The sequence below is a fragment of the Scomber scombrus genome, chromosome 3 (genome assembly GCF_963691925.1).
Source record: "Scomber scombrus chromosome 3, fScoSco1.1, whole genome shotgun sequence".
In the NCBI taxonomy this organism is placed as follows: Eukaryota; Metazoa; Chordata; class Actinopteri; order Scombriformes; family Scombridae; genus Scomber; species Scomber scombrus.
Window position 1 is genome coordinate 33,158,716 of NC_084972.1, and position 72,089 is coordinate 33,230,804.

Consider the following 72,089-nt stretch of genomic DNA (forward strand, 5'->3'; position numbering starts at 1 on the left):
CCACCTCCAGCACCCCTTTCCTGTCTCCTTCTCCGTCCGTTCACCGAACAACAATCTACTACAATCCTGCTGCTGCTTTTTAGCACGCACGCACACACGCACACACATGCTGCTGCTCCCCCACAGCGTTGGTCACAGACCAACATATGTTCTATAATTATCCACACAGAGAATCATTCAGCTCAGAAATAATATTTTCTCGTTAAACATTTCATTGACTGGACGGTGCTGAAGGCTGTTACTTGAGGTGACTGCAAGCCTGTTGACACTGTGTGTTTCTAACTTAGTTGTTAAATATAGAAATGGAGATCTTATTTCCTTCAATTAACACTTTAAACAAATTAAAACGTTACCTACTCTCAACAGTTTATTCACGGTAAATAATCTTGAACAAGTATTTTATTCATGGGACTTCATTAAATTGTGTAAGAGTAGTTAACTTAATGAGCTTATTACATACGTCTAATCTCAGAGAAATGTGCTTTCAACTGAAAATCACAAAAGAAAAGTGATTAAATGCAGTTTTATGTCACATACTGGAGTGTTAACCAACCGCACAGCTGACAGAGCTACTTGTTAAGAAGGAGTCAAAGAGCAGCAGCAGTTGTTGGTGTTGGCATGAATGTGAGATTACAACGACAAATGAAACAGTGGCTGTTTCTTGAAAGGTCTTTTCATGTCCAGGCAGTGAAAGTAAACCGTTGGATTTCCTTCAGTCTGATTTTTTGCTGCAGCAGAGCTTCAGGAGGCCAAAAGATCAAACAATAACATCATCCTTATCATAAATTTCCAGCTACCATGTGACCACAGCCGTATAAAGCTGGAGACAGTCTAGAAATTAAAAAATATATAACTCTGCCCAGACTGTCTGAAAGATAACATAAAATCCTGGTTTCAGTTCCAGGTCATTTTTAAAAACATCTGTCGTTTGCCTCACAATGAAACCTAGTTTAACACTTTGGGCTTCACTGTTTTAAAGGCGGTCTCTTTGGAAGTGTTAAATTAAATTAACCTGGATAAAAAAAGCACCAAAGATCATAATTATAAAAGAAAAAAAGGAGGGAGAAGTCTTCCTGCGGTTTTTTTCTATCATTAATTTGCACTGATTATGGTTCAGGTTGAATTTACTTAAGGAGCAGCAACTTGAACAACAGCCAAATCCTAACAAGTGCATATCAGGTCTGGAGTTCCTATTAGTGCTGCCCCCTAGGGAGCAAGATACGCTAATGCATTTTCCAGATTTCCTGTGCACCGCCCTGATGGCCACTTGAACTCCAGCTGATTGTGGACAGAAGTTACTCTCAACTGACCCCAACATCACTCTGTGACTTCTGCAGAACAGATTGTTCTGCAGAACTCTACTTTACTTTATTTATCAGTTTAAATGTCTGTTAGAGGAGAATATGACTGTACCTAACTATATTTTTGATTATTTATTAGTCTGAATTAACTGCTTGATTATTGTTTCAATTTGAGACCTTGCAGTCGGAATTGTTGTTTGTTTATTCAAAGTCTAAAGACAGTCCAAAGTAGCCTGGGCTATTGGAAGTGTTTTCAGTTTCATCCGTTTCTTTGAGGGTCTGAAGTGTATTTTAGATTGTAGCTGCCAAAGCTCCGCTGCCTTATACCCTCTCTAACTCTGGTACTCTGGCCCTGCGCTGTGCTCAGTGTGCTTCTGTTTCCCATATATTTATATTTATCTATATCTTTTACATTTCTTATCCAAACAACGTCAAACTTGGCACTGCACACCTGTCACGTTTGAAATCAACGTTGTAATACTAATAATTGTTATATTTACTGAAATAAAATGATGGCGTCGCCTCGCCAACTCTCTTAAATAGCAGCAAGATATGACTCCAATATTTGAATGTAATAAAAACCAGGACAGGTTTCTCTTGTTTCTCTTAAATAAATAATCAATGTAAATAATATGAACTTTATTTCTACTTTAGACTGAGTTGAAAATGCAATGTTTTTCCTGTGTTTTCTGCTTCTGCCTGGATACAGCCATATTTATGCAATTTAATATGCAATTCAACAAATCTGATTAAACACAAGAATAATACATTTAGAAGTCTGATTGTGTGGTTTGAGGCAAAGGTAGAGACATGACATATTTCAAACAAAAAACAGATTATATTTCAACTCGTTTTTTGGATCAATCCTTTTCCTAACCGTCCAAAGTCCTTCCAGCGCTGGTCGATTGAGTTGATTGATGTGACTTCAAACTGTTCCTCTGGCATCTCACATCAGCTCAAACTAAACAAAGTTCTCACATCATTTCTAAGTAATCATCCACTCTGGGTCACAGTTTGCAGTAAATAATGAGAGATGTAGAGTTTATTTCTCCAACGGTCACCATGACTGTAAGTTTGTTTTTTTCAGTTTTGTGTCTCTGATGGCAAACACAGGCGTGTTGTTGGGTCCCGCTGTTTGTTTTCATTAGATTGTAATGTTCTTAGCAGCCTCTGTCACTGACTATATGCACAGAAACACAGCAGGATACCCCAGCCTGGAAGATTAACACAGGTTAGGTGATTATTTGCTTTCTTCCTTGACTACTTTTATTAAAGGTCTTTTATTAAAAATCCTATTTAATGTTTTTAATATAGAGATTAAAGGAATAGAAGTGCTATGAACCAAATCACCATCTGGGTTCCTCTGGTGAAGACTTAACCCTAACAAACACCTTGCCAGAGGAACTTAGGAGCACTGCCTCAGTCAACATTTAAGTCTAACCCTAACCCTAACCCTTAAAACACATTTGTACAGACAGGCTTTTCCTGCTCAAGCTACAGCCTGTAATTATTTCTTTTATTTCTTTTATAACTTTGTACTTGGACTCTGAGTGATTTAGTTTTTTGTTGCTTGTTGTTTTGCATTTAATTTATTTGTCTTCCTGTGCTACAGTGTGTGAGGCACCTTGTATAAATTGTTTTGAAAGGTGCTATACAAATAAAGTAACTATTAGAATTAGTATTAATGGTTCAACATTGTGGGAAATATGTTAATTTGATTTCGTACTCTGAATTAGATGAGAAGATTGTCGGGATTGAGGTTGTTTTCAACTGATTAGACCTGTCGAACATGACTCTGGATGGTACGATTCATTTGGGTAGATCTGTCTGTATAGCGGTTCGTTTGTGGTGGAACATGAGCCGACCTCTATTTGATTGATTACAAGACTGCAGGTGTGTTGTGAATGCTGGTATGTTAATGAGTGAAATCAATAGTTACTAGACTAGCAAAAAGTATGTTAAGATTGGACGTTCTTCAGGACCTTTCTTCCTTTTAATGATCCTTTGTGGTTCCATTGAAGGTTTTTTTGTGTGCTTTTTTTGTACAAGCAAATTATAGGTTGGAAAATGCTCTCAGATTATATCTATCTGTTCAATATGAAGCTGGAAGCCTTAGCCAGTGAGCTTTTCTTAGCATAAAGACTGGAAACAGGGGGGACAGCTTTCCACCTACCAGCACCTCTAAAGCTCACTAATTAACATTTTAAATCATGTGTCTTTAATCCGTACAAAAAGAAATACTCTTGTTCGTTGCACTCAATAAAACCTAAACATGTGGTTTGTACGGATCAAACCAATGAGACATAGCATGTTAATGTTGTAGTTTAAATGATGCAGGGAGTTGGACTTTGATATCTTATCACCTAACTCTCTGCAAGAATGTGAAAAACTATTAATTTAAAGCCCCTTTGTGTAGAATGGTGTGATCATAACATACAGTATTTATAATTATTATGATGGTATAAGTGCAGATAAATCAGCCAATCCTGGTGAAAAATGGTGCACTCTGTGTGTTTTCAGCTCATTCTGCCTGCAGGTCAGATCAGGTTCTACAAACAGGGAGTTAAAAGAAATGTAAGGACCCAATATACATTAACTAATACACTGATAACCATGTCAGAGGGGCGTTATTGTGGATTTATCTTGTTTCAACAACGTCTTTCTCTAGCAGACATTCAGCAGCTAACACAATGAAGGCGGGATACTGTTTATTCAGAGTGTAACTTAGCTGTGTATCATTAAATAATTTGTAATAATTTGGAAAGAGCGCCTAAAAGAAAAATAACATCATTCTAGTCCAGATCGGATAACGAAATGTTACAGAAATCTCTCTTTAAAAAAACAGCATGTATCTGCAGTGTTTGCAGAAGAGGAAGGTGTGGGTGAGAAACCTGCAGTCCAGCAACAGGTGATTATCTCTCTGTTCACACACACTGGAGACACAGTTACACACACACACACACACACACACACACACACACCAAGTCCAGCGGTCAGATAACAGATCCGGGACGGAGTGCAAACATGTACACGTGCAGACACACAAAGAGACACACTAAAATATATTTTCCATCAAAGTCCCTCTTACTGTAGATCGACTGTATGAGCTGCAGTGGAAGCATTGTGCTCTCAGGCAAAGTTAATGGACTGATGGTTATTTGAGCTGTTTTAAACGTGCTAACCTTTACTGCTGACCTAAGTGAGGACGGTGAAACTGTCTTTGAGGTAATTCTGCATCATTACAGCTTATGGATCATCTGGATGGATAAAAACTGAACCTGCAGCACCATGAAGCTTCAGTCTAAACTAGAATGAGAAGAAACGACAGGAGGATTTTGTCAAGAAGCTACAGAACGACAGCTCGGTTTCAGGTTAGCTGCTACTCAGAACAATACAACTGATTATTAACTTTTGTTTTGGGGTATTGATTTTGACAGACTGCAAGTGTAATGTGGATTTTTTTTAAATATTTTGCTGAAAGTGATTGACAGGTTTTCATGGGGTTTGTTTTTTTTAATTTAACTTCAACCCTTATTTAATATTATTGGCAAAATCATTGATGGTGACAGTTACTTACAGTGATGCTGCGATTACATCAAATTGAAAATACAAACTTATAAAATCAACAAACAAACTGAGTTTAAATAGTTACCATGGGAGACGCAACCATACACATCAACAAACCAAAATCAGTTGAAATGGTTGCAGGCAGGTAACGGACAGCTGTTGGTTCAAAAGCACAACACAGTTGGACAGATCTGTGTGTTAATTACTGTTAGGATGAGTTTACACAGCAGAGCGTCGTCTGATTTCATCAGACCATCAAACTGCAGCGTGAAGCCAATCTGACGTAAAGTCAACATCTGTATAAAAAGCCTGAAACGTTTTTTTTCTCCACCAATTATTCAGATTTAGACTTTGAGCTGAACACTGAAGGTATTGTTTGTATTTCTGCAGGTTTTGATACAACATCAACCTTATACAAAGAGTTCTTTCAGTTATCTTAATAACAGCAGAGTGAGTATGAACCTGAGGACCAACGCATCCTAATAGCAGCTGAGGCCTGTCATGGAGGAGATGGACGTTGTGGAGGATGGCAGGAAAGGTGAGCCAAGGATGATGTTTGTGACATTTATCAATATAAAATGTGTTCATTTCTACGGGAAGAAGGCCAGAGAGAAACAGTACAAATATAATTTCACCCTCTAAAATTACAGTTTTTTATTGTGGGTACATTAATCTGTTTTTCCATTGGTGGAAAAATGGTAAAGATGTTCTACTTCAGTATCCTGACGTAAATGTGCAATGAGGTCACCTAAGTTTAAAGTGTTGGTGAGCTGCTTTGCTGCAGCTTTAATCCAAAAACAACCAAAAATATCCTTAAAAGAAAAGACAACGTTGTGTGTGTTTAAAATGCATGTGCATGTTTGTGAGTGCTGCAACATGGAGCAACATCCACCAACACTCACAAATGTTTGATGATTTCTTACAAACTATATTTGACATTTTGGCACATGGCATGGTAGGATATTTGATTCTCTTAGTCCACAGGAAACAGTTGTATAGGTAGGAATTTGGATCTGACTGTTTGTTTGGTACCAAAAACACAGAATCACCTGCTCACCAGCTGGAGACGATCATCCAGACCTATGAAGCAAAGGTTACATTTATGCTTCAATGTAAAAAAAAAGACACAACTGTAGGGATTTCGCACACAGCTCCCTACATGTAAATATATCTTACTTACTCTTTTCACATTCTGTCAGTCTTTCCGCTCGTGACCCCTGATAACCATCCAGTGACCTCCTGCCAGGGTCATGACCCCAAGGTTGAGAACCGATGACAGCTGACAGATATTTGACCCTGGTGCTGATGTTCTGTTAGAGAGTTTCTCCATCTCAGTTTGTCAGGCAGGACGACTTCATTTAGGACCCACAAAGTATTTCAGTATGTAAGGAAGCAGGTGGGGGATTATTTATTTAGTGAATTAAAATCTCCTATATTGGGAAAGGTATCGATAGGTATCGTTCTCGAGATATGAAATTACGTATATCAGGATATGAGATTTTCTTTTCTGAACATTTAACACCTCTCCTCCTTTATCAGTTGCATCAGCGATGCAGATGTAAGGTAACATTGGCGAGTAACTAAGTTACTTTTACTTTGATTACTTTTTCAGTGAACAACTTTTTACTTTTACTTAAGTACAATTTAAATCAGGTAGCAGTACTTCTACTCCAGTAGGATATTACAGTACTCTTCATCTGGTGTTTTTGGGAGGCGAATGCAGATTTGGAGCTTGAGAGCTTTTCCCATAATAGACATTCATAGTACATAGTGTAGATATTTGTAGTATCTGTTGTTGTATGTTTTGTACTTCTTGCAGCAAAGTACTCAGTACTTGCTGACAATAGGCTAACATAAGGACTGACAATAGAGTGCCAGAAGTAAAGGCCATTGTCTCCATATTGCAACACTTACAGTACAAATATGTTTAAGTCATTTAAGACATTAGGTAAAATAAAATGCCAAACAAAATATGGGAGGAATATTGAAATGTATATCTTTTATAACATTTATAACCTTTTATAACTTAAAAATTGTAAAATTGTTGTTTGTATTTGTGTGTGTTGAGATGAGCTTCCTGTTACCACAGCAAATACTTTGTGATGATATTGGTTGTTTGTAATTTATGTGGAGTAAATTGTGGCACATATAATCTGTGACTTAGCTTGCTCTGTTTTAGCCATAGACTGTATATAAGAAATGGACTTAACATCCGTGACGTCACCCATTGGTTTGTGGACTGCTGCTCGGAAGCCAATAGTATCGGATCTGAGCAGCGCCATCTTGAAAATTTCAGGTGCATGCCGGGAAAAATGAAAACACGGATTTTACTTATATGGGCATCAGGAGGAGCAAGAGGCGCCCTCCTGAACCTGTGAACCAATCAACCTGTCAATCACGACGTAGCCACGCCCTAATGCATACCCTGCTTTATCGTCAAATATAAAATCAGGGAGGCCAAAATGTCCCAAATGAACATCATACTGCATTGAAGAAGGCTTTAAACTAGCGATTGAGACCATAAACACATTTTGAAAACGTTTACTGAGGTTAGAAATCAAGTGAGAAGTTGGTGAATTCTCCATTGACTTGTATAGAGACGGAAGTCCTTTTGACACCAAAACGGTCGCCCCCTGGTGGCCTTTTGATAGAATGCAGTTTTAAGTTACTTCTGCGTTGGCATCATTTCAGAGGACCGGAACTCCCCGCTTGGTTTTAGCTTTGTAACATTAGGTAATCTTCATGATGTAGTTTGCTAACTAGCAGTGAATTCAATCAATTACGTTTTAGTTTTAGAGCTTGTCAACGTAAAACTGGTTGTGCCCCAGATATACTCTCAAGCGAACACTTACACGGACAGCTATGGACAGTACAGACACATGGTACTTCTGTTTATACGACTCTCTGGAGTCCACTCAGAGGAATGTTCCACAAATGCGCAGTAGATTGTAGCATAGTGGCTACAATGAATTAGAGGTGCACAGATGTCCACAGAGAGTATACGCAAGGCTTACAAAATGAACATCATGCGAACCCTCACAGTCTCTTGCATAGTCTCAGTGATGGAAAGTATAACGCCAGCTTTAATAACACTCTGCCGTTATCAGAATAAGTGGCGGATTGGAGCCAAAAGTGACAAGCCGTTCATCAAACAACGCATGAGAGAGTACACTGCTGCTGCCACACACACACACACACACACACACACACACACACACACACACAATAACACACTTTTTGGCTCCTGCACTTCTGAAAAGAATCTGGCACCCCTGGCACATAGACTTTGTTTTAAAGGAGTCTAGCGCACGTATGGAAGAAACTTTATATTCTCCTCTTGATTTGTAATTTTGTCACCATGTGAGATGGAAGATGAGCTTCTGATCAAGTTGGAGGGAAAACAGTGATATTAAAGCAACAGGTGACAGAGTGGAAAACAGAAAAGAGAGGAAGGTAGAAGTGTAGGTTATGTGTATGATGTACTTTCTCTGTAAGTTTGACTGACTGACAGCCGGATTCACACTGAGATGAAAACATATAAATTCTGCAGTTTAGAATTTAGAGACACTGAGATGGAGACCATATGTTAACACATACTGTGGCAACATATAGGGAGAGAAACAGGAGAGCAGAGAGAGAGAGAGAGCGAGAGAGAGAGAGACAGACAGACAGGCTGGAGAGAGACAGGCAGGAAAGCAGAGAGAGAGAGACAGGCAGAGGGTGTGTGTTTGGTACCGTAGGTGGTTTTTGGGTTTTGAGTGACAGCTGGAGTCACACTGAGATGAAGACACAGCACTTCTTGTTAGTCGCTTTAAATTGGAACCAGATGTTGACTCTGCTACTGTTAGCAGCCTCACTGACTGCAACTGTTTTACTGCCTGTCTCACTGATTGACCGTTTACCTGACTGACTGTTTCACTAACTGACTGTCTACCTGCCTGTCTCACTGACAAACTGACTGTCTTACTGTCTGTCTTAGTGACTTACTGTCTCACTGTTTGACTGCATGACTGGCTGTATTCCTAACAGTCTGACTGTCCATATGCCTGTATAACTGTATATCTGTCTGTCTGTATGTCTGTCTGTCTGTCTGTCTGTCTGTCTGTCTGTCTGTCTGTATATCTGTCTGTCTGTCTGTATATCTGTCTGTCTGTCTGTATATCTGTCTGTCTGTCTGTTTGTCTGTCTGTCTGTATATCTGTCTGTCTGTCCATATATATGTCTGTATGTCTGTCTGTCTGTCTGTCTGTCTGTCTGCATATCTGTCTGTCTGTCTGTATATCTGTCTGTCTGTCTGTTTGTCTGTCTGTCTGTATATCTGTCTGTCTGTCTGTATATCTGTCTGTCTGTCTGTCTGTCTGTATATCTGTCTGTCTGTCCGTATATATGTCTGTCTGTCTGTCTGTCTGTCTGTATGTCTGTCTGTCTGTATATCTGTCTGTCTGTCTGTCTGTATATCTGTCTGTCTGTCCGTATATATGTCTGTCTATGTACCTGTCTGTCTGCTTGACTCTGTAACAGTCTGCCTGTCTGTCTGCTCAGGCAGTTGCTCACTGCTCTGTCTTTCTGCCTGCATGTTGGTTTTTAGCGCCTGCACAGAGCATCACCTCCAGGCAACCAGTGTGAACCCAGAACCTTACTCTCCTTTCACTCACTCACTCACTCACTCACTCACTCACTCACTCACTCACTCGCTCACTCACTCACTCACTCACTCATTCACTCACTTCTCTCAGTTTTTAAACTTGCCAACAATACCTCTAATTTTTCATTTTTCTCACCTGATGCTTAAAAGAGGATTAATATTGAAAATGTAAATGAATCAGTGAAGACAGTTAGTGTAGTTCAGAGAAAAAGATAAATATATTCTCCAAAGCATATCTTTAACAGTTCATGTGAAGCTCTTTATAAGTTATTAATAATTAATACCACACTGCAAACTCTCCAACATCTAAAAAGAAAGACAAAACTTTTGAGACCTTAGCCTATATGTATGTAAGAAGCTTATGTTGGAATTTAAGGCGGCATCTAAAGATTTTTTCATCACCAATAAAGCAGATTATTTCCTCAAATATTTAATTAATAGTTTTATCTATAGAATGTCACATTCCCAGAGCCCATACATACTGTTTGTTTAGCCTTTAGAATCCAAACATATTCAGCTTGTTATCATATAAGACAAACAGAGGCTCTTTGACATTCCTATGAGCCGAATATAATGATGATTAGGATAATGATTGGCACTTTCCACCAACTTTCAGCTTTAATGCAGACTGCACATTAACCAAATAACCTTCTGTTTCTCCTTGCCTTCTATTAAAAGATAATTAAAGGTGCTTCTTTATTAATACGCATTCAAGTTCAGTTTATTTCTATTAATAATCAATTCCTATTAATGTTCTTTTTTAAAACAGACACATCCATGCAGCAGCCGGGATACCCCCAGACAGACCCCGCTCTGTTATACCCCCCTCCTCTGTCCCCTGAGCCGGTCAGCTCGCTGACTCACCTGGGGAAGCTGATGGTCGGACACGACGCACCGAGGACCGGCGGATGGGACAGGTAAGACGGGCAAAGCAGCTGGGTCCTAGACCTCCGCAACAAAACGTGCCGTAACACACACACACACACACACAGTGTCCTTGGTAAGGAGAGGTGAGGTCACGGGTTCCTGTAGTTTATCCCCAATTTTTTTTCTTAAGAGAAGCCCTCACTGTGCTGTGAGGAATGAGCGCTTGGACGTGAGAATGCGTTCAGGGCAGTGGGATGGCTCCGTGACCTGTCCTCAGTTTTACTCGCTAGTGGAATGAGGTGGTGGAGGGATGGTGTGTAGGTATTAAAATACCAGGAGGGGAAGTATTTGGGAAGGCAGAGACCCCACCCCCCTGCCTTTGAAATCCGAACAACGGGGAGTGAGAATAGAAACCGAATTTCTTCAGGCAGCTTGGAGACGTTTTGAGAGGTGAGGCGGGACCATGGCGCACGGAGCGCAGCATGGCGCACGAGTCAGAGCATCATCACTGACGAGTCTTAAACTATTTTCAGTTTTATTGACTAGATTAAAAACAGTAAATGTATTGAATATTGTTAAATAACATCTTTTATTTATATTTTACTTCTCCCAGCGATACCTTGTACTAACTGATGCTCCTTTCCTCTTCAGACCTATATTATATATATATTAAGTAATCCAATCTCAATTTAAACTAATAACACTGTTATGGAGAACTTGTTTGTCAGTGGTGAACTCATCAGTGGAGAAAGTGCACTGGAGTTTTATGCTGAAAATGTTTAATTAAAATTTGTCCAAGGAGAATCAAAGTATTATCAATACACCCATCTGATGCCACCATCTGAGGAATTCTGTCCTCTGTGGATCGTCTTTAAGCCTTCACAGATAGTACCATCAATACTCTATGCCCATAAATGGTCATACTCAATGCATCTACAGAATATAGAATTTGCCGATTGGTCCTTTATTCTACAAACAAAGACACACAGTGACCCATCTGTGGGTTTAGGGAGTCAGACAGTCATATCCTCTGAGCTTGGGTGCCGCTGTGCCACCATTCACAAACACAAACACATATGATTTTAAATGCTGTTAATAAGTTCTGTACACTTCATCTGGCCTGATACTCCACCATCCACACAAGTTAGTGTTTGTTTTCGGACATATTTTAAGTTTTCATCACACATTCCCCTTTTGTGACTGTTTTCGGCCCCAGATTTGGATTTCCTTCAGTGATGCTCTTAACTTATTCATTCATGATGACTGGAGGATTATATACAGTGCACTCCATTCACCATTATCTCATCATATTAATACGTATAATAATGTTGTTGCTGCTTAAAAACAGAAGACACATATCTTATATTAACAAGAGGGTCAGACATCAGATCAGCAAAACCACTTTCTCATGGGGATACTGTTGCTTCATCCATTTTTCTTCAGTGTTCTTTGATTATATAATAAAGAAAAGTTACCATAGATAAGATAATTAACAATTAGTGTGTTTTCAAAATCTGTCCTTTACAATTCATACAGCTAATCAGACGCTTGAAATCAAATCATAAGAGGGTGTGAATGAGTCAGAGACACATGACCCATGATCAGACACAAAGACAGTACTGATAGTTTTGTAATAACCCAACACTCTAAAATTCAAAGGTGTTTTGTTACATTTTGTATATTTATTAAATTGGGGAAATGTATGTTTATTTTTATAATAAACAGCAAGTTCTTCAACCTAAAGAACCAGCAGGACGACATCTGTTAGTGTTACTAATGATTTGATTAAACAGAAACTCCACACATCAGCGTGTATTTCCTGGTGTTGGTGAGTATTTCTGCATATGTGAAGAAAAAGTAGTATAAAGCCTTTTGTGACTCCAGAGGGAGCTGTGTGAAACCTGATAAACTGCCTCAAGTGATGATGTGTTATGAAGAAGTGAGGCTGCCAGATCTCTTTAGCCTGTTGCTCATCTCTGCCGGAGACGAGTGTGAGCATGTATTATAGGACCTGGGTACCAGACTCAAAAGTGGTGCCTGGTATGTAGCTTTCTAATTCATTATAGACATGGGCGTCATAGAAAGTGGCAATCAAATATCATTAAAACTATTCAAGAACAACACAAAATGTTTATTTAACAAGTCATAAAAGACAGTGAACTGAGTACTGACTGAATGAATGGACTGAATGATGGACATTTACATCTCACTAATGTGATGTTTCCCTAAAAATGTACTTTAAAGACTTAATTGGTTCAAATGACAGAAAATAACTTTACCTTTAGCATTAAATTTTACTTTTATGTAAACCTTGATAAAAAAAAGTAACTCCTTAAAAAAAACATTGTCAGTGATTAATATGCATTATAAAATCATGTAATGTATTACAACTATACAACAATTATAATACACTATGAGTGACCAGTAATTATGAAATATCTTGATACTTGAACTTATAAGTCATTAAAGCACTATGAATATATATGAGTGCTTATAACTGTAATTATACAGTGCTATAAGCAGATTATATTGCATTATAAGTATGGTTATGATGCATTATAGACATGAACTTCACAGACAGTGTTACCAGCATTTTCTAGCTTCTGGGTTTGTCTCCATGTTGTGTGACTGTCTCAATATGCACAGTAGCGTCCCGCTGGCCCCGCCCACAAGTTCCCACTCAGCCTATAAACTTTACATATGGATGACGTCATGAACATTATAACAGCTCTTCTAGGCTCTGGGAAAGTAACCTTACACACCAGATGGTATGTTACATTGAACCATCTGAGAAGTCGTCCTGAGAGGTACAGTACTTTCAAAAAATACTTGTGGCAGGTGATTGGATGAACCATCTATCTATCACCCTCTAACCTTGTGAGACAGCTGGATTCGTGAAATCACAATATGATGCGAGAATCCTCATAGGAAGTGCATAACTTGAAGCCTGACAAGATGGATTTGTTCGTTGCTAGATCTTGTGCGACATTATACATTTCTCGAAGAAGTTCAGCACAAAGTCAAGACGTTGTGTTACGTGGCAAAACAGGTTAGTGAAGCTCTGTAGAGGGACCTGGATTTCCACACATACACAGTGGCCCTATGTTTTAACACATCCATGATTTCACACAGCTCCCTCTGAAGACACAAAAGGCTTCATACAATATAATATATGCAGCAGTACTCCAGAACACCTGGAAACACTCTGGTGTGTAAACCCCTAACCCATGTCACCATCACAACAGCCAGATGAAGCCAGCAATGCTACATAGTCCATGTCTGAAAGAGGCTTTGGTAGGACACAGGAATCAAACTTGTGGTGTTAGAGTTGCTGCTGTTTTTCTGCTGAGGACAGGTTGTATTTTGACACCAGCAGGGTCACAGAGCACCTTGTCCAAACAGCTTTTCTCCCGTCCATTTTTACAACACTTACACCTGTTGAGTCGTGTTCACAAACACACCTAATGATGATTGTAGTCATTACAACTTTCAACCACTATTACCTGAACAACTTCTGGACTGGGAAATGTACTTTTTCGGAGGTGAAAGTGCATTCCTCTCCACCCCTCCTCCATTTTTTTCTTCAGTCCACTCTGTGTTCCCAGTGTGAAATACCAGAGGGTCTGAGCTCCTGACACAATGACCTTTGACCTTTGAAGAAGGCAAGGTCTAATTTAGACTACTGCTGGCACCCTAGTGACTGACCACACACACACACACACACACACACACACACACACACACACACACACACACACACACACACACACACACACACACACACACACAGCCAGTCAAGTGTGAACCCTGAACTGTGAACTGAGGAGAGAGTGTACTGGGTCAGTGGGATCCCCCTCGAATATGAACAAAACATTCAGTATACCAACTAACCAAGCATACTTTCCTTCCTTAAAAGGAGCATGCTGCCTACCTCTGAATACACGTGTCATTGTGTTAACACAGGGATTAAGTAAGGTCTGGGGTGACTTTTAAAAAAAGGGTATTTACTCGAGTTTGTATAGAAATATTGATAACTTGCAGGTTTGCTGATTGTTTTTTGAATTAACAGATAAACATTCAGCTCCTCGAGATGCATTTAAATGAAAACCCTCATGACTCGTGTACCTTCATCAACATCAGCACAGTGACCTTTGTTGTATTGCTATTTAATTCTTACAGGTTTGTTTGTGGGACTAAATGAGCGTTGGCGGTTATTGTGTTTGGAGTATTTAGTTTGCAGTTCAGTGTATTGTTGTGCATGCTGATGGCATTTTTGGTGCAACTTAAATCAATTTTAATAAATCATCTTTTCATTGTTTTTAGTCATGCTAGGAGTTCAGTTGTAGTGATTGCACCACTTTGGTCTAAACTGAAATATCACAACAATTATTTGGTGGATTACCATGAAGACATTCAGTATAAAACTTAAGGACTTTGGGGATTCTTTGACTTTTCCTCAAGCACCACCACCAGGTCAAACTTTTAGTTTATTCTGTGGAATATCTCAAGATGTGTTTGATAGGACATTTGTGTTTCGCAGAGGATGACTCTTATTGACTTTTGAGACGTTTCCTTCAGTCTCGCTATGAGACTGACATTTGTGGTTTAGAGTGAAATGTCTTAAAACTATTGGATGGATTCACACTCAGGGTGAAGTGTAATCATGTAGGAGATCCTGATCCTAGACATCGTCTAGTGTCAGCAAGAGTTGTGTGGTGAATGCACACCAAAAGATACTGGAAATGGCAATGAAATATACCAAAAAGAAAATGATTGTATTGTGTCATCCTTGAGGTCAGAATATTATTATTTTTTCAATATTTTGGGTTATAACCACTGAAAACAGGATTTCTGGAGAACAGTGATCTTTGGAGCCATTTCTAAATGAACCAACTCTTTAAAATGAAGGAACATGTCACCCAGTGCAGCAGTGTGGCTAATTGACATGTTTTTAATAGTTTTTGGACAATAACGGTGGTTTATGGAACAGAGGAATAACATATACCAGGCTTTGGATACACACACAATACTTGGTTTGGCTCCAAACATGAGAAATTCTTTAAATCGCTGGCTTCATTTTTGAAATAATCAATAAAATGTCACAACATGTCCTGCAAACATGATTCTGTTTCATGAAAGTCTATATTTTGTATAAAAGGAACAGATCGTTGATGTTGTATTTGGCTAACAATATATTTGGCAGGTCAAACCAGAATGTAAAGGAACTGTAGAAGGAAGAGGAAGAGTAGAAGGAATTATTGAAACACTTCATAAACATTTCTACAAACGTTTGACTCTCATAAATGTTATGTCAGACCAACATAAATATTGTATTAGGCTTGTTAAACAAAACTGTAAAAGGAGTCTCATGCACGCACAAAGGAACAGCAGTTAAATCCTAGTGAGCTTGAATCTGCTCCCCAACACCCTGAAAAAACTGTTTGGTTTTTTGTTGGGGTTTTATGAGCAGAGAAGATCATGAGCCATTTATGTTTAGTTTTGACCCCATTAGCCCTTCCTGCATTTTTCTGATCAGCAGTGCAACTGTTGTTCCTGCATTGTTCTTATTAAAGCTAGCACCCTGCTGCTTTAAAGAGATGCCCTGCTCTTCTCTCCACGTTACTCAAACTCATCAATGACTCATCCTGCATTTAGAGGCGATTATAAAAGGTCATCAATCAGATGTGACTTTGGGGCGAGTAGCTAGCTGTACCGGTCATATAAATCCACACTTCACCGTTTGTGGGTTGTTGTTGCTAACAGAGTAATATGGAGAGAGATAGGAAGAGATGTATGTTTGTTTTTCATTTCCAGAACAAAGTTTCTAAGGTCTAAATCATTCAATTCCTGATCTAAAAGGTGAGGGATTTGTGTGTGGAGCCAACAGTCTTCTGTAGCTCAATTTCTCTCTGCAGCTCCGTATCATGCTAAACTCTGTAAGCAGTGCCCGGTTTTTAGCAGTCCAATCAAATGTGAACGATTTGATTTAAATCCTTTTGTAATTGTACACCACTCAAATATTCAGTTTTACTTGGAAATACATCACAGTACAGAAACTAAATATGCACTAACTTTTACAAAATAGGTTTTGTTTTGCTTTTGGAAACAGGGAACCAGCTAGCTTAGCCTTATCCAAAGGTAAGAAAATGCGCCTACCAGAGGCTCTTAAACTGAATAATGAACAGGTTATTTTTTGTTTGTTTGAGCGGTACAAAAACTTAAGTGTAAAAGTTGTGGCTTTACTAAGGTTATGCTCCAGACTATTTCTTGGCAGGGTGGAAAAGACTTAGTGTATATTTATATTGTGAGGCTCTACTGGAATATCTTATCTCATACTAGTCCTTTATGCAGCCCCTCAGTTTAGCCTCTGCCTAAAACCAGCCGTTTTAGCTCCTGTCTCTTTAAGGCAAAGATGTTTGCTTCATTTCAGTCATTATCAAGGCTATTGCATACTGAGCATTATTGTACTATGAAAAAAAAACAAATTGACATGTTTATTCCTGTCTTAATCCTTGTTTCATTACACTGTTTTCCAATGTTTTGTAAAACACTTGTTACAAGCATTTTTTGACAACAGCTGCAGAATTCATCTTTTTCATTCCTTCCCTTTCTACTCGTCGTCTCCTCCTCTCGTGTCAACAGTCTTCATTATGAGTAGCATTCCACAGTCAGTGCCCCGGGGGTAGTAACTGTGTCCCGCTCCTCATTACATTGTTACTGCAGAGAGAAAACACAGCTAATGTGACAGCTGCTATTGTTAGCAGAGCTACACGGGGCCGCTCAGCCCGTTAATGTTTCTGTTCTTTCGGTTACTTACCTGCTGTTCAGTTGAACGTTTTGACATGTAATCACACACAATGAGTTTCATTGAGGCTCTAATCACCAACACAATAAATGAACAATATTAAATTACTTAAACTGAAGGAGTCATAACTGAGTTTGTCCTTGGTCTCTACAGTAGTGAATTTATAAGATATCTGGAGAAAGAAATAGAAATCGTCATCATTTTTTATTTCAATTGAATTGCTAAATACTGTGTTTTTGGACTTTTTGTCTTTTGTGATTTCTGGAGTTTTTTGGTTTTGTTTGTTACAGATGGGGGAGGTTAAAGTGTTTATATTTAGGTTATGTTTCACGTGTGTTCTGCTATGGTTCTGTGTGTGTCAGTTCATTGGGAAGAGGAGTGTTTATTTTGGTTTCAGTTTTCAGTTTTCCCTGTTTTTCCCCTGTATCCCGGCCTTTTTTCCCCCTCCACACCTGTCCTGCATCAATTCTCGTTAGCCCTGCACTGCCGTGCACCTGTTCCCTATTCCCTCATTAGTCCAGTTTGTATTTTAGCCCTCGTTTTCCACTCAGTCTTTGTTGGATGTTTGTTTGGCTTTGCTTTGCCTGCACGCTTATATCCTGATTCTTCAGTTCATACAGCCTGCTTTGTCCTGTATTTAGGTCTATCTCCTGCTACTGTTCTGATAGTTTGTGCACAAATACATGAAAGCTGTACCACACATATAGGCATAAGTAAGTACATTCATTTAAACGGCACTTTTCAAAACACGTAACAAAGTGCTTCACATTAATAGCATCAAACATACAAGATACAAAACAGAAAATAGATGAGTGAAGGAAGTTTAATGTTTTAACAAAACTAAACATCCACATACGTTCAGCGACAGAACCAGCAGCAGTTAAAGCAGATATTATTAGTTATTATGTGTCACTACAGCTGCTGCAGGGGTCTTTGGTCCCAATTACTCTGCGCTTTGTTCTGTCGAAAGCGTCGCTGTCTGCTGTTCACTTTACCGTTGTCAAAATGCCAAAACTTAATGACAGGGGACAAGACTCTGAATAGGCTTTTTGTTGTAAATTTGAATGAAGTAAGCGAATGATGAAATCTAATCAATGTGAATGAAGAAAATGACTAACACGTTTTGCAAATAAAAAGGAAAAGAGAATGAACAAACGGAAGCAAAATCTAAATGTCCTTACATGAGGTTTAATTTAATATTTTTTCTACCTTCTGTAATTATTTGTTTAAGCTATGAAAAATAATAATTTGGTAGGATAATTAGACAAATACGTGAAACAGCTTTTTTTGTTGTTTATTGAGTTCAGGGGTACTCAAAGACAAGTCTTGGAGGTCTATTTAATACACCTGGGACCTTCAGACCTTACACCTGAGGACAGTCAGGTGGGGAGACTGGTGTAAGTGTTCAGTAATGAGTCATTGTTGAAAATGAGCCTTAATATTATGACTTTTACTGGTTCAGTTTTGTGTTTTGGGATAGAGGCGTTTTACATTCCCCCTCCTCATCATGGCCACTGTTTCATTTCAAATCAAACACAATGGACTTGTACCTCCAGGTCTAAATCAATCAATCTTTATTTATATATTGCCAAATCACTTTGAAAGTCATCTCAAGGCACTTTTCCCACAGAGCAGGTCTAGACCATTCTCTTTAATTTAATTTAAAGAGATCCAACATTTCCCCATGAGAAGCACTTGATGACAGCAGCAAGGAAAAACTCTCCTTTAACAGGAAGAAACCTCAGACAGAACTGTTAAAAATGAATTTGTAATCTAGAATATGTGAGATGAACTAATGGAGGTAACGTCATTTTTTATTTACTTTTAATAAAAGGAGCATATTAATGTCTAAAGTACACCCGTGTGTGCATATCTGTGGTGTGTCAGACCAAGAGTTCAAGAAACAGAAATCTGTGGAGATATAAAAATAACTCTTCTGTTTATTTAATGCGTCAGTAATGCAGTGGTATCGCTTCCTTCCATGTACATGTATCTCCTGGTACATCGGAAACTATCTTTGGCTCGTCTTTATTTATGTCTCAATGCTGCTAAGTCCATTATGAAGATGGATAGAGTGTCTGGAGATGGTAATTGTGTTTAGTCTGAGGTGATTCGGGTCACGATGAGGGAAAGTAAGGAAGCTATACAGTCAGCGATGAGTACTACCACTTTTTTCTTTTTGCAGATGACAGTCTGGTAGTTGGTAGTTGGAGACAGAATTAGTAATTTCAGCAAGTACTCCAAAATAATGTATGTTTACCTTTGGTTTGGTTTTATTCGGTCATAAAAATGTTTTAGATATAACACACTTTTCCACATATTCACCAGGAAAAGTATCAAACAAAAGCACACAGATTTAAAACATAAAACATGGAAATGCAGAAGAAAAAAAAAAAGAGTGTTTTGCATATTGATTGATTTATTTCTACATCAAAGTGACAGAGCCCCCTAGTGGCCATAATAATGACGACGAAGGAAATCAGTTGACATTATTACGGAGTGACAAAGCCAGCAAGGTGAGGGATTGTTGTTGTTTTTTTCTATCATGACCACAAAGGTCCTCTTACCTTTAAATATGTGTTTGCTTTTGTAAACATGACAATTACAGTGTTCTAGCTTTAACTGATATTTTTTACCCAAACCATATACTCCTCGCAGTGTTTTTAGTACTATTTAATTTTAATATTTAACTCATGCTGCTCCACCTACTTGACTGTTCTGTTTTGTTTAGCTGTTTATTTTTTTATATATAGGGTTATAGGGCTATAGGGTATTTAGCCTATGTGTATTTGCCCACTTACTTTTAACATCACGCTACTTTATGTATATGAAATTGGTTTTGTAGCCTACAGATAGTTTACTCTATTGAAGAGCAGCCAAACCACTTTTACTTTTCATTTATACTTTCAGGTGAGTGAATTTCACCAAAGCACCTTCACATTTTATCAGTAGTGTACCCTTAATAGTTGTTTTTATGTTTGTATTGTGTTTGGTTTCATTGTTTGTGGGAAAGTGTAATGTAAGCTAACTGTATACTAGCTCTTCAGGGATTTAAGCCGGTATTCTTCTGATTTAGACTATTTAGACTGTAACTGCACATTAGTTAAGGTTGTAAGTGTTATGACTGTTGGTAGTTGTTGTTAATTTAGTTCACATTTGTCGAATTTAAGTTGTTTTTGTGGGTTATTGTTCGTCCAACGGTTGAGCTAAAGAGCCAGCATGCTAGCGCCAACTGTCACCATAGCAACAATAAATGTTCACATACAGCTAATACAGTGCAGGATAAAGCGACTAATACAGTAAGATATGTTGTATTTAGCACATAATGCGTGATTTTAATAGTTAATGAACCTATATATATACTTATTGGATTTGCTTTAATCTTTGGGTTCATCTTCAATCTTCAATTAATCAATTAATATTTCAATACCGTTTGATTTGTTGTAATTAATGAGTCCTTGCTTGTACTTTATTACATACGTTTATTTTATTTTTATTCGGATAGTTTGTTGATTTTAAATTTTATTATTTAGAAAATATATCATTATCTTGGGAGTCTGTTAGTGTGATTGTTGCTTTTCTACATTGATCCAAACCAGGTGAGTTGGCAGTTACACACACAGAGTAAAGCTACTGAAGACAAGCAAAGTCACTGTTTGTTAAACTTTTCAGATATTCTTTCTAAAAACAAAAACAACAACAACAAAACATCCTTCTTTAAAACAAAATATGTTCACACCAAGTCTGGTGTGATTTGTGGATGCAACACCAACAACCAGGCAGTTTCTAATGTATTTCTGTTAAACATGCCTCCTTCTTATATAGTTGTTTTGTTTAAATGAATCAAATTAGATCCAAAGTGGAACTCAGTGTAGTTGCTGGCTAAGATTAGTAGAAGTCCATCAACAGAGACAAACCATGGATGTGTAGAAGTACTGGATATTTTGCAGCAAAAGTATTAAACAAGGTGTTTTTTTTGCAGCCCAACAGCTTTCTGTGGCTCTGCCTGACTGTGTCTACCTCTGTTAATACCTCCATGAACCAGTCACACTTAAATATATTTTCTGGTTTTCTGTGACTAACAGCATTCTTGTCTGATTAGGAGACTGGACACAGGGTTTCAGTTACTGGGAACAACGAAAGAACCGGTAAGAGAAGCCCACACCGACCAGAGTGTCATCATCCTGCATGCCAAGGTTGCTCAGAAGTCCTACGGCAACGAGAAAAGGTTTGATGCTACTTCTATTTTAAGACAGTTAGCTGAATAAACTCAGAATACAGGAGGTAAGTGATCAGCTGGTGTATTTAAATAATCAGTTGGCCTTTTGGGGATTTCCAACATTTCATTCATTTTAGTGTGTTTGTGCCAAATCTTTGTGCTGTCTTAGCATTTAGATCTTTTATTAAATATAAATATTTCACGTCTTTATATTTCTGCTGTTACTATGCCTGCAGGTTCTTCTGCCCTCCGCCATGTGTTTACATCAGCGGTTATGGATGGAGAATCATGCAGGACAATCTGAAAGGTGAACAAAAAATAATGTAGTCAATATTAAAGGAAAGTACTGAATTCAGTGCTTTGAATCTGATCTATTGTCCACTTTCTCTGTTCTTCATCCCATGATATTTCCCCCGTCTGTTCCTTTTCTTTTTCCCTTTAATCCCTCCATTGTTATTTTTTCTTCTTTTTCCCTTTCTCTTGTGTCTTCCTCTCGCTTCTATGCAGCGGCTGGCTACGGAGACTCTGTCTATCGAGTGTGTGGTTACATGTGTCTGGACAGCTCCAGTCAGTCTCAGGCAGACACATTCAAACTTGTCTTCGATGAACAGCCAAGCTCCAGAGTAAGTTATCTGATCTAATGCCATGATGTACATACCTGTCTGCTGTGTTTTACTGAACCGTTTTTGTCGACATGGTTCCCACCCTGCAGTCAGGTTTCTTTAATGACAGCGATATTAATTCTGGAGGTTTAAACTGGCCTTTGTCCCAGCTAAATTATTCCCTAAATTCCTCTCCAGGCAACAGCAAACACTGTAAGCCAGAATACAGAGTATGCAGGTGGTTTTTTAAATGTATTCATCAGTCACTGTCCGTTAAAATGAATTACTTCCAGTCCGTGTCGGTCAGCAGACGGCCACTAAAACAAAAAGTGACACAAGGTCAAAGGAATTATATTTTACACATTACAAACATCATTTTGTCCACTAGGTTGAGATCCCACTTGAGGCCACACTGAGATTGACATTAACCTTCAATGATAAAACTCAGGTCTCTTATTTGAATGAGCTTGTTGGTTTAGCGACGACGCCAACGAAGAATGCTCAGGTAAAAAATGCAAGGTGGAAATTAATTCTGGATCAACTTTTGTCAGAATCCAAGACATCCGGTAAGTTTAACACAGATTGTGTATTTCTGCTGTCTACCTCACAATCGAACAAAAGATTAAAAAATAACTGCTGTGGTGACTTACCAGGGCAGTAGAGCCCTTCCTCATAATATCACAAACCACTGGCTCACAGCGACTGAAATGGTTGGTTGAAATAGAGGCTTTGAAGTTCAGTCGTTGCTGTTATTATTATTGTGTTTTTCTTTTTTTTCTCGTTGCTGTGGATTTATATTGAGTCCTTTATATTCATTTGTGACCAGCACATCTGGAAGCTGTTGTTGGTAAAGGTGTCTTATGATCCTATGAGGGTGAGCCATGAGCTGATACTGTCTCGCCAGAACCTGAAACAGCACGGCTTCACCAATAAAGACCTGTTTTATATAACCTTTATTGAATCAGGTAATCCCACTTCAGAATACGATCTATCTTACAAGAGAGACCTGAGAACAGCAGCAAAACAAAACCATCAGAAGCAATCACAAAATCTGAGTGTTCGATCTAAACGCCCACTCATGCTCTTCAATGTCACTTCATATCACCCAGCAAAGTTTTAGGCAATCTTCCCAATCAAAATATTCTAAAGAGTCTAATAGGGCGGGGACACTAATCAGAGCAAAAATCCTCCTGTCTGTAGTCTACAAGGTCATCTTTCCTGTCTATTTCTGCAGTGTGATCACCAGCATGACGCTGTATTTTAGGGATGCAGCATGTGAGTGACTCCAAACACATAATTCATCTTCAAAAACACTGACAACTCAGCATTATAATAGCAGTTTTTCTTTGTACTCAGAGGATGGTCTTTCATCCAGATGCTGAAGTCATATTTTCTGGATTCATGTTTGCAACCAGAACTATATTGATGATGTGACTTTGAGTAGGAGCTTTTTTAATGTTGGCTGGTGGCCTGAAAGTCGAAGCACCAGCTGTAGATGAGTGAGTGATGAGATCCTGAACTGCTGCTAAACTCAGACCTGAAGGCTGTTTTGTCTGAGCGTCAGACAGCTTTGTGTGTTTAGACGAGACAATCACCTGCTTTAAAACAGACGACTGTTGGCTCAACAAACAGTCACGTCTGACAGAAAAACTACACTGCTGTAAACACACTGTGTGTTCACTGACCTCTTGCTTATTTACTCGCAGATGGACAATGTAAGGAACATCTGCATTGTAGTACAGAGTGTGTACCTGCCAGCATAGACATGTTTCAAATGCTGACAAAGGTAGAAAAAAACTAACAATATGCTCATGATTCAACACTTTTTTAACTTTCATTTAATTAGTTGTTGTTTATTAGAATCACAAATGACTTGACAAATCTCTTTCTTTAGGTTCAAACAGGACAGCAGTGAAAAGTCTCCATCTTCTGACTCTTTAGCGTATTTGAATATGGATTAAATATTATGAACAAGCTTTATTTCAACTCAGTGGTTTCATTTAGGTTTCAGCTCAGATGAAACTTTCCACACACATCCTGCTCTCTTTCCCTCACACCGTCTCTCTCTCTGTCTCTCTGCAGCAGATGTTTGCTTGTGCCAAATCCCTGTACATCTCTGACCAGGACAAGAGGAAGCATTTCCGCTTGTTGCTGCAGCTCTCCTTGGGCAACAGACAGGAAGTGGGTTCGTTCCAGAGTCGGATGATCAAAGTCATCTCTAAACCGTCCCAGAAGAGACAGTCCATGAAAAATGCCGACCGTGAGTATTTATGTACCCTTCCATGTTTATCCTCTTCTAAATCCAGATATATTAACAAAATATATTTTGTATTTTGGAACTATTTGTTATTGTAGCATGAAGTTTAAAAAGACAAAAAGTCTCATTTGATATCAATAATTTATTTTTATTGGCTGAGTGATAGACTGCTGGTAGTTATTAGTCATGACTCTATGTACTGTCGAGTCGGGGTCAGTCTAATTCATTCATCACACACAAACACATACGAACTAAAAGGAGACATCACTCTAAGCTGACAGCTGAGATAGCAGATCAGCTGATAGCAGATCTCTCAGGTTACTCAGGGGCAACATGATTTACATGGTCGAACCCAGATTCTTTTTTATCTCTGCTCTTTAAATCACTTGTTCTGTTTTCTCCTCTGAGGAAGAAATTGTAATTAATCATCCCAGTTAGAGTGAGCAGATCTACAATACCTATTATACAAACTACACCCTTCAAAAAACATCACATAGTAAATAATAATTAATTGTGATATTTATGTGTATTTATCACACCTGTGGATGCTGGTGCAATTTTGCTGAGTGAACCTAAAGAAGTTACAGGCAAAAGATTTTTTTTTTGCTCCTAATTAACTCACAGTGAAGTCAGGTCAGTATGCAGTGGTTAATTTCTATTTTCATGAGGAGTTCTGTTTACTGAAAGCATTCAGACCAGTTAGATGCTGATTTGGTCATTCTACAAAATCCCTGTTAGCGACACGCTGTATGTTAATGGCTTATAGCTGCAGCAGTTTGTTTGCTTTGTCTCCGTTTCATTAGGTAGCCTGTCAATAAAATACAGACACCGACAAATTCTCTGTTTCCATCTTTGTGTGTTTCAGTGTGTATCTCATCATGCTCCAGAGTAGCTTTGTTCAACCGATTACGCTCACAGACAGTCAGCACTCGTTACCTCTCAGTGGACAGAGGAGCCTTCATAGCCAGCGCCAGACAGTGGACAGCCTTCACCATCACCTTGGGTAAGTGTGTGTGTGTGTATATTTCTGTGTGTGCGTGCATGTGTGTGTGGGGGTGTGTGTGTGTGCGTGTCAGTGTTTATATGTTAACTGTATCTTCACAGCTTCTTCATCATATGTGCTTCATATACTGTAAAGGTCATATTGTGGACATGATTTTACTTTTCTTTCAACATAAACAGAACATCACAAGTGTTTATACAATCCAGTTAACCTGTACAAATCTTTATTATTTATTATCTGACTTTATTTGAAATAGTTGAACTTCTATAAATAGTTATGATTATGAAAAGCAATCATAGATTAATATACAGCATTAAATGTCCTGTTATGATGTTTTTATTAACCAAAAGGTTAATACGTTCACAGGCAAATTCACCAGCAGATATTATTACAGTCACACATTATAAACCTTGTGATAAACTGGCAAACTGTCCAGATCGTGCTCCACCTCTCCTGCAATGCATACTGGGATAGACTCCAACTCCTTGCAACCATGAAACAAGTTGAAAAAATGAATGGATGGATGAAGCCAAGACTAATTCAGACAGGTTTGGGTGTTTCCTCTGCTTTGATCACTTGGAGGCAGTCCATGCTACAACTATAAATATGATAGTTGATCATTTCTGCCTCCATCTGACATCTTTACATTTGAAAAACCAGCATTGTCAAGACATCAGGTTTAACATCCTCCTGGTACAGGACTTCAATGTCTTTGTCATAGACACTTATACAGGGATGATCAGCGGCCGTCACTGGCATCAAACCATCTGCCTTCCAGTCATAAGACATCTTCTCTCACCCTCTTTGACCACCCTGCATAAATACAGTCACTGTGCGAGAGTTCATCACCGGCGTTTCCCTTCAAACACGTCTGGAAAACGTGTCTAAAGATCTGTGAGGTTATTTATTTAACACACTGCCCGGTGTGCACGGACCTCCCACCTGCAAAACCTAAACCTCGGTCATTCATCCATCTGCACTCTCTCCTCTCTACTGCCTCCCGACCACCACAACTACCACTACACACACACACACACACACACACATACACACACACACACACACACACACACACACACACACACACACACACACACACACACACACACACACTTTCTATTTGTCTTTATTCAACTGGAAGAAAGTAAGCCAAAGTAGGAAAAAAGTTTTTACTAAAGCTCCATTCGGACAGGATTAGCGTTACAGTGGGAGGTGGAGTATGAAATATTCACTATGCTCCTCAGTAATTTTACTCTTTGTTCCAGACGGGATTTAAAACACTAGATTGTTTTTTATGGTTATTACTGAAGAGGGGGTGATATACTGTATAACCCTTGTTCACACTCTGGACTGGATTAAAATCACTGACCAGAGCAGGTAATCATCCCACTCCCCTTTGAGTTCCTGTCTGAATGGAGCTTAACAGTCATTTTTATTCACGTGTAGTTTTGTGTGTGTGTGTGTGTGTGTGTGTGTGTGTGTGTGTGTGTGTGTGTGTGTGTAGTGGAAGACCAGCGTGCTGATCAAGGCGACTTTGTGGTGATCGAAGGGTTCATCTGTTACGGCTGTGTGGTCCAGCTAGTGTGTACCGAGTTTGGAGTAGCTCTACCACCCATGGTAACACACACACACACACACACACACACACACACACACAATAAAGGACAACAAATACATTTAGAGTGATTTAGTGTTATACAGGAAGGTGATCTTTCCCAATGACTGTTTCATACTGCTGTAGAGCTGGAACATGAAGCAAAACACCTAAATCTGTCCAATAATATTTTATGATGAAAATGAATGATGTCTTGATTATAGTCAAATAGTTTATACTGAAATAAAAAAAAGACATTTCAGTCCAGCATGCAGCAGATCTACTAAACAGATATTCAATTAACTGTCAACTCACCACGGGATTAGACCGTATATAAATCGTAACAGATTATCTAAATAGGATAAACTACCGCGTTAGGTCGATCAATGCTAAACTGTCATGTGGGTCTTATTAATCCATAAAAGGTAAAAGTTTGCTGTCCTTAACATTTTCACAGAATGTTCTTTCCCCATTGCCTCACGTGAAGCCGCTGAGCTCAGTAAATCTTCCATTGCTTCCTGTTGGACTTGGCTTATACAATGTGTTTTTCAGGCTTTGTGACAAACTTGTGCTGTAGCTTCAGAGACTGTTTTGAATCCAGATGTGGCTGTAAATATAACCGTTCCTGCTACAGTGATTAAGACTGGATAAATATTAGTCTCATTGCCGTACTGCAAAGTATGGCACAACCAAAACACACAAATGAACAGGGTTTAATAGAAATCTACCCTGTCTTATCAGTGGAAGTGGATGAAGTATTTAAAAGTGTCTCTGTTAATAGTAACCTGTAGCTAGTGAGGATAGTGAAACAATATTATCATGAGTGGGTCACCCCCCAAAGCACAGAGCAGACAGGAAGCACATTAGTATGACAACATCTGGAGATAACAGTGTCGCCACTAAAAGAGGAAAAAATGAAAACCCCAAGAAGATGCATATGTGTTCTGCAGGGCAATATTAAACAAAACAATGACTGTTTCTACTGAAATCTCCAAGGCCTACCTTTAAGCTTGAATTTCCTTTGAACTCTGAAGCTTGAAATGAAAGTGATAAGAGTACATGTGCAGTGACGGCCACCATGGTCAAACAGAAAAAGATGATTGCCACTCAAACTCAAAAATTTTACATCACAGCACCAGTCACTCTGTTTGATCTCTGAGGAGTGCAGGTCAAAACCACCACAGCAATGATGGTATATCACCAAAGGAAAGAAGGAAAAATAGTGGGAAGACATCTTTTTGGTCAGCAACATTTTCAGTTTAAACTCACGCAGAGAAGCAAAAACTCATACAAAATCACTTTTATGTGCCTTTTATGCAGAAACCCAAGGGTGCGTGTGAATGTGGTCCAAGTAGTGTCTGTTAGTATATGTAACACCAAAATCTGAAACAGTCAGCATAAATAAGGACCACACACAAGCACACAAAGTCCATATGTAGTTCATTAGAATTGTATGCATACATATGTGCATACTGTATACACCAACCACTGGAGGCGTTAACAGTACTGCCTATGTACACACTGTTAAGGGAGTGTGTGTCTATTTAACAATGTGTTCCTCTCAAGTCAAGTCAGTTTCATTTATATAGCCCAATATTTCATCAAATCACAATTTTGCCTCTAGGAGAAAGTCCCAGAAAAAATTCAGGAATTCACTCAGGAAAAGTGTCTCCAAGGACAAATAGATGGGATATACATAGTGTGTTCACAGGATAGACCAAAAATTACAGCATGGAAATACAGAATAACAAAATTATACATTGTAAACATTTATGACAATATGATTGGGAGGGAATTGAGGAAGTTCCAGGTGCTGCCAATCAAAGCGGACCTGGACCACACAGCCTCCATCAGCATTGAGACTTGGAAGGAATAATAACCCAAAACTTAATGAATATGTTGTTATATTGTCAATGCACAGTGATTTAATCCTTACATGCCCAACTCTGTAATCATATAACCATCTTGATGACGTGAATGATTGCACACTGTAAACATTTCATGTGAATACTTTCTCTGCAGCTACAAGCTTTAAACAGTCAAACTTTGTATTTGTTCTGCCTTGGTTGTGCCTTTCATAATGAGTTAAAATCAACTTCATGAAACGCTCTCTGAGCAGTGTTTCATAGATATATATCCCTGAAGCCTCTCATGAAAGAGCTGTGGAAAATATGAATTGATTGCATCTGTAATCAACTCCGCTTCTATATTGCTTTTACCGGCTGAACCGTTCTTCATAAAACAAAATCAGATAAAAAGAAGGATTTGATGAAGACTGAGATAAAATGACCCTGAGCTGGGGGACTGTCTTCATATCAGCTGAGTTTCTGTCGTTGCTCAGTTCAGGAAATTAAAACAATAACAATGACAATTTTGAAAAGCCTGCTAATTTACTGAGAATGTGTTTAAAACACAGTGACTGTAAGTAAACAGAACAAACGGGCCACCTCCACCGCTGTTATAAAGTGAAATATAGAATTAATCAGCATTTGAGTCCTTTTTTAAAGAGAAATTGTGTAAAATCTCTTAATATTTTTTGTCTGAGAAATACACAAAAAATCCCCCAAAAACATCCTGTGTGACTCTAACCCGAGAAAAGTAGAAGAAAAGGTGCTCACACTGGAGTGCAGCTGTCTTGACTGATTATTCCGTTTTTCAACCACAAACTGAAGGTATAATCACTTCTCTGATCCCATCCTACAGATGTGTGTCTGTGCAGGTATTACATAACCGACTAATCCCAAAAACGCTGTTATTGTTTCGCCCGTCTTCCAAACCTCTTAGCAGAATTGCTCTCAATTCGCTGAGCAGACTCTTTCCTCGTACCTCCTAAACTGCTGTCATAACAACCTCAGCTGCTGGCCTGGTGGTGGATGGTTACGGTATATATTCACACTACACCTCTATATGTTTTTGTAGTTGAGGCCTTTTGCTGCGTGGTTTGTTTGAAGACAGAGAAATCTTTCCTGCTGACTCGTTTGCGTGATGAGCAGCCTGCTCCTGTTGTTTGATTGTGGTCGGCGTTTAGGGATTGAAGAGGTAAAGGTGGATGTACAGACCCAAAAAAACACCCTTCATCAGCAGCTAGGAAAAGACTTAAATATAAGGAAATGAGGTGTTTGAATATTCTGTGTGTGGTGCATTTAAGGGTGTGTTCAGGTGTGGTAACAGCTTGGTTTGGGGCTCAAGGACTGGAGACACCAGAAGTAATTCATTGTGCTCGTCCAGCAATGCACAGACCACCTGGTCGATGTACATGTGTGTCAGGTAGCTTTGTCAGCTGAAATCACTTCCTATTTAACATGTAGTGCACAACGTTTTCCCTCTGCCATTTTATGTTAGGTTCTGAATGCTGAGTGTGTAAATATACTCTATATAGTGCTTCAATATTCCACAATGCAATGCTCCGACTTGTAAAGATGTGAAAACTACCGTCATGCGACTGACAGTGATGACCTATAATGGCAACAATTAGGTAGCATCCGAAATCTTGATTTGCTCACTGTTGGGGAAACTGTTTAGTGTCTGTATAGGAGTAGTGAATGAGTGAATAAGGAGTAGTGAATGAGTGAATAAGGAGTAGTGAATGAGTGAATAAGGGGGCACAGAGTGTTATGTTCAGTTTAAAGCTTCCTCTCTTCCCACTTTACATTTGTAAGGTAAATTAACTTAACTAATACTGTATCTTTTCACATGATCTGAAACAAACCTCTTGATATAATATGTTTAGCCTTGTTAACACAGAGATTAACACTCAATGAAGTCATTATTAATTTGTTTTCTAAGAGTTTATTATTTATTTTTATTTCCCTAAAGAAGGATTAGAGTAAGCATTAAGGATTGTGACTGAATCTGTCAGTCAAACTCATCTCAGCTCTCATTTAACTCTTAATAATAATAATATCCAATTATGTATAATTCATAATATAAATAATATAAGTTTCTCTGGAGATCAAGCTGTCAGCCTTTAAAAAAATGTTTGCATATAAACTCATTTTCTGAAACACAACAGTCCTCATGTCCAGAGACATTTTTTTTTCTTTAGGAAGGCACAAATAAAATTATACAGGTGCTTCAGGCTTCCTGGTGTCCAATAAAGGTGAAAAATGCCTCAAAAAAAAGAATAATATAATTAAAAAATACCGTTAAATAAACAGTGGGCTGAAACTCACTGTAAAGCTCCATAAAGGCAAAGAGAGCTGCAGACTCACTGATAATCCTCTGCAGGTTCATCACTACGAGCCTCACCTCTCACATTACACATACATAGTTATTATAAATTATTGGTCAGAGCAGCTTTAAGGTGAATTTATATTAAGAAAACACTGAAATATGTGTCAGTGCTATGTGAAGCCACTCCTTTAATATACTAAGAATAAGTCAAGTTCTCCTGTTATCATGACAGAAAATATTATTTTGGAAAATATAGTTTCATTTATAGAGGAGATTATGTTATGGAGAGTTATGAAAACATTTCTGATGAAGTTTATTGATATTGCTGTTTCCTTTCTTTTTGGTGTCACCAGGTGATCCGTAAGGTCAACAAGCAGCACGCCATCTTAGATGTGGACGAGCCAGTTTCTCAGCTCCACAAATGCGCCTTCCAGTTCAGAGACAATCCTCACGCCTTCCTGTGTTTATCCAATGACACCATCACACAGTACCATGTGAGTCTCTTTCACTCACTCCCTCATCCTGCTGTTTGTCCTTTACTTTCTATTCTTCTTCTCTCCTTCTCGATCTGTCATCTCCTCCCGTTATTAATGCCTCCATCCAATCCTGCCTGTTAACTCTAATCAGCCGTCACTCTTCCCTCTGTTCTTCCCTCCAACTTCTCCTCCATCCTTTCCCTCCCTACAGGCCACGTCCAATCCCAGAGACCCCAGCAGAGTGGTGCTGAATGATGGATCCTGTTGGACCATCATCGGAGTGGAAGTAGTGGAATTCACATTTAGTCAGAGTCTGGCCAGCATCCAGTCACCAGTTAGTCCCTTTCCTGTTATCACTGGATTAGAGGTGAGTTAGACTGGAGGACAGGTACACACACACACACACACACACACACACACACACATACATGCAAATACACAGCTGTGTTTCCATCACTTCAGAGGACATTACACTGACTTTCTAATCTTCAACTTCAAGTTCAACTTTATTTACATAGCACTTTAAACACAACATAGTTGATCCAAAGTGCTTTACACAATGGAAAAACACACAAAAATAATCTTAACTGTAACCACTACTAAACACTATTAACCCAAACATTAACATAACCCTACTTACCTTAACTTTACACCAGGTCCTCATCCTAAAATTAATGGTTTACATTAATAGGATTTACTTTTCAGCCCATAAGGGAGGAGAGTCCCCACAACATGAGGAATACCTGGTCCACACACACATGTCCAATACACAAAATACAAAGATCATAATTAAAGATGCAACTAAAAGTAACTGGTAAATGAACTGCTGTGAGATCTGAAGTGATGGTTTGGTTTTTTAAGCCACTGAACTACATCTGCATATCACCATTTTCAAAGCCAAACCACTTATGTGAACATATTTCAAAATGAGAGGCCAAATAAATTCAGAATTTAGGCCCATAATCTGTCTGTGATCTGCAAACAGGCAACAATAAAGATAAAAGAAAACTTGTAGAAATGGGTTCACCGTGCATCTCCCAGCAATATTCAGCTAAATCAGGGGCCTTTCAGGTCAGGGACAGAAAATACTGGAGCCCACTGACTGATTGATTTGCAGACTTCAACAGTGCAAACAGCCTTTTGAGTTTGATAAAGACACAGTAGTAATGTTGGTTTAAAAGGAAACTTGTGCATGTGTGTTTCTGCAGGTGAATGGTGGAGGACACGTTGCCATGCTGGAGATCCAAGGAGAAAACTTCAGCCCTCATCTCAAAGTCTGGTTCGGCAACAGCGAGACTGAGACCATGTTCAAGTGAGTTGAGAGGAGACAGAAAGACGGTGTGTGAGAGGACAGGCAGGAAAGTTGTGGACAGGTACAATGTAGGGAGTGAAAGAGAAAGAAGAAAGGATGAGGAGCAGAGAGGAGGTAAGGAAAGAGTTGAAGGGGTGAGGAGAGAATACTCTAGAAAAGATGAGAGAGGATATATTAGTTATATTACTTTATTAAAGCATCAAAGCACAAAGCAGATTTAAGATGAGGTACAGCCAGCAACAGATAAAAACAAACATCAGACTCTGATTTGAATGATTTGGAACAGATACTCTGTCCTCGTCTTTTTATTCTTAACAATTATTTGTTAAAAAACACAACTTTTACAAAAAATTGACCCAGAAACCGGAAAGGTGGGAAGAAACATAAACACAGGTCTACAAACAAGCTTCCAGTACAATAGTTCCTGTTGACACTCGTACCAACAGTTGTTATTTTACTTTTATTGGCCTTCAGGTCTGTTGCCTGGTTGCTTTAAGTAGCTGAGAGCTGAGGCCACGAGGGATAAATACTTACTGTAAGACTGTTAAATAAGCGGTGCACATCTTGCTCCGTACCTGACGGAAAGCAGTTTGAGCCTAAAAAATACACTAACTACAAACATGTGTAGATCAAAGTGTGTCGATCAGTTTTAAAGAGTTTGAACTTGATTATAATTTCTGTACATTCAAAAATCAAACGTTCAAGTTAGACACAGTCGAGTTTTATAGGTTCATCAGATGAGAAACGTCTGTTTTTAGGTGGATGTTTGTTTAACAATCACTTTGGGAGGCCCTGTTTTTTATTTGTGACTGTTTCATATCATTTGTTCTCATGCAGCTTTACAGTAGAGGCACCAGGTGTGGAGCTGAGCAGCACAACGGGCAAATTGAAGTGTTAGTCATGTTTAAGTGAGACTGCTCAGGTCTGTAAAGCCGGCTGCTCATAAAAGTTCGCCCTAAGATGAAGATTTTTTATGGAATTTCCTTTTAAAAAATATGTAAGTGGCACTCATGCTGAAAATATTGTGTAACCAAAGAGGTTTAACCCAAATTATGTTTCATCTGACCCAGATTTTGAAAACAGTTATTTTGCTGTTTGTTGAGGAATTTCTATAAAATACAACAGACTCACAGTTATATATGGTGAGAGGTGCCGTGCTGAAAAAAGACATCTGACTTTCAGTTGAGATGTCTCTGATCTTATTAGAGCAAGTTTGATATTTAAATCACCACCACAAACCATTAAAGCAGAAAAGTTTGATATTTTGGGAAATCCACTTTCTTGCAGACTTTCATTTCTGTACATTAAGATGAAACTACTGACAGCAGCAAGCTAACTCAGCACAGCATGAAGACTGGAAACAGGAGTAAACCGCTATCCTGGCTCTGTCCAGTGGAACAAATTCTGCCTGTCCGCACTTCTAAATCTCCTAATAAACGCCTCGTATTTCATGTGTTTATTTGTACAATACACAAAGTGTAAAAATGACAAATCATGGTTTTGTGGCAGGGCTGCTGATGTGCTGCATTATGGTTTGTTGCACGTCAAAAAGCAAAGACTCCAGGAAGTTCCTAAAATAGTTGCCAATATAATAAGAGTATTTCCCAAAATGCCATATACTTCTTTTATATGCAATAAGTAAAATGCAAGATATGATTTATTGATGTTGTCCACTGAGGGAAACTTGATTCAGGGCACTATTGAATACAGAGGCTTACACAAAAAAAAAAAAAGTCCAACTGAAATCACATTTACTCTTTTTGCAGTCAAAAAGAAAGTCGACATACTTAGTTTATTAAAAGGAAGAAAAGGGTCTTTGGGGAAATGTGATTAATGCTCTTTTTCATCTAAACTGACTGGATGTTCGTGTCGGTGTCTGTGTTTGATTGACAGCAGCTGACAGGCTGAGTGCTGCTGTTACAGCGTAGGGATGAGAAGAGACAAAGTGAACAAGCTCTAGTAGTTTAATTACAATGTCAATGAGCAGCAGTTTGTAGTTAGCAGCATCTTACGGGTCAGAAGTAACACTTGCTTTCTTTTTTTTGTTTGCTGTCAGAAAGGAAAACAAATAAGCATATTTCTTCCCATAAATCTACACGTCTTTAGTCCTTTTTCATGTTTTTTTCATTTTATTCTGGATTTGTTTGAAAAAAATTCTCCTCATTAGTCAAAATTCTGGACATTACCTGTTGATGGGTTTTCCATACAAGTCTGTATTAAAAAATACTCTTGATATTAATGACACCCTGTTTATTCAACTTTCCTCTTTACTTGTATTCATCTGCTTTTAGGGACTGAGCCAAGACCGAACCTGAGACATATAAAGGAGCTTATGTTGTATTCACACATTAGTAGGGACTAGGGAGTCGCTCAGCCCGGCTCACAGGGAACAATCCTCTCTCTAACTCTCATGGGGGAATCTGTAAGTTACAGAAGGCCACTGCAGAAACTTGACATTCAGTCGTCCCCCCACAGAATCTCATGTGACGCATCCCGAATCAAAACAACCTCTCTGACGTCAGAAACCACCTCAGATCCCACACCTAAAGTGCTGAGGCATCGTAAGTTAGGATCTCTGGCTGAGAGCGGCTCGCCACGAGCTTCTGCAAATATTCCTCCCATCACCAGCGGCTCGGCGGCGTAGAGGAAAGCTATGTTTGTATAACACAGTCATCCACAATGTGCTGTTTGTATGAGAAGCTGCAGCCAATTAGAAACATGATCTGCCCCTGCCATGCAGCCAGAAGTGCAGTATGGGCTTAAATGAAATACCTTCACAAAAAACTCTATAAAAGGGCATTCAAAATGTCAGCTGCTCGCTGGTATTTCATTTCCACCTCAGAATTATGTTTAGTCTGTCACGTAATCACACTTACGATTATCTACTTTCATAGTTTGTTTTTCTGTCATTTCACTATTGTTGCTTTTGTTGCTCCTCCTGCAAAGACTCACAGAAGCAGCAAAAATATATATTTATGTATGTATAGATAGGTAGGTAGGTAGGTAGATAGATAGATAGATAGATAGATAGATAGATAGATAGATAGATAGATAGATAGATAGATAGATAGATAGATAGATAGATAGATCTCTTTTTCTTTTACATTTTTTGTGTACAGTAGCCTATTTATATTTTCTATACATTGTCTTTTGTTTTAAATAATAAAGTTGAGTCACCCTATTACTAAAACATTTTTAGATCTTTGTCAGATTTGTGTGGTTTATCATTTATAAACCTGCATTAATTAATATTTAATGAGTAATTTGTGGGCAGCACGTAAAGCTGTAAACACAACATTACATCTTATGGCCTTATAAAGTTGCTTATTACGCATCCAGCAGATGTGTCCAAATGTCAAATATTTGTAAAGCCTTTAGCTTTGTTTTATGGTGTATCGTATAATTCATCATGGTGTGCTTGAAAACAGGATTTTTAACCTGTAATCTTAGTTGGGGTTTTTTTTAACTTGTGCAGCTGAAAAACTAAAATTACAGTTACAAACTTATTCACGCAAAACTAATGAGTACAAAATACTGCTTTTAAGTACACCTCCATGAATGATGTGGTATTGCAATAGTTTTGGTCTTCACTAATTCTTGACAAACATATTTGTGTCTTTATTGTTAATGTTTAATGTCTATTTTCACCAGCATGTGAATAACTGTTGTTTGGGGCTGAGACGGTTTCTTGGTAAAAACTGCTGCATCTGGATGCGATCCTGACAAAAATGATGAGAGTGAACAAAAACTGTAAAGTTGTGTGCAGTAAAACCAAAACTATGAGTTGAAAGATGCTACAATGCTCCGTACAGCAGAAAGGATCTGTTAGTCAGGTGATAATCCTCTGTAGGGCTGTAGGTGAGCCACTGTTAATACAAATATTCATTTAGCTGCTTTACTTACTTGAGGCCACTCAGGTTTTTCTGGCTTATTATTTTTGAGGTACTATCAGTTGCATCCAGCAGGTGTGTTGAAGTAGAATAAAGTCAGATAAGATTCAACAAACGTCACTTAATCCATCTGATGAAGGATTTATTTTCAGGCAGTCTCCGCAGCACCACATTTTATTACAGACTCCTCCTGACTTTCATCTCCTTGTTTTTCTTCTCAGATCTCCCAAATCTCTGCTCTGCGTCGTTCCTGACGTCGCCGTTTTCAGTGACGGTTGGCGCCACATGCGACGCATCATCACCGTCCCTCTGTCTCTGATCCGATTGGACGGCCTGATTTATCGCACGCCCTTCACTTTCACCTACACCCCCGAGCTCCAGCCGCCTCCGCCTGTCCGAGGAGGAGGAGCAGCCGGAGGAGGAGGCAAGAGAGAAGGAGGGATGCAGGGAGACCAGGAGGAAGACTCCCTGTTAGAGACCATCCATCAGGAGTTCACCAGAGCCAATTTTCACCTCTTCATGCAGAGTTAGCTCACTGTGTGCTGCAGCTTTCAGGTGAATGTTTGGAGCAAAGTCTTATTATCTGCTGGTCCTGTCAGTGACCTGTAGGCTAATCTTAACTTAACTCTCGAGTTACAGACGTTTCTCTTGATCAAAACTTTCCCTCTTTGTCCTCTTAATTGTTGTTTATGTTTATTGGACCAGAAACGTCCATTCTGTCAGATATAACATGAGTAATAAGATACAATGTGATCAACTCACAAACACAACACAAAAACTGGGTGCTGGATCCCAAAAGTGATCAATGAAGTGAAGATCAATGAAAAAAAAAGACTAGGACAGCACTCCAAATTAACTTTATTTAAATGCCACATGGACGTTTCAAGCAAGACATCACTGTCATTCCTGATATAATTGTCAGCAAGATAATTATAAAGACATTGTGCATAGTAAATTATGAATAATGTCCACCACAAAGCCACACATCAATCAATATTAAGTCCAGTTCACAATTCCTCCAAATTATTGAGCTTGAGGAAAGGTGACACTTTTGGTTTTGATGTGAACAACAAAGTATCATATTCTTATGATTCCATATGTGATTGTGAATTTTTGGATACAGGTTTCCTTGAGTGTGCAATTCTCTATTCGCACTGCAGCATTTTTTAGAAATTGTATGAATCACGAAAAAAAACTACAATAACAACACAGCTGGAAAGCAAAAACAGTGACTGTTCTTTAATTCTTCATGTAGGATAAATTACTTCAGGACGTCATGCCTGCATCAAATGTGAATTCTTTTAGCTACAGCAGCCTTCTCATCTATCAAGTTTAGGGTGAAGTTGTGGTTCGTCACTTTCACGCAGCAGAGTTGGATTACAGACTCCTGTTGTGCAAAATATCTGCTTCTCTGAAGTGTTGTTGAGCTGAACACTGACTCCGCACCACCACCAGCTGCACTCCAGCTACATTTAACTTTCATTAAACCAGGCAAGCAAGAAGAGACTTTTCCTACAGACATATATGAAGTTATACATTATTATACAACATGCCATTAATAACAAATTATGTTAAAATGCAGCATAACTGAGTTACACTTGATCTGACATTTGGCTACCAGAGTGATTTAATGTACGTGTTCAGTGTCACTGTGAGAGGGAATAAAACATACAGGAGTGGAGAATGAACTGTGCATACCTCAAATAAAAAAACAGTGAACTACAGAGAGCTGTAGCGTGATAGACGGAGTGAACGCAGTAAGCAGGAGGATATTTTTCTGAAGAATGGACACGCGAGCCGAGTGCAGCTTGTTGTGAGAGAAAGCAGCAGTGAAACACTTTCTGCTTCCCATCGACTCCTTTGAGAAGCCGCTTTAAACTCAATATTCTGTGAAAAGATGGAAGACGAATGTAACCTGAGTGTGATCCATCTGTGTGTGTGTGTGTGTGTGTGTGTGTGTGTGTGTGTGTGTGTGTGTGTGTGTGTGTGTGTGTGTGTGTGTGTGTGTGTGTGTGTGTGTGTGTGTGTGTGTGTGAATGGCACATTGTTACTCATCTGTAACTGTAATAATTCACGTGGGTTTAGCTTCTCCCAGAGGATGTTTTCAATTACTTTACCATCAGAGTTCTAGTGAGTGATGTCAAAGTCTCAATACATTTTTTAATGAGTTCGGCTGAGTTTAGTGCAGGAAAATTATTCAATATCTTGTAATTTGTCAGCGTTAGTTGGGACTAGACTAAACAAGTTTTAAAATGAAAAATTCTGTGGTTGTGGAGTTAGTAAGAAGTGAGGTTACCAGACCTGTACCAGCTAGCAGCTCCAGGCTACATTGGCCTCTATTAGGAGTCGAGTGATTCGAGTCCAGTTGCCTTGTGGGTAATGTACTGTAGGTGTGAGGTTGTGAGGAATAATAACTTCAGCCACTAGATGGCGGAAATGTGACTATAGGTGTTTTTTTCCGGCCTGAATTTTAGACCTTTACTGTTGTTTTTCATGTGAGGGCGAGAGTTAATTGCTAAAGTGGTGGAGTAAATTTTGAAAATTATTATTTAATGTTACCCATTAACAGCTTAGAGGTTTAAAATATAATAAAAAACAAAAGTTGTGTAAGCAGTCAATAGTTTTAATCAGTAACACGCAAAAAATGAATTTACAGTTTAGACATTAAGCAGATTAACTGAAAGATCTCAAATTAACACAAAATGTATTTCAATAGTTCACCATAAGTTCATAAAGTTAATACTCTAGGTCATTTAATGATTATGGCCCGACATCATGAATCTGTCTGAGGTAGCAGTCAGACCTGCTTTGATCAGAACTTCCTGTACAGACTTTGCATCTAACAGTTAATCACTGCTGCAGCTTTGCTTTGTACTCATAAAAAATGGAAAAATCTTTTTCATGATTAAGAGGCTTCATTTTATTGTGTTTTTTGTTTAGTTTTTTAATCATCTCCTACTGTGCACATTACATATTTGATAAAAAGTTGGCTGCAGAACACAGTGATAAAATAAATCCTTTAGATCACATCCAGTACATATGAGTCTGCCTCACATTTGGTGCCTTTGTCCCTTAAAGTTTAAGCCTATGAGTTATTCTTATTATGCTAATCCAATTAATTAAAGTGTCTGGCAGCAGTGAAACTCAACAAACCAAGCCGTTATCACCCACCTCGCCTTGTCTCTACTGTACGTTTGATCTTTGTAATTTAAAGTTACAAGTAATTAAGTCTGTGGTACAACCAAAAAGCTCTTTTGTTCCAACCAAGTGAAGCAGGACATAATCACACAAGCATGACGGGACCTCCCACATGGCCGCACGGCTGTAAAGTAAACCCAAATTTTTATTCTCTTTTCATCTCTTACATACTTCCCATTCTTAACATCGCTGCCTCTAATCAGCGCAGACATTTTCTGAGGAAGTTCTGTCTTCATTCGATTAGATCAGCTGTTCAGTGTCGCTGCGATTCAAAGGGAGAAAAAAAGTCATCAGCTCCGATATATTTTTCTTGGCTTCTTGGGACACGTACTGTAGATTACGTCTCAGTTTGGGTTCATGAAGGTGCATCATTAGAGGCTACAGATTACTTGCCGACATGACAGTGTCTGCATCAAGTTTTCTCTGCCATTTTTAATCGGAGCAAACTGTGAGCTCAGTCCACCTGTCCAGGAGAACAGCAGGCAGACATTAATCTGATGACCTGACATGAACCCAGCAACACAACTCTGTGTGTATGTCTGTATGTGTTTGTGTGTGTGCGACAACATGAAGCGGAATGGTGAAGCCTAAAGAACTGCTGTATTTCAAAGTAATAGTAGTAGTAGTAGTAGTAGTAGTAATAAAAATAATAATAATAATAATATTAATGAACTTTACTGCTCCAGCATCTTTCAAAACCAAAGTTACAATGTGCTTCACAAAATACAACCCGATAAAATATAGGTGCAAACATAGAGAAATAAAACAAAACATTTAAAAGAACAATATACATAGAAAAATGCAACAAAAAAAAAGCAATGTATGTGCTTGTGCGTGAAACTTTAACTACAGAGAATGAAGAACCACCATGGAGCTTTGCGTCCATGTTTAACAACTCACCACCAACTATCACATCAAAACACTGAACCTGTGAGGCAAGCAAGCTGATTGGTTGATTTGTGTCAGGTGGCAGGTCCAAAATGGAGTCGAAAACAGCCACGAGAACATCTCTGAGCAATGCCTGAAGGAACATAATCCCAGTTTGAGACGAGATTAATACAGAATTGAAGCAATTTCTGTAAGACAAAACATTAAAGGCCGCCTTTACATTTTTTCAAGTGTATTTCAATCAATACAGTCACATGTCTTTACGTGACTTGTAAGTGCATTGAAATAGTTTTTGTTGGCTGTAGTTCTTTTTTTATATAATGGTATTAGAAAATAGAGAAAAGCAGAAGTTACTCACAATTGAGAAACTTGAACTATCTATCTATCTATCTATCTATCTATCTATCTATCTATCCTTTAATTCTTCTAGTTTGCATTGGTTTTTGAATATATTTGACAGTATTGTGATGTACCCAAGATACATAAAATTCTGCCAATAATCTCAGCACCTGGTAATATAACATGTGATATGAGGACGATAAAACCGTGATATACCTCATTGACTTTTAATAATTGTAAGAGTATCTGCAAGGGTTCTTTGTAATTTGGGACTCAAACAAGCAAAACAAAATAGCAACAAAACAAAATTCAGGAGTCCTTTTGGCTCTGGGCCCAGACTTGAAGCAGTAAATGTTGTGAAACATATACAGTAGCTTCATCCAGCCAACCGTCCGCCCAGACTGCAGGCGGGCGTGAGGCAGCGCAGGGAGACCTTCACCTTCCCTTCATACCTCACGTGTCTTGATATTCTGAGGAGAACAGAACGGCATGTGTCTCTCTTCCTGCACTCCTTCTCCCTTCCTCTTTCTCCTCTTCCTCATCATTAGCAAGACAAACATGTGTGAGCGAGAAGGAAGGAGACGGGCAGAAACACAAGACCATGCGATCTCCGGGCTCCCTAATCTCTATCATGTGGGAGAAACTTCAAACTGAGAGATTCACGTGCCCAAAACACCGACGCCCGCCACGTTTCCCTCCATCCCTCCATCCCTCCATCCCTCCTTTCCTCCTGATGAATGAGGAGCCATATGAAAGGGCCCATTCTTAAACTCTCATCTATAGGAACACACCTTCATTCTTCATTGAAACCCTTAACCTCCTGCACTCTGTTACATAAAGAAAAGAGTCCAATGACTTTAAACTTTCTGTGTAAGGTCATTTCTGCTGTTTTGCTTCACGTTGAATGAAGCCTTTCTTTATCATGAAACGACAGTCTGTCATCACAAGCTGTCAAAGGTTTGCACTTTTTACTGTTGTTTTTTACCAAATAATGAGATGAAAGACAGCTGCTCTGACTGCTACAAGATATTTAAATACATTTTTTTTTACTCTTCGTCTTCAGACTTCAGTGTGATGCTGATGGAGAGATTAAAATCCTCACATTTGACAGTAATTGTGTTGGGTTCATGATCTATTACAATTGTCCTTCAAAGAAATATGGTACGATATGATACTATTATCATCTGTAGCAGCAGCACTTGATAGTTCAGGTCTCTCTAAAATCCTCTACATGAGACAAGAAGGCAAATAAATTAATAAAATGATTGAACAGAATGTTTTATGAATCTTACTTTCTCGGCTGTGGCTCAAGAGGTAGAGTGGTCGTCCTCCAATTGGAAGATTGGCGGTTCGATTTCCGGCTCCTCCAGTCTACATGTCGATGTGTCCTTGGGAAAGACACTTAACCCCAAATTGCTCACGTTGCTGTGCCAACGGTGTATGAATGTGTATGAATGGTTAAATTCCCCCTGATGTGCAGGTTGGGCACCCTGCGTGGTAGCCCCTGCCATCAGTGTATGAATGTGTGTGAATGGGTGAGTGAGTTGTAGTGTAAAGCGCTTTGAGTGGTTGTAAAGACTAGAAAGGCGCTATATAAGTACAGTCCATTTACCATTTACCATTTAAACTAAACATCCTGTTGGAAATTTACTTAGAACAGCCATTTCTCCTCTGAGTGCAGATTAAATGAGTACATTTTAGATTGGATACTAGACTCGATGGCACCTATTTTTTCCATTGACAGTTCCAGGACAAACTACACCCCAAGCCATACAGCTCTCTACACATGCTCAGTGTCTATTTCTCCATCTCTGACTGCTTTGACTGAGATTACGTATTTTTGTATTGTTTCATTCTTCATAGTTTGAACATTTTCAGTAGAAAGTGGCGTGTTGTTTTTGGATGTACTGTTAGCAGTTTTACAGACTTTGTGGTGGTCAAAAGGTTTTCTTACTGCAGTGCTGTTGTTGACGAATGGACTGATCAGCTCGTCTGTAGCAGTCATAACCTCCTCACTCTCTCTTGGTCTGTAACAGAGCAGAGGGCTCCAGTGACAAAGTTCAGGGTCGATCAGCAAAAAGATGATACTCGTATCACTTTGGCTGCAATGAAATTTGGCGTCATCTGGTCAGGCTGCATCATGCAATCAAGTATCGTAATCAGCAATCATGTTTGTGATAATGGGAGATAAAATGACTGTCATTGTTTCCAGAGTTATGACAGGAACAAAGGAGGAAAACGGTTGATGATACTACAGAGCAATACAGTGTGTAGGGAGGATGGATGGGTCAGAAAACCACCAGACTTCACAACCCAGAAGATCACTCTTTGTCTCCTGTTCGCTAACACAAATGAACATTGTTTCTTTTAAACAACGACGAGCATCCCCAAACTTTAACCATGTGTTTATTATTGTAACCATGACGACAAAAGTCTTCTAACTTTAAGGAAGTAGTCATTTTAATCCATACCACGATCTTTACTTAAACCTAACCAGACTTTAACCATCTCGTCATCAAACAGTTGTCCTGCTGATAAGAGATAGGAAAACTTTTGTATGTGCTGTTCTGGTGTGCAGGAACCAATGATATATTTCAGTATTTCATTTGAAGGATTTGTGTAAAATTGTTATAAGTGGGCACACACTCAGTGCTCTCCACATAATTGCAACATCCCTGGTTAGACTCTTGTTTCTTGTTAAAGACCTTTGTTGCATGCCTTACCTTTTTTATTCCCTTGTTTCCTGCCTTCAAACTCACAGATCTGTAACTCAATATGGACCTCCTGGGTTGTATTTTTAATGTTTCATCAGTATCTGAAACAACAAGCCCAACAACTGTGAGGGTGACACAACTGCATAGCTTTTACTGGATAATACTGTTATTATGTTTTTAAGGGGGTTTTCTTCTGTGTGTTTGCTTGGTTTCTTAAACATTTATTCACAATTAAATTACCTGAGGTTAACGTTGACAGGTTACAGGATATGGATTAAGGTTCAGATTAGGTTTAGGATGAATAACATCAGGGTTAAGGTTAATTTTGTGTTTAATGTACAAGAAAATGTTACACTTCTGTTTCATTTTGGGGTGTAAAGTCAGGGGAGAAAGGGTAAAGTTTTGAATCCTCAAAAAGAAAACACATGTGAAGACATCTCTGTGTGTGTGTGTGTGTGTGTGTGTGTGTGTGTGTGTGTGTGTGTGTGTGTGTGTGTGTGTGTGTGTGTGTGTGTGTGTGTGTGTGTACAGCAGCAGTATTATACAGGGGCCCTCCACCTTCTCCCTGCAGTTTCAGCACTCATATCCTTCACAGTGTGGTCGAGGGGCCCCTGTCTCTCTGGCTTCTCTTTGTGTATTACAGTGGGATAAAGGAGCCTACTGTCCAACCCTGCTCTGCTTCACCACAATCCTCTTCCTGTAAATCATCACCTCAACATCACTGTGATGGACAGGCAGCGCGGCCAAGAAAGAGAGAAAACATGTGAAAATGCAGAGAGGCAAAAAAGGAGAGGACACAGATGATAAGAAAAGAAGTCGAAATGAGAAGAACTAAAAAAAAAGGAGGACAGAGGTTTAGTCTAGAATAAGAAAATTACTTTGATAAGAGAGGTTGGAAAAGAAGATAAAGACTGTTGGTGGAATAAAAGTAGAATATCAGAAAGAGAAATGACGAGGAGAAAAAGGTTCAACAAATAGATGAAACAAGAATAAGTCTGAGAAAAGACGTTATGTTCATTAGAAAGGACAAGGTTAGATAAAAGAAAAGTGAAGACAGACACTCTTTGTCCAGCTGTAGATCGGCCCAACAGTGAGACACTATCAGCTTGTGTGTGTGTCCTCAGAGAAGAGGACAGAGCTCATCACTGGACAACAGCTCTTATTGCTCACAGCTGTTCGGCTGCCGGTGGCGACAGGAGCTGTCAGCGAGGAATCCTCCTGTCAGAGCAATTGGAGAAATATGAGCAGAATGCTAATTGTCAAGCTAATGGAGCATGGGAAATATGGGAGGAATGCTAATGATGGTTAATAGAGATTATACCCAAGTGGTAGCAGTAGTCATGCTGAGAAACAAAGCTGGAGTCAGGGATGATGATGGGAAAGCACTGAGTGGAAGAACTATTCAAACATCCTGCTTTTTCCATGAAATGATTCTGTGATAAAATGTTTCAGTGAGCACAAGTGAAAGCTGAGACTCCTTTGGTATCTCTCAAATTTCTGCATATTGAACTTAAGCTGCTACAGTAGTGGAAGTTTGTCTGGCTTTGCTTACACATGTTTGCCATGAAGATAAAATGTTTGAATGAAAACTAAATGTTTTGTAAGTGCTTTCCAACTCTATAGTTAGCACAACTGTTAATTTCACATTCAAATACACAAATGTAACCAAAACACATCTCAGGATTTACTCAAGTACCATCAGGGACACCATGTGACCCCAAACAAGAAAAGTGTCACTAATAATAAATGACCTGAAAAACAAACTCATAATTAAATAACCTTCTGACTAACAACTGGCATCATAACAATGCGTATCTCTACTGTCTTTGAAGTATCTTAAACAATTCTGGCACCTTACAGTATATGTTGATGAAATTGATCAGAAATTCTTCAATAAGCTTCATTTTCCAAAACTAAATGGTTTTCCAGTTATGCAATATGAAACATGTATTGGATAGCTGCAAAAATACAACAGTGTCAAGTACGTTGTTATTTCTACATCCACCCATCCATTCATTAACCGATGCTTATCCAGGACCAGGTTGTGGTGGTGAGATAAACCAGGCATCCTTCACCCCGTCAACATCCTCCAGCTCCTCCTGAAGGATCCCAAATTGTTCCCAGGCCAGAACATAGAAGTATTCCCTATAGAGCATTCTGTGTCTGACCTGAAGCATCCTAACCAGATACCCAAACCACCTGAACTGACTCCTTTTGATGTGAAGGAGCAGCAGCTTTACCCTGAGCTCCTCACCATATCTCTAAAGCTGAGCCCAGACAACCAACAGAGGAAACTCATTTTAGGCGCTTGTTTTCATTCTTTCGGTCATTACCCAAAGGTCATCACCTTAGGTTAAGGTTGGACTGACTGATTAACTGAGAGCTTCGCCTCCAGGCTCAACTCCTTCTTCACCACAATGGTCCAGTACAACACACATACCGATGATGCTGCACTATTTCAATCAGTTTGTTAATCATAAAGCTTCAATATCACAAATCAAACATTTTCCTCGGGGAGCTTTACAATCTGTACAGCAATGCAACATCATATATCATGAAGACCTTGATTCCAATAAGGACCCTTTCCCCAAAAAACCTCAGGAAGAGCAACAGAGGAGGAATCCAATGAGTGCTAGTCATCCTCATCTTCTGCATTTGGCCACAAGTTCTCATCAACATCAAAACTTACGTGCTCTCTTGCAGTGCACCTGGTCCTACCTGATCCAGCCCTGCAGGTATGTGCAGGATTTCAGCATTCATCACATCCAAGACGATCAGCCGGTCATCAAAGCATATTTACCTGAGTAACTGATCATTCTGTGTTTGGTCTTTGTTGGGGACCAAGCAGTGAGGCAACGAGGAGACAGGAATGTAAATTAGAAAATAAAGTTTTATTTAGTCCCCAAAAAACATCCCATCTAATCGAAGAAGTCAGGAAGTATGAGCACTGTTACAAATCGTCATTGCCCCATTACAAGGACTGCCAGATGGCAAACAATTCGTGGAGGGAAATATCACAGACAATATGCCTGGACGTGACGAACTAGAGACACCGATAACCATTCTGGAAAGGAGCACATCCCCCTACCGATCTGGCGGTGAATTGCACCACGACAAAACACAACGCGATGGAGAGACGCAGAACTTCAAAAGGTGCACGAAGGCATGGAGGTTACGTAGAACCATAAATCAGCCTTTAGGGTTAGGGTTAGGATAACAAAATGAACACTGACTAATAATATAACTACAACTCAATACAAGGCAAACTAACAAAACCTTAACTAAACTAAACTAACTCTAAAGCAAACAAACTGTGTAGTGTTAATTGTTTGGTGTGGTTGCCTGCAATGAAATTAACCTGTGTAGATAATCAAATTGAAGTTTTATATTTGTATTTTTCCTTTCTTAATGTAAGTTTATAAGAATGTATCAAACTGCAGTTTACTTTATAGCTATCTGAATTATGTTTGGTAGGACTGCAAATAATGATTATTGGAATTAGTGATTAATCTATTCTCACAGGTCACAGTGATGTCTTCAATTTGCAACAGTCTAATGTTTGGTTATGAACATTAATTCAACCGTTTTAAATGGATGTACCTGCAGAAATGCGCAAAACGGACTGTAAATTCATAGTTTTGGTGATGAAATTTGAAAGATTTGGTCGATGAACAGCGATGAAAAGTGATCCACAGTTTAGTCCACATTTAAGGCTGTTGTCCTGACTTCTGTGAAGAGGTTTGTAAAAGTGAACTCAGTATTGAGAAATGTTTGTTAGCAACTGTAAAAGATTGTAAAAATGTCTTTGTGGCTGCAGCAACAGTAACCAGGTGATGTATCATGTCAGCTCTCCTCCAGACAGTTTCTGTTCATCTGGGTCAATGTGCATCCAGCATACAAACAAGCAGTCCAGTCCTGACAAGAACAAATACAGATGTACATTCCTCCTGTTCACCACCACACGGAGAAACACTGTGTGTGTGTGTGTGTGTGTGTGTGTGTGTGTGTGTGTGTGTGTGTGTGTGTGTGTGTGTGTGTGTGTGTGTGTGAGTGTGTGTGTGTGTGTGTGTGTGTGTGTGTGTGTGTTTGTTGTCTTTGTTACATAATGAAAGGCTTTATTTGTTTTTCAAAAGACTTTCTAATCATTTAGTTGCGGTGGTATGGTGTGTGTTTGTCTAATAGCTGCAAGATAACATCTAATGTGTGTGTGTCATCTGATGTTAGCCCGAGTAATCCAAGACATTGTAATGTGTGTGTGTACAGTATGTCGTCTGTGTGTTTATGTGTTGGGGTAATAACCGTGTACATCAGAGGAAGTTACCCCAGATACCCAGACAGTCCAGGGTCATATGTAGAGCAAGATTGCGAGCAGAAAGAATTTACGAGCCTCTGTAGACATGAAACACCTCGTACCGTTGTGTGAAAAGTGTTTTACGAGCTCACAGCGAATATCGTCCATCATCATCAAATACTCAAACAAGTCTGAAACAGCCTACATTCTGAAAATCACCTGTATGTGCAAATACCGCCGAGGTGTGTTACCCAAGCATACAACTTGGTCAACAGGCCGGTTAATGATAGGATGCAGAGGAGCTTTACTGTTGCGTAATGGGTTTTTTTTAGGTCAGCTGTAAAGGTTTGAAGGAAATGTTACAGTATGTTAAAGTTACAACATCCACAAGGAAATTGGTCTTGAGTTTGTGTGCAGAATTTTAGAACATCCAATGTCTAAAAAACACCTTTTAAATCTAGTTGTTCTTATTTTAAACACACACAATAATAATTGCATTGATTTAAATCTTATATTGATTACTGATAGTGTAAATTCAGCACACAGTCTAATGTTTTTACTGCAATGACTGTTGTTGTTGAAAACTTCCAGTTTAGCTTTTCCTCTCAGCAGGCGTGTCATCTGGCGAACAGATGTTTCAGTTGGTTTGTATTATATGAATATGAACCTAAGTGCTACTTGACACTATTCGAGTGGTTGCAACATCTGTAAAACATGATGAGTCGCCACATTGTGGTCATACTGTGTGTGTCAGAATGGGAAATAATAGCAGATCATATCTCATGTTAGATCAAAGTTTGTATAATGACCCCAGAGTCCTGCACACTGATCGACATTGTCTTATAATAAGAGAAAAACTGAATATTATCATTTTAATTCTGAGCACAAATAAACAGATATTGACAGTATGATATGAAACTGTGTGTGTGTGTGTGTGTGTGTGTGTGTGTGTGTGTGTGTGTGTGTGTGTGTGTGTGTGTGTGTGTGTGTGTGTGTGTGTGTGTGTGTGTGTGTGTGTACACCAGGTATTCCTCATGTTGTGGGTGCTTGCCTTCCTTATAGGGACGAAAAGCTACTTCCCTTAATGTAGATAATTAATTTCAGGGTGAAGACTTGTTTAAAGTTAAGATGTTTGGGGTCATTGGATGTGTGTGTTTTAATGTTTAAATGACACACACATACACAGCAGTGACTAAAAAACTGGTGTGGAGACATAAGTTTCGACTTCCGTTGAATTGAAGTGATATTTGTGATAAGGAACTGCTCTTTATCTGGCCTGATTTTTTAGGTGTACAGCCAATGGAAAGGGTGGGACCCACAACTGGGCAAAATCAAGTGTGTGTGTGTGTGTGTGTGTGTGTGTGTGTGTGTGTGTGTGTGTGTGTGTGTGTGTGTGTGTGTGTGTGTGTGTTTGTGTTTGTGTTTTAATGACTCTTGACCTGCAGCAGAGCTTATTGACCTTCACATCCTCCTGCTAACCTGTGAACTGGATGCCATAGGACCCCTGGGAGGATGGACACACACACACACACACACACACACACACACGCACAAAAGAAAAACACAAACACACACACACACTGTAAATACATGTCAACAAATGCAAATACACGCAACCACAAGTGGATTCACAGAAGACATAGATATATGTAGAGCATTAATCTACAAACTAACTTACATAAACATGGACACACACACACACATCGACACACACACGCACACACCGAAGAACTCTGTGTGTCCGGTTTGGCAGCTGGAAAGTAACGATCCAGTGTTAGCTGATAGCAAACAGTGTTCAGGTCAAAGGATTTTGTCAAACTATTGCTGTGCTTGTGTAAGATTGTAAAGTATATAATCAAGTTAGAATACCTGTTTGTCCCACTGATCTGTTTTATTTCTACATTTCTGACAGATTTCTATCCGAGGGGTAGTCCAAGAAGGATTAGGGTACCGCAGAAAGTCACAATAACAAGTGAGAAGAGTGGCCTATGTGAGGAAAAAGCTTGCATATACTGTACAGAGCCAGCAGCAGATACAGAGAAGTGTCACTGGAAAATAATGTCTGTCCGGTGGAGGTTGACTGTTGTGGTTTTGCCCACATTAACTGAACTGGGTATAAGAGTGGAGGCTAAAACAAGAAGTGAAAAATAAGGCAGATGATGATGTAAGCTGGTGACATTAGAGACAGAAGGATGAGCATATATGTCTTGGTGTACATTTCACTATTGACAGTATATCACATACATAATATTTATCCCTTAGAAGGTAAATTAGGTGTTTAAGCCTGTTTAACACACAACATAAACATGTCAAACTGTCACAATCTGCCAGAGTGTCACAAATACGATATATAAAATGGATATTCGTTCCACCCCTGCTTACGTCATACATTAATTGGGGTAATGTAACTTTATAAACAATAAGTACAGTTGGGATCAGTTATGTTTTAACTTTTTGTGACATTTTTGAGTTTAAGTGGTCCTCAAAGAACAAAAGTGCCACAATATTGCTTTAACCGTGTGTGTGTGTGTGTGTGTGCGTGCGTGTGTGTGCGTGCGTGTGTGTGTGTCACAGTGTTGACTCTGAAAGTGAACCTACTTCCTGACAGGAAGCATTTACTTGCAGGAATACTGCCCAGGAAGTTTAGTGACAGGACAGTATGCACACACACACACATACATACACACACACACACAGAGTCACATGTACAGTCATAGATACTTCACACACTTCAACAGTCAAACGCGTTACTTCTTATGTAACCAACACAATGCTACTGTGTTAGCAGTAACAGAAAGAATCTAAATACATGCAAAACAAAAATATTCAACTCAACTCAGTCAACTTGGTCTGACAACAATGTGACACTAAACAGATACTCTAAAAGCACAAGCAGGCAACCACAAGATGGGGAAATTAATTCTTAAAAGAATTAAGGCACAGTGCTTCATCAAGACATAAAAGTTTTAACAGTCTTTATAATTGTAATATAAGGGCAGTCCATTTATCATATATGTTAAATGGACTGCACTTATATAACAATTTTCTACCTTAACCAGGCGGGGAGTTCTGGTCCTCTGAAATGAGGCCAACGCGGAAGTAATTTAAAACTGCATTCCATCAAAAGGCCACCAGGGGGCGACCGTTTTGGTGTCAAAAGGACTTCCGTCTCTATACAAGTCAATGGAGAATTCACCAACTTCTCACTTGATTTCTAACCTCAGTAAAATGTGTTTATGGTCTCAATCGCTAGTTTAAAGCCTTCTTCAATGCAGTATGATGTTCATTTGTGAAATTTTGGCCTCCCTGATTTTATATGTGACGATAAAGCAGGGTATGCATTAGGGCGTGGCTACGTCGTGATTGACAGGTTGATTGGTTCACAGGTTCAGGAGGGCGCCTCATGCCCCTCCTGATGCCCATATAAGTAGAATCTGTGTTTTTATTTTTCCCAGCATGCACCAGAAATTTTCAAGATGGCTTCCGAGCAGCAGTCCACAAACCAATGGGTGACGTCACGGATGTTACGTCCATTTCTTATATACAGTCTATGACCTTAACGGACAAAACCCTTTACAATCTTTACAGTCTTGGGGTTCAGTATCTTGCTCGAGGACACTTTGACACATGGACAGGAAGAACTGGGGATCAAACCGCCAACCCTGCAGTCAGTGGACGACCTAGTGATGCTCAGACGTATATCATAGAAACCAAACCAACACTTACCGACTGCTCACTGGTCCTCAGAGGAAAACTGTTGTGCTATAAAGTAGCATTTTAATTACAATATTTTACTTTTTCCTAAAGTTAGTAATGTAGGATAACTTTATAACATACTTTATATCAAAGTTCTAGTGACTGAAATACCATCCTTAAAAGTGAAGGTACCAAATTGATTTATTGTAGTAATACAGGCTTCATTTTTTCAGCTTTTTCTTTACAAACTTTTTCCTTGGCGTAGCTCTACCATCACTGAGTGCTTTCCAGTTAAATCATTCACAGTTTTATTCTAATGAGCAGTGAGCGTGCAGGAAGCTTAATTGTGTTAATTACCACAGGTGAGCTTATGTGGGGTTGATGAAGAAGGAGGGGATGGACTGAAGGGAGCCTGACTGGAGGGTTGGAGGAGGTATGACCGGTGCTGAACAGGAGGGGAGGAGTTAAAGGCGGGGTGGGCTTGACTGTGGAGGAGAGGAGAGGTGATACTGAGCAGAGTGGGAGGGCTGAGGCCAGCGGAGGGCTCAGAGGAGTGAGAGAGGACTGCCAGGAGGTGCCTGCGTGGAGGGTACGACCTCATACCAGTTTATTACTGCGGAGACATGAACTCAGCACAGACGAGCATTATACAATATAACCATCCACTGCTGGATGCTTTACTTCTTATATTTCTTGTATGTTGTTATCAGGGGTTTTGTAAATAATGTGAAACTAAGACAAGATCATTATGTTGATCTGCAAATACACTGAGCTGATCTTTAAATAACAAAGGGGTTTCCTCACTGACCATAACTACATAAAAAGTGTTAAACCTGCAATAAATTAGAATTTTCAGGGGTTATTTTCAATAAAGCTGCATAAATTTATATTTGTATTTTTTATTCAGATAATGTGAATAATGTGAAGGGGGGTTGCTCAAAGTGACAAATCCACACAAAAAAGAGTCTGCAGTTCCTCCTCTTAGCTCATAATTTCGGTCTTCAAGTCTTACCAACAATTAAAACAATGTTGGTAAGACAAAGAAAAAGCTCAAATTAACTCACTGCACACTTCCTACAGAGCACCAAACAGCAGACAGACAATGTTAACAACTAGCTGCTGCATCAAATAAACATCGAAACACATCACACAGCTCTTCTCCAGTACTCCACACTTTATTCACCACATATTTTGGGCTATCTGGCCTTCATCAGGAAGGTGTCTGAGACAGCTTCACACCCTGCTCTTTGCTGTTTGTCCGTTCACTAAGCAGAGAATCGTAGAAACTAGCCGGTGAACTTAGTGGAGCATTCAATTACTAAAAAGCAGATATCTTTCCCAGGAGTAAAGGTAAGGGAGTAATGGTAAAGAGCTAAAAGAGAGAGAATATTGGACTTCCATTCAGCAAGTGGACAGAAACATGACTCCTAATGATAATGTTGCTGGATGTGGAAATAAGCAGCTGTTTAATAACTAGTTCACCATTTAAGGAGATAATATGTCAAAGTTGTGTTTTTATGCACTCAGTTTGTGCAGGTTTAAATTACTTAACAGTTAAATAAAGTATTTTTTATTTGTATATCCTCATTTAATAGTAGTGATCATTCAGAGCTTCCCTGGCTGTTTGTGAGGATTTCTTAACTTTCTGTCATCATTTTTGACAAGAATTGACAAATTAAACAACTACTGTGTTCATTTTTAATGATGACTGAATTTGGCTAGAAGACAGCGAATGGGTTGAGCCAAACAACCGTTACTTAGCGCTTATTAAATTAGTTAAAGCCAATCAATGTATATACCGATAACAGCTTCAATCCAAAGAAAGTCCTCCAGTATCCAATATCATGACTCATGTGAGCTCAGTGACTGATGTTGTTATACTGTATAAGAGGACTTTTACATTCTCACAACTATTTCTGGTGTAGATTGCATCAGTGATTAAATGCTGGAGGCTGTTGAAGTACTGGGTAAATAAAACTGAGTGCAGGTAAGTGTTGTCCTGGCTCTGACAGAGTTTGAGGAGGTCTGTGTGGCGGTGGCTGCAAATATTTAAACTACCTGAGGGGGGCTTGACTTATTCAATGATTACAGGCACTTAAAAGTCCCCAGTGGTATGAGATATGTGAGATGAGAAAAATCAATACTGCAAAATACATGTAGATATTGGTTTTAAGTGATGTAATGTGGTTGTACTTTCATATATAAATGTGTCCAAACTGAATTAAATTAGAATTTTTGCAAGAAAACATGGAATTGAACAGGTACAAGGTACAAAAACTAAAGTTGGTTTTTCATTAAGCAGCAGTTTGACATTTACCTACTATCTTTCTCATATAACCCATTATATATATTTTATATTGTGTGCACACAAATGAAAGGAGCATTAATGAGTGAATGTGCCTTCAATCTTATAAAAACAAAATATCACATCACAGTTTCAAATCATCACCACTGCATCTCAGAAATACTTCCTTGTACTCCAGTTTGAGTTCAGAAATCAGTTCACTCTTCAATATTGTGTTTCATCGGTTAATTTAGAGCAATACTGTATCCTTACTATTGAACCTTTGTCTTCATGAAATATGGTGTAGGACTGCAACTAACGATTATTTTACTATTGCAAACGATTATTGTTTAAAATGTCCATCCCAAGATCTCTTCAAAATGTCAAAATGTTCTAACCAGCAGTGAAATGATCAGTTTATTACAGACGAGAATGAAAACCAAATATTCACATTCGGGATTGTTGCAGCTTTAATAAGTTGATGTTAAATCTTTTGATTACAAACAAAATGTGTAAGCACACACTGTATAAATCGGCACAAGTTCCTTTGTTGTCCTCGAGTCAAGGAAGGAAGGTAGGAAGAAGGAAGGAAGGATGGAAGGGAGGAAGAAGGAAGGAAAGGAGGAAGAAGGAAGGAAAGGAGGGAGGGAGGAAGAAGGAAGGAAGGGAGGGAGGAAAGGAGGAAGAAGGAAGGAAAGGAGGGAGAGAGGAAGGAAGGAAGGAAGGAAGGAAGGAAGAAGGAAGGAAAGGAGGAAAGAAGGGAGGAAAGAAGGAACAGTCAAAACAGACGGGGTCAATTTCACCCTGGAGGACGACACGAAGGTTAAAAAAAAAATTAAAGTTAATCAATTATTTGGGTATGAAATAATTATTCAGGTGTGATTTTGGTTCTGAAGCCAATCAGAGGAAATGACACTATGTTGTCAAATTTGACAGAAAAGATTTGAATCTAATTCTCATGTTTAGAGTGATTAAATGTTTAATCAAGTCAAGTCAGTCTTATTCATAATGCCTCATAATAAAAAAAAATCACAAATTTGCATCACAGGACAACATATGACATCCTGGATCCTGAAACCATCAATGCAAATAACAATAAACTTTTAATCTTGCAGCCTGTAATCACATTTATTGTATTCTGTAAAGGTTGACTTAGCATGAATTCTGATAAATAAGCAGATGTTTGATACAACACAGGCAGAGGGTGAGCTGCTCAAAAACAACAGAAAGAAACCATGGATGAGTTAATGTGGAAGTGATGTGAGATGCTGTGTGGTGAACCTGCTCCTGAATAAACCTTAAACTCTGTCCTTTCCCATGACACACGCTCACACTCACACACTTTCTCTCACGCTCACACACTCGCTGGCTCTCTGTGGGAGACTTAGCTCACATGACCGCCTGATGCTGCTCGATCTGACCGAACTAAAGGGCCAAATACATTTCTGTGACCGAGCTAAAGGGCCAACAGATCGAGCGTGTGTGCACATGAGCGTGCAAATGTTCGAGAGTCTTCTCCGCTCAGCTGCAGATGATAAAACAGCACCTGTTCTTTCTCTTCCAATTTCCTCCTCTACGAAACCGTGCAGACATGGATAATTTTTGTGCTGTTTGTGTCTTGGAGCTGATCATGTCAACACTGATACAGCTGACTGACTCTCAGCACACAGTGTTCTGTCCTTCAAGGTAAAGTGTTTTGTCCGTTAAGGCCATAGACTGTATATAAGAAATGGACGTAACATCCGTGACGTAACCCATTGGTTTGTGGACTGCTGCTCGGAAGCCAATAGTTTCGGATCTGGGCAGCGCCATCTCGAAAATTTCCGGTGCATGCTGGGAAAAATAAAAACACAGATTTTACTTATATGGGCATCAGGAGAGGCATGAGGTGCCCTCCTGAACCTGTGAACCAATCAACCTGTCAATCACGACGTAGCCACGCCCTAATGCATACACTGCTTTATCGTCAAATATAAAATCAGGGAGGCCAAAATTTAACAAATGAACATCATACTGCATTGAAGAAGGCTTTAAACTAGCGATTGAGACCATAAACACATTTTACGGAGGTTAGAAATCAAGTGAGAAGTTGGTGAATTCTCCATTGACTTGTATAGAGACGGAAGTCCTTTTGACACCAAAACGGTCGCCCCCTGGTGGCCTTTTGATAGAATGCAGTTTTAAGTTACTTCCACGTTGGCCTCATTTCAGAGGACCGGAACTCCCCGCCTGACCTTAACGGACAAATCACTTTACAATCTTTACAGTGTTGGGGTTCAGTGTCTTGCTCGAGGACACTTTGACCCATGGACAGGAAGAACCGGGGATCAAACCACCAAACCTGCAGTCAGTGAGCATATACCATAGACCTCCTGATGCTCAGACGTATATCATAGAAACCAAACCAACACTTACTGACTGCTCACTGATCCTCAGAGGAAAACTGTTGTGCTATAAAATAGCATTTTAATTACAATATTTTACTTTTTCCTAAAGTTAGTAATGTAGGATAACTTTATAACAGACTATATATCAAAGTTCTAGTGACTGAAATACCATCCTTAAAAATGAAGGTACCAAATTGATTTATTGTAGTAATACAGGCTTCATTTTTTCAGCTTTTCTTAACAAACACATTTTACGGAGGTTAGAAATCAAGTGAGAAGTTGGTGAATTCTCCATTGACTTGTATAGAGACGGAAGTCCTTTTGACACCAAAACGGTCGCCCCCTGGTGGCCTTTTGATAGAATGCGGTTTTAAGTTACTTCCGCGTTGGCATCATTTCAGAGGACTGGAACTCCCCGACTGGTTGGAACAAAAACCTGCAGGCACACGGCCCTTTATGGAAGAGTTTGGACATGCCTGCTGTAGGCTATATACAGAAGTGTGACATCACCCGTTGGTTTCATTGGAGCCGGTTTGAAGCCGCAGAAGATGCAGTTTACGGTCGCCGCCATCTTCTCCAATTGGAGCCAGAACTTTCTTTTTTCATTTATGTTGTTATTTGTGTTTTTAAGAAATGTTTGGATACACAAACAATAGATGTAAGTAGATCAATTCATTTTAAGTTTGGCTCTGCACATGAGATTTGTTGACTGTGAGAAAAATATACAAAGTCGCCAGCTATATCCTCTAAGTCTTTCATGGTCTTTACATTTTACAGTGTTGCTACTATAATAGATCATAAACAAACAATCATTACTGGGGTTTTTTATCATTCATGTGTGCATCATTCACTGTGGTGCTCAGTGCTTCTTCAGCATGTGTTGAATGATGGTGGGCAATGATAGAAAGTAAGAAGAATTATTAAAATGATGTTGTTATATGGGCCTGTTTCATAGACGTTAAACATTGAATATAATCAGCTGCAGCATATTTAATCTGCTGTGTATAACTGATGTAGGCGTGTTTGTAGATTTTAGTTAAGATATCCACTGCTGATGGTTTTTCGCTGTGCAGCACAACCTCCCCTCGCACACTATGTCCATTTTCTATAGGAACAAGTAACATGAGTACCTGGCAGTTTAAAAAACGTTTGTGATTTTTGAATCATGTGTAAATCTGCTACATAAAACTGTCAGGCTTTGCTAGCCACATGTCAGACTTAGTTATTAGCTGTGAAGCGGCTACAAATCATTTTCTCACCTTTGCATGAATGCCAGCAGCAGCCGCTCAGCAGAGCATAAATCACAGCTCACACACACAAGACAAATGGATGATTTAGGGGTCAGTTCTCTCATTATTTAATGTTTAAAACTAATCAAGAAGACACAAATAGAGTTTTGAGAATTCCTTACAGCATGGCAGGAAAGGTGAAGCAGGAGTTAAGAACCTGACAGACTGTTAGCAGTCTTTCTGTCTCGATATATGCAGTAAGGTTTACATCTCTGGAGCTCCAGTTTGCTTTCTTTGGCTTCGCCGCTGCTCTCCCTGCAGATATGGTAGAAACTCTGGGAGACGGAGCTCCTGACAATGCACCAAGTGTCCTCGACTGACGAGCAGGACCAGAGGATGTTATGTAACACACACACACGTACAAACGCCATCGCACATGAGCAGATCATATACTGACTGACCGTATAGATTTCAACATTAACCTTTAATTCAATTAGACTGCTGGCAGGTCAGCTAACAAAGTCTGAATATTCAGTCTAAGGGCTCATTCAAGTTCTGACATATTCACTGACATAATTAAAGAGTTTCAGACATAATTTATTTTTTTCTTGTGTCACAATTGATCATAATTGAAAAAACTGACCTGTAATTCTCTCTTAACAAACTTTACTGATGTTGACAAACCTGTAACACCATCCTAAACATGAACACAGTTTTAGTACAATATTAAATGACATGGCACTTAATTTGGGGATGATAGCATTTGTCACAGATGCACCTCTAGTCTCATTTACACCTGATTGTGTCTCCAGATACATTTACACTTAAATGAAAGTCAATGAATCCTGGAAGTTGACTACTGCCCATTGTAACGGAGTACATTTACCCAAAAACATTTCTGAGGAACCTTAACTTGGTTATTGAGCAGTTTTTGCAACGTGATACTTTAACTCTTCATTTATTTCACAGCTATACTTAATTTTCAGATCTAGATTTTCGATGTAAAACAGATCATGTATTCTATACTTTACACATGCTACTAATACTGTTGTACTTTTACTGAGTAGTATGGTATTTATCACACAGGTCTTTTACTTGTAATGGAGTTTTTTTTTACATTGCTGTATTGGTACTTTTTCTGCAGTAAAGGATCTGAGTACTTCTTCCACCAAACTTTCCCTCTGAAGGTGTCATGATGGATTAATAGTGGAGACATTTTCAAAGTACATTTGAAATCTATTCCCTCTCATTTTCAGTAAGACTGGAACTAATCTGTTTGACTGTCCAACAGGAGACATTTTTAACAGTTACTGTATGTCACACAGGGACTCTGGATTTGTGGCCCCTGATCCTGCAGGACCTGCTCTATAATCTATCAACACATTTAGTCTTGGCTTTTTACAATCCTGACCAATATCACAGGCTGAAGACATATGAAGTGGCTCACAGTAGTTTAGGTAATGTTTAGCTTACAATATTTAATTTGATTATTCAGCTCTGTGCTGTGGACACAAATCAAACTTCTAAATCTGTTGTAGACTGCATTGTCATATCGCTTTCACACAATAGGGTTATACTCCACTTTTTTGCTTCATGTGTTTTGTAAAGTCAGTTCTTTACTGGACCTCCATGACACCATCAGACATGGTTTCTCAGATAAATATAAAACTGCAAAGCCTGTAAAATCAAACCAAGGTTTTTATGTTAAAGTCATCAGATTCAGACACAAACCAGTTATCAGAGATTTCACTGTCATGTTGAGGATCACAACACCACGAACTTAGTATCATAGTATTATTATTATATTTCTCCACAATCTTTGATTTATATTGAAATACTGAATCTCGTCAGTCTTTTAACCTTCTCCAGTGAACTCCTATGAAATGAAAAGTGTGATCATTATTTTGTGAAACTGTTCATCTCACTGAATATGTAGCAGTGTTGGGGGTCTTGAGCCTCCAGGACTCACAGGCCAAAACAGTTGAGGGTTACCACGGTGATGTTTGTGTGAACTCTGCATGTTTGTGTCAACTCTTTGCTGCATGTTACCTCACTGTTTTAACAGAGTATATAAGACAGCAGTCAGATTTAGTAGTTATTTTGTTATTTTGCAGGAAACCTCTTGGACACCCCTCAAGGACCCTTGGGTGTCCCTGGACCCCAGTTCAGGAGCTAAAACCACACTGCTGCCCAAAATTGGTTCTTATTTATGCCGGGCATTCAAAACATAAAAATGCACAATGTCAAACATTTAAATTAATTAAGTGTGCTGACGAATGTTTTTCCCTTCTGATATGTGACTGTGTTCTGTGAAAAGTTGTTTTTGGAGTGAGAAGTTTGTTTTAGTCTTGATTCTCAACCCTGTGGCTCCCTCTGCTGTCCTAAAACTTAAAACAATCTTCTGATATGTTTCCCAGATAAGATCTAACTTGTTATTCATGAGTTAAAAAGTTTCAGCAAAGTGTTTTGAGGGTTTAAAATGTGTTGATATAATTTTAAACTATAAGATAGAAATGGTCCTTGTATGAATCCATCACTTAGCTGTTGATAACTGATATTCAGTCCCAATATTCACCTGATTATCTACATTTTCTCTGAAACATCATAATGTTAACACTAATATAATCTCTTTGCGTCTGGTTTCATTAAAGGTTTTACTGAACCTCTTAAGATGCTCACTGTCATCACAGCTGCAGCAGCACACACTGACTGGATGATACTGCTCCGTATGGCCATGTGGGGGCGGTGTTGCGCCCTGCTTGCTGCTTGGTCTTTCTTCGTCTCTTTTATCTCTCTCCTCTCTGGCGCCCTCCCTCTATCTCTACCCGTCTCTTCTCTTTTTAGGAAGAAGCAGCTGAAAGCTATTGGCAATCATCTCTGAGAGGATTTGAGGAGGATTGGGAGGAATCCTCATTCTCTCTCTCTAGACCAGTGGTCTCCAACCCTGCTCCTGGAGAGCTACTGCCCTGCATGTTTTAGGTATCTCCCCTCTCTAACACACCTGATTCTAATAATGAACTCGTTATCATGCAGCTGAAACTTGTCAATGGGCTTGATAACAAGTTCATTATTAGAATCATGTGTGTTTGAGTGGGGAGATACCTAAAACATGCAGGGCAGTAGCTCTCCAGGAGCAGGGTTGGAGACCACTGCTCTAGACACTACCTCAAACACTGAACTGGGGAACTTTTTCCTTCCCCTTGTTTTTCCCCAGTATGTTTTTGAGCACTGGAGTTTTGTTTTGTTTTGTTTTGTTAGTTTGTTATTTTAGTTTAGGGTGGAAATTACCAATAGTCTAGTATTCAGTTTTGTTTGATTGAATTATGATCAGATCGGAACTATAAAAAAGGAAACAATATCATTTTTTTTTATAGTTTAGGGGAATAGCTTGGTGCGACGGCCCACTGCGTGGCTGGACTAGTGATTTCCTTTGTTTATTTCGGTTGTGATCTCCATCCCCTTTTGTTTGATACTTTTTTCTTTTTTTGAGTATTTCACTGTTGATTTTAAAATAAAAATGTGTTGATGTGAGATCTGAGCATCCTTTCCATATCTTGCAGTCTCTAGTTGAGCCTGTGTGTTAGAGGTAACATAACAGATACCAGTCACTTATTAGGACTTTATAAGTTTAAGATTCAATTAATCAATCTTTATTTATATATCGCCAAATCAAAACAAAAGTCATCTCAGCAGTCTAGACCGTAACCTTTAATTTAAAGAGACCCAACATTCCTCCATCAGCAGCAGTTGGTGACAGCGGCAAGGAAAAACTCTTAAACAGGAAGAAACCTCAGGCAGAACCAGGCTCTAGGTGGGCGGCCATCTGCCTCGACTGGTTGGGGTTGAGGGAGAGAGAGAGAGAGAGGAGCTCAGTGTATCATGGGGAGTCCCCCAGCAGTCTAAGCCTATAGCAGCATAAACTAGGAGCTGGTCCAGGACAATCCTGGCCGGTCTTAACTATAAACCCCTCGGATCAAATGTGGAAGATGGTTCCACAGGAGGGGAGCCTGATAACTGAAGGCTCTGCCTCCCATTCTACTTTTGGAGATAAAGCTTAGTTTATTTGGTGATCAACTAAACTAGAGAAATAAATAGACCTGATGATGGTATAAAATGAAAAGTTAAGGAATTATCAAAATTACATTGTACAGTTGATTCTAAGGGGGGACGAAAAGGTATGTACCACATTCAAGGCTGGATTAGTATTCTCAGGGACCGTGCCCTGAAATGCATGTCAATCATGAGACTTACTTTCCCAAATCAACTTTTGGGACTTTTTATTCTGATTGGAAAACGCTGCTGTCAGATGAAAACCTTATAACACCATATTTCGTTTTGGACATACTAGGTGTCTGAAAGCGACCATAATTATCAACATCAAAAGAATGGGTCAAGCCTTGTGTCGTATTTCTGTGGAGCCTGACAAAACAAACACATCATGGAGGGCCCCTATTCTGCTCAAGGGCTCCTGGGCATTAGCCCAGATTGCCCGTATGGTAGATCCAGCTTTCTTTGCTTTTTTAATTTCTTATTTTCTTAATAAAGGTTTGTTTTTCTGTAGCCTAGTTTATTTATTTGTTTTCTTATCTAAATTTAGCGTCTAAGAATTGCAAAGATAACAACACTCCTGGTACAAACTGTTCTTTTAGGCCACATAATTCAGACATGAGCTGAGGTTGAAATGTGTTTCTCATTATGGGAGTAAATGCATGTTCAAGCACTGTGCACACATTATTCATTTATCATTGCATATTATTTACTCTGCTGAGTCTTGGTGAGCTTGCCTAGTGGTTATAGCTGTGTATGTGCAAATATAATTTCCTCTTTGTGTCTACTTTAGTAAATTGGCACTGCAGAGACAATTTGTTATCTCTCCCGGACACTGAGCCTTTACTTCTGTTAATCTGTGTTACTTGGAACACCAGTCATCCGAATTCAGTCCAACTTGTTGTGAAATATCATTTCCAGACTGGATTCCTGCTCAAAGTGAAAGCATGGAACTTTTAAAGGTTTTAAACACAACTCTTGATTCATGAAAGCTGATGTTGATGGAGGTAAAATAATAAAATACCATAATATGCTTGTTTAAAAGTTTCAGATGTCACTTTGGCTGGAGTATTATTGCATATTTTAGAAACAATCTTTTCTGATCACATACATGACCGAAGAGTTTGAGTTACAGATATAAAAACCATTGAACTGTTTATAGTTTATATTATAGGCTAATGAATGTTATTGATGTAAAGAGACATTTTAAAGCACCTGCATATATTAAAGTCACATATGTGGCAACACAACACAACAGGAAAATTCATTATATGTAATCCTATTTGGCAATAAACCTGTTTCTGACTCTGATATGTTGATGCTTTGTATTATTTACGGTTTGTTCTAATACTAACAATGAAGCTGTCAGTCTATGTTAGCACAATACTGTTAAGTATACATACTGCATAGTTTAGTGGATAACATCAGCAAGTAGCAACATCCTAATGAAACATAATCAGTACAGTATTATGTATCCTAATAAACATCACAACACAGGAGATGTCATTTGACTCTTTACTCAAAGTTCAGATGTTTATCATAATTTAAGTGTGTCCTTTTGTTATAAGAAAGGGTTAATAACTTAAGATGTGGAGACATGCTGCAGATGTGGGGTGGTGCATGTGCTGGCGTCAACTCCATCATTTCTTGAAAAGGTAAAACCACATATTTACCCAGAAACTGCCTTACCCACTTCTTCTTTTTGCTTCCTCTCCTCTCTGTGCTCACTTGTTCTCACAATACAGACTCACAGGGTTTAAGTTAACCTGTGGAGATGATACTGTTATTAGTACCACTATCTGATTATCTGATAAGGAACCCTTTATCAAGGGTTTATAAGCATTAATAAACAGCTAAATGAATGGTTCATAAATACAGCTACCTATTATACTGTTATACCTAGAGAGGGTTGATAACTTTAGATGTGGCGTCAAGTAACTGTTACCGATAATATAACTTTGGATGGTGAAAGTTGTGCTACTTTAAACCTTTTTATATATCTTAAAGTATAGTAACCACAAAACGTTTGTCACGGTTTTCACTTCCCCTCCTCTCTGTGCTCACTAGTTTCAAATTCAAAGGGCTTAAGTTCATATGAGGGGATGATACTCTTACTGGTACCATTTCTGATAAGGAACCCTTTGTAAATGGCTTAAGGAATGGTTAATAAATAGTACTACTGTTTATAAATTACTTAGCAAGATCTGATGACTTCTTCAAAAGTGTGAAACATTTACAGTTATAAATGATTATAAGTCATTAATAAAGGTTTAGTGTTAAAGTCATTATGCTGTCTGTTATATTTAATCACTTACATTCTGCAGTTATAAATGTTGACTTTTTTTGTCTCGATGACCTGTTGCCTTTCCAGAAGGTAAGTGGTCGAACATTGGAAGTGTCTTCTTGAAGAACTACAAAGAGAAAATGTTACATGGTACAGAAAGGAGGGTTTTTTCACATCCTGGCAACCAAAATTATGCTTCTCAATGGGATGTAAAGTCTAGAGGAATTGTTCTTTAATTAAGCCATTTATTAATTCTTATTACTCCTATAACTATAAACAGTGTTATCAGAAAGTGGTACCCCGCTATTTTGAAGAAATCAGCCTGAAAAGCATTTGTTTCTGTTGCTGAAGTGCAGGTCAGGAGGAGCAGCCTACATGTCTGTGCAATAACAGGACAACAGCAAGTCTGCATGCGGTTGGATTTGAAGGCCTGTGGTTCTTTTGTATACATCTTGCTGGCAGGCTGTTATTCACTGTTACCCAATATGAGTTTGTTTCTAACTGAGCAAGTTTTAAAAGTTTCCAAAGGTTCCAAATATCAGTTTGGTTGGAGTATTATTGTTCATTTTAAACATAAATTTTTCATCACATACATAATATAGTATAGTTTATATTTACATTCATTAATGAAGAGTTTGAGGTACACATATAAAAACTGTTGAACTGATTGTAGTTGATATAATTGTTTAGTTAATATTGATGCAAACAAACATTTTAAAGCACTGCCTGCATCAGCTGAAGAAGTTCAACTTGCCAAAGTAAGTGCTCTTCTATACCTCCATCACTTCCTCCATCCTCACTTCCTCCATCACTATGTGGTACGCTGTTGCAACTGCCACAGAAAACAGACTGCAACAGAACTGCATCATGCCTGCAACATTCATCTACGTCCTATTATGAGAAGGTAAACACAGCACTATTACAGAGAAACTGCTTTTCTCTCAAACAAGGTCATTCAAGTCATTAAAACAAACAAACAACAGTTGCATCTCTTACAAGCAGACTCAAACCTGGAAAAAGGAGGGGAAAGACATGAGTTGTAACTAAAAATAGATTTATTTTACATAACTAAAAAGTAAATTAAACTAAACAGAAGGAAAAAACAACAACAAACAAATACGGTAGAAGCCAGAGGAGAGAGGCAAGTGACTAACTGCCAACCCCGTCATGAGGAAGTGTTTCCACCACAAACTCAGGAACCAAAAACAAGGTTCATACAGTAAAAACTGACACTCCACGGTGAGCCTCTGAGTTATTTTTTATAGTTTGAGACAAACTGTTGAAATATACAAAGTACTATAGACAAAGTAAAGTTGCACCATCTTGTCCAGCCTCAGCATGTGCTGGTGTTATCTCCATCCTTTATTCAAGAAGCAAAATTACCCACTTCTGCATTTTGCTTCCTCTCCTCTCTGTGCTCACTGGTTCTTACAGGTTTAAATTAATCTGTGGAGATGATACTGTTATTAGTTCCACTATCTGATTATCTGATAAGGAACCTTTTATAAAGGGTTTATAAACAGTCATAAATGGGAAAATGAATGGCTCATAAATGCAGCTACCTATACCGTTATACCTAGAGAGGGCTGATAACTTTAGATATGGCGTCATTACTGCTGCAGATGTGTGAAGGATGTTGTTTCCATCTTGTCATGAGAACATAAACACACCACTGTTATCAAGAAACTGCCTTCCTCTCAAAAATGTTCATTCAAATGGTTTCAAGTAAATCAAGCTTGGTATAAGCAGAAGGGCAGATTAAAGTCCATGTGGGATAGTACTGTACATATACCAAATGTGTGTCTGTCAAGGCCACCTTCCTGACCCCACAACCCTAAACACAAGGCATCAGAAAAGGTAAAACCACAAAATTACCCAGAAACTTAACTTTAGATACAAAGAAGAGCCACTGTCTGTATTAAAAACACTTTGAATGTTCTTTGATGTTGATGAATCAATTCTACATAGAACTATTAGAAAATAGAAACTTAAGTTGTGTGGGCAAATGATGCAGTTCAGTTTTTTGAATGAACTTAACATTGCAAGTAAGATGAACTGTTCCTGGCAACAGTAACCTGGCTGCCTTTAAAAGATACGTTAGTTTAACAAGATGTGAAGTTAAGTCAACTTTTATTGTTGTTTGTGTGGGGGAAATTGTTTTATTTTAGTTGTATTACACTTATTTCTTATTACAGTTATTCCTTTTCATATAATGTGCTCACACCCTTTTCATGCTGTGTGAAGTAAAGCATTGCATGTCTCCACCTGTAAACAGCCAAACGGCTTCCTGAGAGGCAGAAAGGAAGTCACTTATCTTTGCTTGCAGGGTTGCCATTCCTGCTACCACCCTGCATAAGATGACTATAAATTATTGGTTGTAATTCAGGGGGGCAACAGACTTTTAAACTGTGCTGGTGAATGAAAATCCGTCCATTCAGCTGATTCTTTTTTGCTGGGACATTGTTTCTGGCTTGTTCGCTTGGTTTGAATCAATAATTGAACACGACCGAGTCTTAACTCTTTTTATTTCTCACCAGAGAAGTTTTACGCTATATACACTAACCATCTTGATAGATTGTAACTAGTGTTTTTTTGGCATTGGTTTCAACTCTCTTTAATCAGTTTTTTTTAACTCTCTTCACAGGCCTTGTTCACAAAAAGACGTTAGTATGGATTGGTCATTTCCCAGAGTCCATCCATCAAGGTTTATTTTATCTGCTTCACCCTCATCCTCCAAAATTGTACTGATCAAATGTAGCTTCCTGTGAGAAAGATGCTGTTGGTAAAACTGTGACCCCGGCATAGGCATTGTACCCCTTCTAGCACTGCTACTGCTCCCCAAGGCTCACTCATTAGATCTGGAGTATGGCTGTCTCTTCATATCTGCATATTTACTTAAACTGTTTGTTTCCTGTTGTCTCTCATCGTTGTTTCTCTGCCATATTTGTTCACAACAACAGCTCCTTCCTGCTTAAACTTTAGACTGGGGTGGAGCCATCACCTTTTAAAATGCGTCACCAATTATATTTCTGCACTCACTTCTGTTGCACGATCTCAGCATTCACAGGTTTTTTGCAGTTAGCAAGGTAATGTGACTTTTCTTCATATCTGTAACAAATACCTGCACTTGTGTCTTTTGTTAAAGTTTTCTTAGACTTCCTATCAGCTAAATTATCTCTCTTCTCTCTTTCTTTCCCTTGAGTTCGAGGCTGGGCTTTTCCTGGAATTTTCCTTTTTTTAGGGGGTCTCTGCGTTCTCTCCAACAACTCTTCATCTGCTTATTATGATGTGACCGATGGGAATTCAGAGTCAATGCCTGCTGCAGATTTTTACTGTGTGGCACAGACATCTACTCTTTCTGTTCTCCTTAAACTAACAAACATATTCAAATGAAGTTACTTTAAACAATAAGTCTGAGTTTCCTATCATGTCGTTTGTGGAGTCTGACAGCAGCTACATCCTCAGCCAAACTGTTTCAATAGATTTGTGTCAGCTTGTCAGAGGTCTTATCATAGATCTACTCAGTGTTTCAATGTCCAGAATAATTTTCGGAGCTGCCAGGCTGTAGTACCAGGAGGGGGTTAATAACTGTAGAGGGCATCATAACTGCGGCGGATGTGGGAAGGGGGGCATGTGTGTGTGTGTGTGTGTGTGTGTGTGTGTGTGTGGGTGGGTGGGGGGGGGACTGCTTCTTCAGAATTATTTTAACGAAACTTAAAAAATAGTAACCACAAAACTGAGGAAGTTTCATGGTGTTCACTTTTTTTGCGTCTTGCTCCTCTCTGTGCTCAAATTCAAAGGAATTAAATTAATATGAGGAGATGATACTCTTATTGGTATCACTTTCTGATAAGGAACCCGTTGTCTTTAATAAATGGTGAATGAATACTACTACTATTTATTAATGACTTTTAAGACCTGATGACTTGTTCAAAAGTGTGAAACATTTATACTTATAAATGGTTATAAGTCATTAATAAAGTTTTAGTGTTTCTATGATCTGCCGTCATATTTAATCATATTTAATGCAAATAATTAAATTCTGCAGTAGTTGAACATGGGTAATGTCTTCCTGAACAATTAAGCATAGAAAGAGTGATTTTTCAAAACCCTATTCCAAAATTACAGTATGCTTAGTAATGAGTTGTAAAGTATAAATAAATTATGCTCTAGTTAAGCCATTAATTAATGCTTATAAACAGTGTGAGTGCTACCCACAGCACCAAAGTGCTACCCTGTTATTTTGAAGAAATCAGCCTGAGAAGCTTTTGTTTCTGTTGCTGAAGTGCAGTTCAGGAGGAGCAGCCTCCAGATGTTTGTGACATCCTGTTATAACAGGACAAGAGCACGTCTGTGGTTGGATTTGAAGGCCTTTTGTTGTTTGTTATACATCTTACTGGAAGGCTATTCTTTAGAGGTACATATTTCTGTAATCACAGTAAATGAAGAAGCCAACAGTTGCAATTGAGGAACTGTAGTTGTATTTCTTGCACAACTACAGATGAAATGTTAGTGTGAAGATAAAGCTCTGATCAGAGGGAATATTTTCACATGTAATTTGTGCTGTTCTTGTGCAGAATTCATGATTCATAGTAGTTAATAGTTATATAGAGACGTTAAAGTGATGTTTCATCTCCAGGTGACGCAGACAGCTATGGAGCTTCTTCCTCTCGTGTGTGTCTCTCTCCTGACTTGGTCTGGAACAACGTTTGCTGTTGAAAACGGTGAGAAAACCAATCACTTCCACTGATAATCACACTGAATGACATTTATTCATTGTATTTGATTTAAAATGTGTAAATTCATGCAGGAGTCTGAAAGCACGCAGAATAAAAATGACTGGATAGTTTAAATGACGTCATCACCTGCATACAGTCTTATAATAGACTATGATAGGCAAAAAGTGGAACGCCGCAAAAATATCCTTTTTCTACGATGGGGGGGGGGGGGGGTGTTACCTTTCATTCCTGTCATTCTTTGTGCTGCTGTAATAAACTACTGATGTGAATTAAAACATTGCTGACATATCTGATGTTCTCTGAAGTGAGATAAGTTGCCAAACTAAACTTAATTTTTTCAGTGGAAAGTTAATTCTTATAAATAATCTAAATGCTACAGAGAGCTATAATTAGGGCCCGAGCCGTATTGTATCTGTAGGAAACGCTCTGCGTACTTCTTCTCTGAAAACAACAGCATTTTTGGCGGCACTAAACGTGCACTTAAACTCATTAAAACATGTCAGACCTGGTGAAAAATGTTTATATTTTATGGGTCCCAAAAATGGCCGTGGCAAAATGGCTCTATGGCGCCCCTTATGACACCTTAAAATGTGAATATCTTCCGTCCAGATTGACGTTGGAAAACGAAATTTGGTATTCAGCTGTATCGTGGCCACACGCACAACAAAGTTGGGGGGACCACATTGGACCCTAACCCTAAGTCCAACAGGAAGTCACCTATATTTATTCAAAATTGTGATTTGGCTGCCATTTTTCCCATTTCCACGCCTCATACTTTCACTTTAACTCTTCCTACAGATTTGACTCCACAGACGTCAAATTCAGTCAGTATTGAAGTTGAAAAGTCAAAATCTGATGGTCGAGTGGTTGGAGCACATGCCACGTAATCGCATGTTTCCTGGTTCAAATCCGGGCATGGACCTATACTGCAGATCATTCCCCTCTCTCTCCATGTTTCCTGTCAGCATTTCTGCCAGTTACTATATGAATAAAGGCAAAGAAACCTAAATACGTTTTTTAACGAAAACTTAAAATCAGGTGTTTCACCATAAAACAGGAAGTCCTTATAACTCCAATATTTATCGTCCAATCTGCACCAAATTCCTCACGCATGATGAGAGTCCCACCCTGAACACGTCTATGTGTCAATACTGACTCATATTTATAGCGCCACCTACTGGACAAAGGAAGTCAGCCTAATATGACAAGCATCATCTGATTTACCTGAAATTCACACTACAACATGACATATAATTGGTGTGTGTTCTTTAGCGCCCCATAGTGGACACAGGAAGTGTTTCTTAACCCCTTCACACATTGTTCAATAAAAGCCCGGGTGCCAAGACATCTACGTGCCCGCTGTGCGGGCCCTCCGACCGCGTCACATCCCGACATGCGCGGGGGAGCGAGGGCCCGTTCATCGCTGCTTGCAGCATTCATTTTATTTAGTGCCTTCATCTATATAATATTGTATTGTCAGAGCTGAATATTATTTACAGGACTGTTAAATTGTGAAAGTGGAAAACAAAACTAGCTTTTATGTCATTATTAACACAACCAATTAGTTATTTCCATCAATAAACCTATTTGCCAATATTTGTGAGAGTTTTCATTTTGACTATTGTAGACTTTTACAGGATTTGATTTCATTCACATAACTGTATTTCAACATACTCTGTTGTCCACTGTACTTCAGCTACATGTAGTGAACTACTGTATATCTGATGGTTTTCTGTCCCAAAAATTACATTCACACTCATTTTTTCATACCAGAGGGGTTTCTAATTAGTGCATATTAGAAAAGTGGAAGCAGTTATCTAACATGAATACTGGGCTTTATAAAAACATTCAGCCTTCTTTTATCACATTAATATTGTTATAGAAATCTTGAGCTCATCACTTCAGATACTTCAGTAGATATGGATTTCTTATGTAAAATGATTTATTGACCAATACAAACTTTGATTGTTCAAGGAGACAACCATTACATATCAAAGTGCTGGTGCTCAATGCCTCAGAGGGCTTTACAATCTGTACAGCAATACACAGTGGTGGAAAGAAACCAAGTACATTTACTCAAGTGCTGTACTTAAGTACAGGTTTGAGATAATTGTACTTTACTTGAGTATATTTATTTGATGCTACTTTATATTTTCACTCCACTACATTTCAGAGGGAAATATTATACTTTCTACTCCACTACATGTATTTGACTCCCTAAAAAATGGAAGATATGAAATAGATGTGTGTAAAGAATCAAGAAAGCTAAATTATAGAAATAAAACATGGAAAACAAAATTATATTTTACATATATATAGATTGTGATCCAATCCAGGTCTGTGTTATATATTTTAACCTACAGTATATGTTATGTGGTGCTGTTGTCTTGGTCAGGACGCTCCTGTAGATATTATTTGATATCAGTGAGCCTCCACATTGAGCCTGCACATGGCGCCAAACTCCACTCTTTAATACACAGTTTAGTAGTCAGCTGATCCTGATTCAGCATCTGAAACATTTCCATACAGTATTTTACGTTTCATGTTAAACCAAACACAAACCTTTACCTTATTGGTAAAGCAAAAAAAAACTCAGTTCAACCAGGTGTAATATTTATTAGTGTGTTGGATGTGCAGACAGAGATAGTCTGATGACTTAGTCACTGCTGAAGATCATCATCATTTTGGAAAAAAGTTAAAGAGTTAAATGTTAATATTTATTAACGCGTGGGGTGTTCTCCTCAGGTTGTGATAAAACACTAGAATAATATAATAATATGAAAAATAAGAATCAGAGAAAACTAAATATAAAAGACGAAAACAGATAAAACATAAATAGATGTAAAATAGTGAAATATGAACAAGTGTAAGTATGATATGTGCAGGACAGAGCAAAGGATTTGTTGAAGACAATGTGCCAGATGACAAGAAACAAGAAAAGTTTCTTGTTATAACATAAGTTGATATGTTGCCATGACAACAAACTTCCATATGTCTGTCTTAACCTGATTATTCTGCATGTAAACAATAATACGTGTTTTTGTCTTCCAGAGACAACAATCATCAAAGTGAAAGAAGGAATTAACGTCACGTTAACCTGTTCACTCAGCACAGAGGACATTACTAACAAGAAGTTTGACTGGAAGAAAGATGATCAGAAGCAAGTGTTTCTGTATAATAACGGCATTGATCCTCATCCAGATCCGCAGTTCAAAGATCGAGTCTCATATTTTCCAGATGAACTGAAGTCAGGCAACGCCTCCATAACCATCAGAAATACGA

At 38.7% G+C, this 72,089-nt stretch overlaps 1 protein-coding gene across 1 annotated transcript; it reads left to right on the plus strand.

Moving 5' to 3' along the window:
• Nucleotides 1–5,369: 5,369 nt before the first annotated feature.
• Nucleotides 5,370–37,242, plus strand: rbpjl (recombination signal binding protein for immunoglobulin kappa J region-like). The gene is made up of 12 exons (XM_062416352.1): nt 5,370–5,406; nt 10,283–10,430; nt 21,288–21,413; nt 21,641–21,711; nt 21,912–22,027; nt 24,089–24,266; nt 25,129–25,266; nt 26,771–26,883; nt 31,387–31,527; nt 31,721–31,876; nt 32,718–32,821; nt 36,933–37,242. Exons 1-12 carry the CDS (start codon nt 5,370–5,372, stop codon nt 37,240–37,242), a joined length of 1,638 nt encoding a protein of 545 aa, XP_062272336.1.
• Nucleotides 37,243–72,089: the final 34,847 nt, after the last annotated feature.

Coding starts and splice junctions, on each gene's coding strand:
- rbpjl (XM_062416352.1), top strand. CDS start 5,370: ATGGAGGAGATGGACGTTGTGGAGGATGGCAGGAAAG. Junction 21,712..21,911: donor CATGCAGGACAATCTGAAAG/GTGAACAAAAAA, acceptor GCTTCTATGCAG/CGGCTGGCTACGGAGACTCT. Junction 31,528..31,720: donor ACACCATCACACAGTACCAT/GTGAGTCTCTTT, acceptor CCCTCCCTACAG/GCCACGTCCAATCCCAGAGA.